Here is a 72,089-nt window from a genome sequence, read left to right as displayed (position 1 = left end):
TTGCAGGATTGATAGCTTTGTAAGCTAAAAGCAATGATGGACCAGAAGGGGTCAGTGGTAGTGTAGCTGCATGTTAAAGGTATGGAAAAATAAAGGCATCATATGGAAAAATCTGGCTGTAATTAAGTCTTTATTGCCAGAGAGAAAGAAAGAGAGAAACAGAAGTCTGTTGATATCTGATATTTTGCTCTCTCAGATTCCATGTGTGAGCCTCTGATTTCTCTGTCCTCTCTGAAACTCATATTGACATCCAATGTGGAGAAGTAATTATTTTGAGGTAAACAGAAAACCTTTCATATAAGTCAAATTCTTAGGAACACTTACAAATACCATATATACCTGTTCACCTAGGTGATTTTCTGGTATCTGCATCAACAATATGTTATATATCACATTTGTAATAAAGCAGTATAGAGAGAGAGTGTATATGGAAAACTGGTATAAAGGATTGCAAGCCACATAAAGCAGGGACCACTTTTTTCCCCATATCACTGTGTTTCTCAATGGGACCTTAAGGCTCTACAGTTAAATAAAATAGTGGTGTAAGCATTATCGAGTTCTCTTCTGCCTCTTGGTAAATCTTGTTCATGGAAACATGATGATGTTGTTTGTTGCTATCTGGAGCTGGGTCTTTAGCAACGGCCAGTATATTTTTTGATATATTACAATTATGCAGCACCAAATTTTTGGTACAGAAAAGTAATTGTTTGTGAATGACAACACTTTGCTAGCATTTTCTGTGTAAAAGAAGAAAGCAGAAACATGTGTGAGATGTGAATAAATATATATATATGCTACCTAGATAGATAGATAATACAAGTTTGTTCATATGTAAATTATAAATCTACTAATTATTAATACTAGGGTGAGGAGAGGAGAGGAAGGGAGAGGAGAGGAGATTTGTATATTAAGGTTGCCATAGTGTCTTTAACTCACCCTGCTATGCCATGGTAACTTTAACCTATGGTTTATTAGTTGTTGTAAGATGTTTGCACATCTAATTCTTAATTTTGGTTCATGTGGGGAATGCATAATGGACTTATTTATGCTTCATTTCAGAAAAGGTGGTGAGGAAGTGAGAATGCTATAAATATGAATGGGTATTATGGATAAATATTTATCTCCTGTTATCATTCCTTTCCTCATAATAAATTTCTTTTTGGTGTAGGAGGAGGAATGATACAAAGGACTAGGGAAAGAACATATTTACTATGGACTGTGCATTAAGATAAATTTAGCTCTGCTGTCAATTAGGGGCATCGCTAGGTGAAAGCATCTGTTGAATTTACCTTGAAAGACAGTGAAAATAACATGCATCTCATGAGACCTGTGGCAGTAGCACAGAGAACCAAAGCACAGGTTTTGAATGTAGAAATCCAAAGTCCTTAATTCTGTTCTCTCCTGTGGTGTTTTTCTAATCTCTGCGTCCTACAAGAAAACCTCCACTGCAGTGCTTGCAGTTTACATTATTCTGTCATTCTTCAATTCTGTTTAACGTTTTCTTCTAGGCAAAACCAAGAACCAGACTGAATACAGTTTATGTGTACACACCTTTTTTCCTCCTCTTCCTATACAATTCAAACATGTAAACATCCTTTTTGAAAATTCATGAAATATGTCCGAGTTTTCTTTTGTTATTTACCTATTCTGCCATTTTGTCTGTTAATGTACAATTTGAGGATTTCAGCAGGTGGCAAGGGAAAAGGTGTTTTAATGGGAAGTACTGAGTGCCACTGGGCTGCTGAGTGCCACTGACAAACAGGGAGAAGTGGGGATGGACATATCTTGGAGATTTGGTTTAGGAGACTGAAACTGCTTGAACAAAGTGATTTGAATGAGGAAAAATGATTCATCATGATTTTTCAAGGCATTTTGGGAGGTACACTAGAATTTGTTTTTAGATGCATTTCTGTTTTAACAAGCAGAACAATTACACAATATCATGAGAAAAGAGCATGAAGTTAGAGCTTTACCATAAATGAGAGAGACATCAGGATATGCTTTAGAAACACATTCTTAAATTGAATTTGTCCTTGACTCTATGCAAGCACACGGGCCACAAGCAAAAAGAACACAAGGCTCAAACTAGGCTTAGTTAAATAATTTTGAGATTTATAGTATATCCCACAATAACAATTTTATGCCTGAAAACATTTCTTTGCTATCGTACAGCCCCTGTGGGACAAAGATTTGTTAGCTACTCCATTAACCCTTCCCGATGGCTTCTATGTTTGCTTTAAAAAAAAAGAAAAAAAAACTCATTTAAAAAAGTTAAGATTGAAGCTTCATAAAAAGCTTAATTATTAGGCATGTGCCAGTGTGCCCAGAAAGCAGCTGGCAGTTGCTCATCTCACTGGGTGATACTTGGCAGGTAGTGGTTAATCCTTTGCAGACCGGTGAGCCTTGAGGGCAAAATGGGAGTGGGAGCCTTGACCTACCGTGAGCCACCCGGTCCTGCTGAAGAGAGCAGGGAGACATGAGGACAGAAAGGAATGAGGCTGTGGGGTGATGCTCTGACAGCAGGAGCCATGTGGGACGTGAGAGGAGTGTCCTTGTGCAGGGAGGGATGGAGCGAGAAGGGCAGCTGGGAGGGTGGTAGGGCTCCGAGTAGGGGGGAGATGAAAGGAGGAGAAACTGAAAACAAGTATGCACGCCTCCGGGTCTCCAAAGGCTAAAGCTGTTAAACTTTGGAACCACACTGGCTCCAGGAAATAGCTGAAGTTCACATCCTATCCCCACAGTCTGCATTTAGCTGCACATTTACTCTTAAGTTTATTTTTAATTTTATGGCCGGTCCACATGCCATCGATTGGCCTGTGCTCTAGGCCCTGCCATATTTACTTAGTAGATTCAAATAATTCTCCACCCCCCACCCCTGGTACAATGCAAAACCAAAAGAAACTAACTTCCATCTTCCCCATCTTTCTTTTGCCTTTACTGGCATTTTTTTTTTCAGGTTTCCACAGAAACAATAACTTTAAGAATATACAAGAAGGCAACATAAGCAAGGTGGTTAAAAAGTTAATTAAGGTTATTAAATGATAATAACATAGGAATCTGACACATCATTAACAAATGAAATGCTTTCAATCAAAATCCTGCATGCAGGAATCGGGGAGTTGAGGAATTGAACACCTGACGGAAAGACAGGTCCCAGTCCTTCCTAAAACTGGGAATCTCCATTGTCAAATCTGGATCCTGCCCACCCTGCCCACAGTGGGGATCCAGCTGTGCAGGGTCAGCATCCAGCCTTTGTCATCTCCCCACCTGGGGGCAGAGGGAGGAGGAGGTGGCAGGAGGTGTCCAAGATGTCCAGCCTCAGAGTGTCTAAGAGGAAAGGGAAACCCATCAGCAGTTGCTCCTTTAGGCTGTGGGAGTAGAGGAGAAAATCCGTCACCTAAGGGAACATCTGTAGCAGACACAAACACTAAAGAAATCTGAACACCCACAGTAGCTGTAATGATGGCAGTTTTGACAATAATATTCATCTTGGCTGAGGACAGGCACACACTTCTCTGAATGTGGAACATTCACAGGGAGTTAGTCATATAAACCCAGACGGCAAATCCAGCCACAACACGGAAGATTTTACTATAGATCAGGGCTGGAGCTATGGTCAACTCACAACTAATTGAGAAGAAAATGTCTTTAGAGCATCTCAGACTGGTGTTCACATGATGCTTAAAGCCTTTGCATGTTCGATAGAGGCCTTTTTTTTTTTTTTTTTTATAAAGCTATGCCTAGTTTACAGTGTCATGTTAAATTGATAAGTCATATTTCCAACAAGGATAAAATTTAATGATAGCTGGATGTGGTTTCAGGAGCAACTTTTAAAGAAATGTCCTCATCCAGCTCCTGCAGGGATCCTGTGCTATGTGTATAGGAAACTCTCATGCAGTCACCTCTGTCATTAGTGCTAGCACGTCTCACCAAAGCCCTGCAAACAGTGCCGTGTTTGTGTGACATTAACAGAGCTGATTTCTGTTGGATTTCATTAAGAGCCTAAATACGTGGTAGAAATCTGGCAGATAGTGGGAAAAAATGAAGGTTTAACTGGCACCACAACAGTGTTAAAATGGGGATTAGTATTAGCATGTGCTTTGAATTCAGAGTAATAGAAGTAAAACCAGACGCGTTTTGCTTGGCATCTATTCCATGTCCCAGTGAAACTGGCATACCACCATTTGATCAGGCACGAAGCCATCCCAACAGATGGTCCCCAGCAGCAGCAGCCAAGAGACCATGTATGAACATCAAATGTGTTTGTGAAGGGCAGGACTCCAGGCTGTGAATGTCGAAATTGTTTTCCATTCCCAGCTTCCGTGCCGATGGCGAGCAGGGCTCTGCCAGCCCAGGGACGAACCAGTGGCAAAAATGACAGACTTGCTCGCTGGGCTGTGCATGGGGTCTGCACTGCATCCAGCACCGTGGGGAAGGGGCACTGTCAAGGGTGTTATCAGAGCTCCTGTGCCCACCTCACTGCAGCCTTTCAGCAGAAGCCCTCATCGCATTGGCTTAAAAATGCCTCCGGATGCCCCATCTGGATTTAACCAAAAAGGTGAAAAAAGCATGGGCTCCTGCTTGATGATTTTCTCAGGACCTGTGTAGGCAAAAGGGCACCAAAGGTGCCTACTGAATAGGTGCAATGAGACATTTCTTTAAGGATTGAGCACACATTCCTGTGCCAGCCACTAGGCACTGCAAGCAGAGTTTATTTCCAATTCCCAGTTAGCTGTCAGCTGAGTCAAATTTGTGTTGGATCCCATGTGGGCTATAAATTTGGTTTGCAGATACAGGTGTTTAGCCAATCTTGTTTGGATCCGAATGAGCTCCAGCTCCACACTCTTCCAAACATCGTACCTTCATGTAGAGGAGTAAAATCCCTCAGGGTGTGCCAAGACCTTTGCAGCCCCTGGGTGTCATCCCTTGGGTGTATGATGGGACAAACCCCTCACATGCATCTCTCCCAAGGGAGGTCTCTGCATTTCTTCTTGTTGCTGTTTGCTGCACTGTGAATGTGCTGATTGTGGTTCCTTTCCCAGCAAAAGCTGGAGGGCTGACATTATGGTAGCAATGTCTGTTTCTCCTTCTCTTTTCTCACCCCGCCCCAGAAGAGCAGGTGTTGATGCTGCTCCATTCACAATGCTTCCTTGCAAGGAGAGGAGGCCCTGAATCCATCCGGCTCTGCCTGCAGAGGTGCAAGGGAGAGGAAGACGTTAGTGTGGTATGGAGAAATCCTCATCCCCCAAATCTAAGGAGAAATCCCCAGATGGCATGGCACACAAAGTTCACTGTCTTCTCTGCTTGGTTATAAACACAATAGAGAGGATTTCTTCTTCACCTTCTACAGAGTTATTTATTTATTTATTTGTTTGTTTGTTTGTTTTCTCTGCAGGAGCCTTCACCCTTTCAAATTAAAAAGATAACTCAAAATTTCCTTTGGAGGTCACAAGACTGAGGATCAACCTCTCTTCACTCATGTTAATGGCTTAATTGCCATCCGTTGCGCATCATGGTGTTGTCCATCAAGGATCTTCTTAGAGCTTACTTAACGTAAGCTTCACAAGCATGCAAATATAGATATATGTATTCCAAATAACTTCTCTCATTGCTGAAGTGCAGCCACCCTGCCATGAATTGTGGCAGTTTTTCAACAATGTGCGGCTGCATTACAAAACCGTACAGGATAGGAAGCAAAGGGTACCTCATTTCAAGGAAACCCAGGAGGAATCCGAGGCAGGCTAAACAAATTAATCCCACGTGAATTTATCTCCTGACCAGGTTAAATAGTTGGCAAGTGGAAAGGAAGCAAGAACATATTTCGTTAATAGTGAGGCTTTAATTTGCTTGTATTTGAACTCTTTTGTGTGTGCGAACCTTGAAAATAGCTTGTGATTCAACATCAAATGCTTTTGCGCAATTGTCCTGCCAAGTGAAACTTGTTTGAGCTCCATTGATGTTCCAATACTAACAACTGATACAATCTGGCTAAGTCCTAAATTTCCATTTGTTACGCTCTTTGAATGTTTCCGATACTAAATAAAGTGTCAGAAATGAGATGGATATATGGATATGTTGGAGAGCACAAAAAGAGGTTACATGGACTGATTTGTATATTCAGTGAATACCAAAAGCTCTTAAATCTGGCTAAGGTGCCAGAGTTTGTGCCAAACTAACTCCAAACAGCTTTTCCGATATCATCTCCCCTCATTAAGGTCTCAGGTGGATCAACTGTAGAAAATGCTGACAGGGTCAATATGACAGTGCTTCCAGCAAGGCGTTTCAGCATCACCTAATGAATTGCACGGCTTTTTCCTGGCAACACCTGCAGGTCTGTGGGAATTCCTCAGTCACGTATGGACCAAGTCTAAAGTCTGAGGCAAGAGGGGAGCGAAATACATGGCCTGAAAATAATACCTCTGCTTGCAGCTTCATACTGAAAACTCATCAAGGAGTAAGTGAGAAACATCCTGCCTATAGTTGCTTCAGGTTTGTTCAGGCTCATTTGGCTTAGCAACAGGCTTGGGTTTAATATATATTTATCTTTTTTTCTTTCTTTCTTTCTTTTTCTTTTTCTTTTTCTTTTGGAATGAAGTAAGCAAAATTATGGCAATGCTACATCAGCTCTGTGTGCATCAAGCAGTGTGTGAGTCTGACACAAAGCTCTGCTAACATCAGCAGATTTTACTCCTCTTTCTTCAGCCATTTGAAACAAATACTGGGAAGTAGGGAAGAGAAATTTCCAAACTTGATCTTGCTATCGTGAAATTTTATAGTTCTGCTTGTGATATGTGCATACTTCCATGTGAAGTTGTTGAAGCAATGAGGCAACGAAGTCTCCAGTGGTGTCTCTGGTTCATCTTCTCTTGAGGGTTTCTTTTTGCTTTCTGTGGCAGGTTGCAGCATTTTAGGCAGAGTGTGCTGCAGCGAGGACTCCTGTGATGCATAGCAGCAATTCCAGTTTTGATCGCTCACTGGACTCTTTACAGTTCAGCCCAGACACTTACCAGAGACCTATAAAAGATTTTGCTTTTTACATTCTTCCTCCAGTGAGCACAAGGGTACGTTGCTTCCGCGGACCTCCCGGGACTTTGCTAAAAGGGAGCGTGTGCGGGGAGGCTGTGGAGCTTTCCAGGGCTGTGCTGCCATCTCCCGATCAAAGCTGGCGCTTCCCCGGCCGGGAGGAAGGCTTGCAACCTCTTCCTTGCCAGGAGGGACAGCGAACGAGGGGCTCTGCGCCCCGCCAGCCCTGCTCTGCAAGGGCCAGATCCCTCCCTGGGGCTGCCCTACCTGCTGGGCACGGGTGGCTGTACAGAGGGCTGCGCACTTCTGGATTGCCCCGCAGGTCTGGGGAAGGCAGGGCTAGGGCTTAGTGGGAAAACGAGGGACATTTTCTGAACTACAGCTTTCAGGAAATCCCACCTGGAGTTTCGGGGTGCTTTTGGCGCACCCAACCCCCCCCTCTGGGATGCGCTCACTGTTGCTCCACCTCCAGGGGATGACTGTAGGGCCAGTAGGTCCTCGCCCCATTTTCCCTCCCATGTCCCCTCCCCGCACCGCTCATCGCCCCTTTCCTTCCCCGTCCCCCGCCGCCAGGGGACGCCCTAAGGCCGGCCGCCATCCCCGCCTGGGCCTGGGCCTGTGCCTGCCGCCGGCCCTTCCCCGCCCCGGGGCCGTGGCTGCCGGCCCCGCCGGCCTGTGGGGCCCTCGGCCCCTTCCCGTGCCCCAGGAGGGGAAGGAGGCCTGCCGAAATCACCGGCTCTTTTAAATAGGTTGGCCTGGTGTGCGCTTGTTAGACTGAGCAAAATCATAGAGTCACAGAATCATTAGGGTCGGAAAAGACCTCCGAGATCATCTGGCCCAACCATCCCCCTACCACCGATGTCACCCACTGAACCATGTCCCTAAGCACCATGTCCAGCCTTTCCTTGAACACCCCCAGGGACGGTGACTCCACCACCTGCCTGGGCAACCCGTTCCAATGCCTGACTGCTCTTTCTTCCTTCATTAATTGTTTTTCATGAAGGCATTTGATTTCTGTCCCCTGTACACCTGAAAGTGGATTTTACATTGAAGATTTAAGGAATATGCTTGCTAGCTTGACAGGAGCAAGTAAAACATTACCTACCCTTCTGTACTTTTATAAAGGCAAGTATTTCCCTCACAAATGCACAGTGCCTCTCTTGCATCCAAAACCAGAGTGATATGTATTCTTTTCCCCCTACCCCCACCCCGCTTATTTATTTAGGCTTATTTATCTCAATGAGTGAGCCATTATTGGAAAATCTTTTTGGCAATAAGGCATGAATTTGCTCTTAGGTTCCTTCTAACACAATAGTAAAGATTTAATGGCAGCATACCACCTCTCTTGCAGTATGTTTTCAGTCACTAAAGTAATGGCAAGTGGAATAAGAGACAGGTGGTGGTATCTATAAACTCCGCTAATGGCCCCATCAACATATGTTTAATGTATCCTAAACTATACTTCACATCCTACTGTTGCTAGTACATTTCCTCTGGCACCTCTTCTCAACAAAGAAATTTGGAGAGGAAAGGAAACATTAATAAACCCAAAGTGTTTAATTTAAAAGCAGACATAAAGTTTAATACTGCTCATAAGAAAGCTTATTTGTCAGGAGATCAGCTTATTATAGACCTCAATAATTTTGTTGCCAGCATTAGTGGAAGGCTTTGACAAAGCAAAGGCTTTTTAGATACAGTTATGGCCTTCGTGCTGCATTGGTTGTTTGTTCATGTCATGCAACAGCAGTATCACTTTCTAATGGATTACAAAAGTTGCAGAGGACCCTGGGCAAATGTTTGTTGGGAGAAGAAAAGGTCAGAGCTAGAACAATTGGTTTTCCACTGCTTATATTTATTTATATATGTTCCTGTACTAAAAATGTATGTTGTGTTCTGATGGAGAAGTATATTTCGGGCAGAATTCAGATTCCCTGCTTTTCTGTGGGACCTTGAAAAAACCTGTGTTGCCATTCCAGGTCCAAACTTTCAGGCCGCGAGCTTGTGTACTGGCCTTCCTCCCCCGTGTGCCTGAGAAGCACCACGCAGCCACAATCCTAGGCAGCGTCGCTAAGTACTTTGAGAACACAGATAACAGCAACGATGACAGCACCGATAGCACTTGTGTGGTCAGTGTGCATCCAAAGCCGTGCCAGTGAGTTTGGAGTGAAATCATCTGTCTTCAGAGTGCAGAGCTCCCACGTGGAATGATTACCACAGTAGTAATCTCCTGTGTAAGTGTGTGAAGTCAACGCTTCTGTGTTTAGGAACAAATTCTGTCTGGCCTACCTACAAAATGCTGAATAAAATCAAGACTTAGTGTGTCAGACAAAGGCAGAATTTGGGTGGCATAGTTTGTAGCTGGACCACAGAAGTTTTACTGAATGTGCATCATGTGAAATGACTACTGTCTGGCAGCCTGACTTAACAGTGCTATCATACTTGGTCATCAGAAGTACCTGCTTCCAAGGATCTGTTTCTTGAATAATGTTATAACTGCTATGTTAGTATGTGTTAGTATGCTTTTCCTGGTGACGTGCTTATCTACTAATAATGGTAGCCAAAATTCCCAGTCTAACTACAGAATTAATAGCATGCCTCTGGTTAGCAATATCCACTCTAAGTTTAAATCACTAAAATCAATGTATTTATCAATGTATTTTCTCTTATCCTGCTCAGGATACAACACCTTTTCCAAACAATGGGAAACAATGGGCACTGAATGTGATATTGGGGGGGGGGGGGAGGGGGGCAGAGCTGGGGGGAACAACACCAAAGCAAACCAAATAATAACAACAACAAAAATGGAGTCAGAAACAGATGTAAAGTGTCAGTTCAGGTGAGATGAGGAGTATGTACCAAACCCCAGCTAGAATTTAGGTACGCAAACGCCCCTAACTAGATACATAATCTACCTAACAAATGCTGGTAGAAATAGGCTCTTCATAGAAGGCAGCCTTTGCTTTTAGTTCCCATTTAGAGTTCAGAAAGGGAGGGAAGTGGAGCTTTCTCTTGACACCTTCTTCTTTGAAGTATCTGCCCTGGTCATGCCTCACCTGGAGTACTGTGTCCAGTTCTGGGCTCCCCAGTACAAAAAAGACAGGGATCTCCTGGAATGAGTCCAGCGGAGGGCCACAAAGATGTTACGGGGCCTGGAGCATCTTCCCTAGGAGGAAAGGCTGAGAGACCTGGGGCTGTTCAGCCTTGGGAAAAGACTGAGAGGGGATCTTACTAATGTTTTAAATTTTTATCTTAAGTGTGAGAGACAGAGGGATCTGGCCAACCTCTTTTCACTGGTTTGTGGGGACAGGACAAGGGGAAATGGCCAAAAAATGGAGCACAGGAAGTTCCATGCCAACATGCAAAATAACTCCTTCACAGTGAGGGTGACAGAGCACAGGAACAGGCTGCCCAGGGTGGTTGTGGAGTCTCCTTCTCTGGAGATATTCAAGGCCTGTCTGGATGCCTACCTGGGCAGCCTGCTCTAAGGAACCTGCTTTGGCAGGGGGGTTGGACCCTAGGATCTCTTGAGATCCCTTCCAACCCCTACAATTCGGTGATTCTGTGATTCTGTGATATGCCCAGGCAAGGGCAGACCCAGGATCAGGTTCATCTCCTGTTCTGATGCCAGCATTGTGTACTAAACTTTAGGCTGTATTTATGCTGGTTAGAGCAGTCATTAAAGAGTGGCACATTTAAATACAGAATTATCCCAGTAGCAAAAATGCTATGACTGTGCCTAATTTTTTTGTATTGATATCCTAGTTACTAAGTACATACTTGGGGTAAAAAGGGAGGTGAGTCCAAGAATATAAGAAATTACTAGAAATTCAGAAGGCTTCTACAATATGCTCTTAAGGGCTGTTTATTATTATATATAGTAACAAAAGCATTCATAAAGAAATAGCAATGCAAATTACTTTTATTACTTTTGTGTTGTCAGTGCTATGCTTGAGTTATCGTACGATTTCCAACAAAATATTTGTTCATGGTTTTATTTTTATTTTTCCTGTTATTATGGAGAATCAGTTCCACTCTAATGAAACGAAGCACTTTGTCCTGCACGTAGTCTTAACTGAAAGTCAATGGTGCTACTCATGTATGTAAAGTTAATTTAATAAAAACAGGACTGGAATATGTAGCAATTTGCAGGACCAGGCTCTAGGAATGTTTCCTCTTCCTTCTTAATAATTAAAGAAGATTTTTCTTTAGATTCACAAGGGTGTTTCCTGCCCCACTTTTTAGCCAGTGCAGTTCTCTAGTCCTTATTAAAAATTCAAGGAAAAGAGATCACCTGCTAGAAACTCTTATTTGACTTAGCAAGTATGATCTCTGACATCCAAAGACTCTCTTCATCTCTCAAATGCTATAAAAAATTATAAAAGGGTAACACAATTGTGAGAACTCCTCAGTGTTGTAGTGTAACTCTTGGAGCCCATTTCCCTTCTTGCTTTAGGTTCTGACTTTGCATTGGGCTCAGAGAGGGTGAGAAGAGGTGTTGAAGATGATCTCACATTTGTCCATTTTTGCTTTTACTTTCATGAGTCCCTATCTCTTGTCACCAGCATGTAGGTCCCTGCTTTTATCAGTCCAGGGCGGTAACAACCCAGTGTTTCATGGTGCTTTGTACATAGTTTGAATAGTGAGTATCTTAAAATGAGTCACGATGGAAGCAGATGGGACAAGATTTTAGCTTATTGCTAATAAAGCAGAGTCAGGTTTCCTCTGACTCTTGCAGCTCAGTGTTTGAGATGATGTTTATAAGGGACACGAGCCAACAGAGGGAGGATTTGCAACTACTAAACAATATGCGGAATACGTACACACTCAGGAAAGACCAAGGCCAAGTCCCTCAGCTGCAAGAGCACAGCCTAGTGAAACTTTCCTAGCATATGACATGTACAGTTGCTGCTTTGCTCCCATGTGAAAGGTCAAATTTGTGCCATTTGTGGCATTGGTTCCAATTGGGAGCAATGGCCAGATTTGTGTCACCGTTCCCAGTTTTTCCTTGCCCTATGCTTACCCATGTCCTGTTATTTTTTTCTGTAAGATCCATGGTCTGAAATAAGATGTTGCTTATTTCACCTAATTATATTTTTATTTTGTGTCTAGATAACTTTACCTACATGCTCTATTTTTTTCTCTTAATCTCTATATTAATTACTAATCAGGAGCTAATATTTATCTCAGTTGTATGCTTGCAATATTGGACTTCACACGCAATCTTGCTGAGCCTCAGCTTGCGGTATAGTATTGCAGTTTGTTTCCTTGGGTTTGTTTGTGACTCTCACAGCCGCCCATTGATGCTAAAGCAGAGATGGTTAACAAATACAAGCTGGGAAAATCAGTTGATCTTCCGTTTACTGAAGGCCTGATGGAGAGCTGTACTGCAGTAGCTAATGCAAAGTTCTGGTTAAATATTGTCCTACCGTTTGCACTATACCGTCTGTTGTTTTTACACTAAAGGCTTAGCAGAGGTTGGAGGCAGTATTGACTTTGTAATTAAACTATTTTAACTTCAGGATTTTGTAATCACCGTACTTAAACCATCTGTTATGGTACATGGGTGATTTCCCCACCCCCTCTCCGGGAACAAAACGCCATAACGTTTTTAATTGCAAAGCAGTAAGCTTCTCAGCCCCTCTCATGATGCGGGTAGCAGGGAAAATGAGGGTCATTTCCTTTTCCTAAGACAACGCGCCAAAGCTCACGGAGCGTTCGGTCACCGCGAGGGGAGGCGCACGTACGACTTCCACTCCTGGATCCTCCTGGGCCATGGTCCCAGGAGCAAAGGAGCCAGCTTCTTGGTGGGACACCTCGCTTGGAGGGCTGAGCTCTGCCTGCTCCTTGCTCAGGGCAGCGGGGTGGCTCAAGTGGGGACCACCGAGCTCCCTGTGCTTAGGGAAAGGGAGGGAAGGCAGAAGACAGAGCAGCAGCAGGCTCTGTGAAGTTACCTGTGTCAGATGACCGACCTGGGTATCTCCCCATCTGACCAGGACATCCAGCACCTTGTTTCTGATGCTGTTCAAACAGTAACATTGCTGCCTGTGTTAACTTGGGCAAATCACTGAGGATTTGCCTTAATCTGCAGATTGCACTAAATCTGTATGGGGAAAGGCATAGCAAACCTTCCTGGGGGGTGTAACAATTTGGCGTTGCCACAGAAGTAAACTGGACTGGTCTAGCACCTGGCATCACCAAAATCTGGACTTACTCATCTGTAATGAAGTCAGTGCAGAAAAGATCTTAGTTGAAACAGTTCTGATAGAAATACTGCTAGGTATTAAAGCCCGGGCTGTCTTTCTCTGCCTCTGTAAAATGAATTAATGGTATGTCTTCCTTTCTCCCACTTGCGTGGGATTCGTTTTGTTTTGCTTCACCGCATTTGTTTGCTCTGCAGTTTCAGCAGAAGTAAATGCATATCGAATGTGTACTGACATAAAGTAGGGACTTTCCAGTTTTACAAATGCAAAGTTGTTCAGAAGTCTGGATTCTTGATTCTTGGTTCGCTGCTCTGAATTTAAGTGATTATTAGATCAGAAATCTTTTTGCACCCATTAGGTAAAAATGTCTTTTCATTTTGCTTTGCCTTGCCTTAGTTTTGTGCGTTCACCTACATTTTCCTATTGGCAGTCAGTTGTGTAGACCTCGTTTGAGCAGTGTATGAGAGAAATGTACTCTCACAACTTGTCATATGAATCTGAAGTATGTTTTTAAAAAACAGAGAGACTGAGAGTTAGAGGTACAAGTGGTAGGGAATCTTCCCAGTTGTACTGAATAGAAATCACTTTTTTTCTTCTTTTAGTTTGCCAAACAAAGAAGAATTTTCTGCCAGAACAGATGAAAGTGCTAAATCAGACAGCAAACACCCTACATACCTGAATATCAGATCCAATTGTTCTCCCACGTATCATGGCAGCCACACATGTTGTATCGTCCTATGCTTTGATCTCAGCCCAAGTTTGTTTGGCTTTATAGCTTCTGAAGCTCTTCTGGAGGACAGCAGATAAAACAGTGCTCAAGAGAGGCTGATTTTTGCTGTTAAGCAGTACAGACGTACTAGGAATTCATTTGCAGGTGCAGATAGAGGGCAGGCCACCCTTTGGTGTGTCTTACATGGCCAGACACACCAACTCGCTTTGTAAAACTTCCTCAGGGAAATTTCTTCAGAGTTCCTGCAGCTGAAAGAAAACCGGCCAATGCAGCAGGATTTTAGGTATGTGAGAAATTCTGTCTCATTTAATCCCATGAGACATCAGTAACCACTGCGAGTTCTCCACTGGCTATGTCTCCTTACAAGCCATTTTAACATCCTTTATGTGTGCCCTAACAAGACTGGAATTGATGATACTGGGTTTCACCAATTTCTTTTCCCCTTGTAAAGAGAGGGCATGTTTCTATTTATATCCTTTTCTAAACAAGGACCCTTGTACCATGCTGTAATTGTGAAAAAAGGCAGTGTTTTAACCAATGCTGCTGTAGGCTAGCGACATGAAGCAAAGACAGCACGAGCTACCCACCCCCATTCTGTGAATTTTGTTTGTATCTCTGTGGCTCCTCAACATGTCCTTGTCTGGTAAATTCATTTCATTAATGCCAGTAAGCAGGAACTGCTGAGTGTGCAACACCTTAGGAAAACTGTTTGCTTAATTGAGAAACTAAATGCAGATGTAGAAGCCTTAAGTTACTGTTTTAATTGTCACTAAGCTGAAAGAACCAAAGCTAGCATTTTTAGGCTTTGAACCTACAGTCGCATGTTGTTGTTTTTTTTAACATTTTTTAATATGTTGCTATGCTCAGCCTTGAAAGGGCAAAGATCTGTTTCTTTAAAGATGGATAGATAAGGCTAACTGTAGAAATGTTTTCTTTAAATTAGACACACAGATATTTTTAGTAGGTATCTTCTATTACTTATAGGATTAAGGATTAAATCCTCACATGTAGCAAAAGCTCTTCACACCCCTCAGTGTTAATAAAGTCAGACTCCAAAGTCTATATTCAAAAATGTTTGGGCACTTTTCTCCTTATCTTTCTTGTCACCTTCCAGTTTAGCCTCCAGGACACGCAACATGTAGCCAGATGTGGATAAAACACACCTTCTCCAGCGCACACTGTCTGGACATGATCCAGTTTCAGCTCAGATGCTGTGTGATGCTCAGTTCAGTCTGCCTGGCCGAACGGCTCTGTATGTCTTTGAGGTTGGCGTTACACTTATTGGTTGGGTTGTTGTAGGGCTGCAGCCAGCCTGGGGCTGGGGCTCACAGTATGGCCCACGCAGGTAGCCAAACATCTCACATACATCTCTCCGACTGCACTGAGACTTCCCAGGGCCCACAGCCATGAAGGGAATAAAAATTTTCATGTACCCTACTGCATTACTACCACATGTCCTGTTGCCAGCCAGACTTCTCAACATCAACTGAAGGGTCTAAAGTCCCCATATGATGCATGGACAGGCTTGGGTTTCACATGGAAATCCTATGAGTCAAAACTGTAAGAATCTGTGTGAACAACAAGTGCTAAGCAGAAGGATTTGCTGAGCAAAAGCACTATTCAGGGACAAATACCCGCCTGGGAAGCAGAAGAAAGAGAACCACAGCTCCAGGCCTACATAGTTCAGCTTTGCTCATGTCCAAGTGGTCCAGGATTGCTGGCAGAAATAGTGTGCACCTCATTCCCGACTCCTGGAAGAGAGCAGGAGACCTGTGAGGATATCCTTGGAAAACTAAAAGGCTGGAGAGCAAATTCTGGTTAACATCATTAATATAGAGCAGATGTAGCCCCTGGAGTGGATGAACTTTTTTTACCACTTTCCTGCTGAGGGAACTGCTTGGCTTTGGGGTGAAGCCTGGATGTGCTCCAGCAGTTATACAGGATGGGCTATAAAATGAAGAGAAAAAGGCCACTCTGCAAAGCAGAGAGGCAAACCTATCTGACAGTACAGATGTATCTTTAGTTTCTTCTGCTGACACTGTTCCACTTCGTGTAAACTTTACATTGAGAAGACCAGAGATCTGATTTTCTTCCAAGTGAGCAAACTCCGTGATCTTAGTATAGGTAACTTCCTATATTCTAAAATTCTTTTAAAATTACCCATGCTATCAATTCTAATAATGAGTATGTTGGTAGCTTCAGAAATGGAATTGAAAGAGAACTGTTACATCTGGGGCACCAAACGTAGTTCCTCAGCTCTTTTTTCAAGAGCCAGAAGCTGGATAGCTGCTATCTTAAGCATGCCAGTAGGTTGGCCATGTAATCTCTACAATTAATGTAGTTACCAAGTAGTGAAGGATGGGGGCTGTCAGAAACTCACTGGCTGTAGAGAAGGACAGATTCAGTTTATCAGGCAGTGGCTGGCACACCTACTTGTGAAAAAAAAGTGTAGAGTCTAAGTAAAGATGCTGTTAGAGGATGCTGGACACTGGAGCTAGATCTGAAGGCTGATCAAACTGAAGAAGAAAAGACCCTATTAGAGACAAAGCAAGGGCTGTTTATTGTTCACCCTTGTGTTATATACTTGGTATTTTTACTGTAGTGTGGATATTCTAAAACACATTATTTTAATTAATTAAATTTTGAGTGATTTCCATGTATCTTGATGAGAAACAGCTGACATTAAAAAGTCATCTTCTGAAAAAAACTGAATGATACAAGAATTAAATATGACAAGAATAAAAAAGATGAATAATATCAAACTCTAAATGTAGAATTTCACTGTATGTCTTTTTCTACTGTAGCAACCAGGGCACAAAGGCAGTATGAACATGTGGCCCTTTATTTGATCAAGGATAATAATCAACTAAGCCAAAAGGAAGGGAAGTAGATTTTCCTAGTTCAACTGCTAATATAATCTTCTACGTGTTTCCAATTGTGTAACCATTGCTACATGCAGCATTGTTAAATGGGAAGAAAACTGTGCAAATAATGAAGAACCCAAAATATGGAGAAATGGTATCTGGTGTTACTAATTATGAAATGGGCACAATGTCCTGCCTCCCTCCCTTTCGGATCCCAGCCCTGCTTTTCCCCTGCTTTCCCTGCTCATGTCTCTGTTGACAGGTTCAGTGAGAATTGATTCTGCTGAACCTTGTAATTGCTACAAATGTGTGGTGACCATGGAAGAAGCATACTTTGTGGCAGGATCTCCTGCTTTCCTGGTCTTTCACCATCACAGTAACGGTGATTATCTGCGGTCTAATCATTAGCAATGCTGCAGCATCTCTCTAGAGGCTAGAGATACCTATAGTCCTACCTATACCTATCATTTTCATCTTGAGGTGTGGAAAATGTGCCTCTTTTCGAGCAGAGCATCTTCAGCTACTGTCCACATAGACATGCCAAGACAGCCAGTGACCAGTTGTCCTCCTTCCTGAAGCCCCCATTGAGAAACAGGGTAAAACTCTTAAGTCCTACTTTGCAGGCACCAATTCTTTTCCATTCTCCAGCTGCATCTTTCAACCAAGTGCCAAAGCACACTGTTTTTCTTTAGAAATGTGCTGAGCTGCTCTGAAAACGCTGAAGGACATTTAATGTATCTGGGATGCCAGAAGTACTAAATATCATAGGAAGGAAGCATTCAACATAACTCACATGACCAAAAATGTTTGTAGGAGCAGTGAAGAGGCTGAGTGGCTCTCTGACTTCCTTAGCATGAGGGTGATTTCTGGTCTCCATGAATGGCTGGCATTGAGACTCTGGGCAGAGCTCTTCGTTCTCTCTTGGAGATAGACAGATAGAGCATGCCTCTAAGTATAGTGTAGGAAGGGAAGATGTTGAGCTCAGGAGCAACTTGGAAAATTATTTTTCTCCCTCTGGTTTTTCAGATTCATATAATTTATTGCAAGATAATTCCTCATGGTTATGCTCATCTTCTGAGAAACACCCAAAATAATTTTGTTGTTCTCCAGACTTCTGCTTTAACTCCCCAGGAACGCTGCTTATCACACCTTACGGTATCAACTTCTCTTCTTGTTCTGACTTTATCCTCTGCATCCATCTACAGTTCCTGATGTTATACTTACACATCCACACATTTTTCTCTGTTTGCAACATTAACCTATTAATACCCTTACCACAATCAAAACTCTGTGACTGCCTGTGCAATTAGATTTCCAATTTGTACTCATGACAGATCTTGCACACAAGTGTGGATAATGTAACCAGGTGGACCCATGCAGCAATATCCCCAAATCTCAGTAAAGCTCTAATAGACTCTAATAGACTCTAATAACTTATATCTAGTTTCAGCTTTTTCCCTTAAAATACCTATGTGGTTCCTTGAAACGTTTCCCTCTCCTATGAAGAAAGGCTGGGAGAGCTGGGGATGTCCAGCCTGGAGAAGAGAAGGCTCCGGGGAGACCTCACTGAGGTCTTTCAATACTTAAAGGAGGCTTATAAAAAGGACGGAGAAGGACTCTTTACTCAGGTAGATAATGATAGAACAAGGGAGGATGGTCTTAAACTACATGAGGGTAGATTTAGGTTAGAAATTAGGAAGAAATTCTTCACTGGAAGGTATAGTGAGGCACTGGCACAGGTTGCCCAGAGAAGCTGTGGATGCCCCATCCCTGGAGGTGTTCAAGGCCAGGCTGGATGGGGCCTTGGCCAACCTGATCTAATGGGTGGTGTCCCTGATGTGGCAGGGCGTTGGAACTAGGTGCTCTTTAAGGTCCCTTCCAACTCAAGCCATTCTGTGATTCTATGATTCTATGAATGTTTAAGTAAAATAGACTTGAAACTAATTTAAAAGCTCTTTCCAGCTCCAGGAACAGACTGAGTTCCTTAGTCAATATTGTCTGTCCTGTATCCAGACTTCAGAAAGATTAGACCCTAAACCAAAACCTAACCATATACCTAAGCTTATACCCTGTCAGTTATGTACAGCTAAATGACCACGTTGACAATGGCCCTTACCCTGGCTTGATGACTTCTTTCAGGCTTGCACGTAATTTGGGTTTACCAGGTTAAGGTAACCTAAACCCCAGCTCTAAACTAAAGCCTATCTAAGTGTAAAGCTAGTCACAAGTCCAGTCCTAACATTAGGAATTACTCCAAGACTCACATTTCGGAAGCTTCTCTCTCTTTTCTGGAATGCCTCCTAGACTTAACATTGATCCTAGCTCACACTGTTACAGATCCAGGCCTAGCCTTTTATTCCAACTCTTAGATGAAGCTAATGACTGTGTCTATGGCTTTTACTAATTTTAAGGCTCTATCTAATCTTAAATCCGTAATTAGTTCAGATTCATTGGTTTATGTTGGCCTGAACCCCAGCCATGACTTTAAATTCCCCTGTGCCAGCCTCAGACATCTGGTTGACAATATGGTCTCCGTCAGCTAGAACATCAAATTATTCACACTTAGAAAGTTACTTCTAGACCTGACTTTAACCTAAAGGGCCCATCTTCTTTAATCTCCATATGTAAACTTCAATTCAACTTGAAGTTTACTTTTAAGACTAGATCTTGAAAAAATCATATGTAGATCAGCTGGTCTGGCAACAGGTTTCATATGAGTTCAACAGCCCCTGATAAATGCACAAGTAACGCACTTTCACCAGTTCCTGACCAAGTAAATCTTAATTCTGACTACAATATTAATAGACTAATATATTAATCTGTGTTAATAGATTAATCTATATTAATAGATTAGGTCTGTATTTTGTTTCATTTAGAACTAAGCACATTTTGTGAATCTCTGTAAGCAGCAGCATTAAGCTGAGCTTGATGCTTCTAAATCTAATATTCACTCATGGTCTCAACTTCATGTTGACCCAACCCCTGCAGTTAACCCTAATGCCAAAACTAACTCAGACTTAAGCTCCACCCTGACCAAATCCCTAAGAATAAAGCAGCAAACTTTCCCGAATTAGGGAAAAGCCCCACTCTCCAGAGCTATAAACCAAGCTCAGGCATTATGCATGCTCATGCAACATGGTAGAGTGAATCCCAGCCCCTAAGCCCAGATATAACCATTCCTAAATTTAACAAACTGAGTTCATCATTAAAGCTAGACCTGTGGTGTATTTCAGGCTGCCAATTTCATACAGCCTACCCTTGCCCAGGCTCCAACCCTAAGGCTAATACCAAATATAATCCTATCCCTAACACTTGATTAGTGATTGCAATTAAACCTTAGCCCAAAACTATTCATACAAACAGCTGCTACATACAGCTCCAAATTAAACGTTATCTCTTCCCAGGTACCAAAGTCAGGTAAGGCCTCCTGTATTACCTAGATCTAATCTCCAGCAGGCAGCCTCAATGATTTTAGATGTAGCGTGATGGCCCCTTTATGCACAGCAGTATTTGGTGCTGCGGGGCCCCCTGCATGTAGCAGTGCCTCTTTGTCCACAGGTGCATCATTAACAACCCGTATTGTTACTCTCTTGCTCCTACTGAGTCCAGTGTTTTTCTGCCTGATCATTGATTCTTCTCCTACCACTTAGTTTCTTCTTTCCACCTCAACCCACTGCAGAGCAGGCCCCCTTGCTCTCCACAGGCACTCACTATGGGATGGAGGGAGCTGGCAGAGTGCTGACCTACCCAGTAAGACACATTTGGCATGTGGGATGACAATGTGACACTCAGGTTCGTTGTGGAGCCCAAATCAGGAACCAACTGTGCCAAACCAGTGTTCAGTGCCACTTCTTTGCAGTTCTGTCCTTTTTACAAGTAATTTCACCGTGCTTTCTCTACACATTTGAAGGTAAAGGCAAAATGTCTTTTGCTAATTGTGAGTCTAGAGTAAAATTCTCATGGTCCTAATTGTCTTCCGAGAATTGCATTTTTCTTCCAGCATGAATTATGTAAATTTTCCTGCTGCACTGCTAGGCACGGAATCATGCCACACAAGACAATTGATTCTTCTCCAATATTGCTTCTTCATGCTTGATCTAATTTGTATTAAAAATCTGTTTTACTTTAGAACTGACAGCAGGTTTAACTTGTTCATCCATTTTGCCTTTTCTAGCACCTGTTCAAATTCAGTGATATTGGCAAATAGATCAGAAGGATTTCACTTGTATCTTTCCTTCTCATGGAGAAGCAAAACAAACAAACACCAAAAAAAGATCCACTTTTCAGTAATATTCATTTGACACTGATTGTGCTCAATATCTACATTTTTTTTTTAAATCTCAGATTTCCTTGCATGCATATATTAGAAACAACATAGTAATGCGTATACAAAAGTGTAACTGAACTGAGCATTGCAGACCACCAAGTAGCCACTCCATTAATTCCCTATGTTATTTACTGTAATGCTGCCACACATCCAAAAGTAAGAATCTTCCCATGGGGTATCGCCAAAAAATGTGAGCAATTGTGTTTTCCACTGATAAAACTTACTCCATTCATCAAACCACACATTCAACTGAACTGGTCATGAGAAGGACATTTCTCATTTGGTTTTGTTGGATACAATTATCATGTTTTTGCCTTGTTATGCAACTCTGAGAGAGATTCCGCTTAACTGGCTATTTGAATATTAGATTTTTTTTTTCCTGCTCTTTACTGTTTATAATGAACTGAAATTTACAACAGTGTGATACTTCATGGTACTCTGAGTTTTGCAGCCATCATGAGAATCAGCACATTTAATGATAGGCTGTTGTTTCTTATCTCAGATAAAGTGCAGATAAGGTAGTTTATGCCCCACCCAAAAAAGAAAAATCCCCAATGCAAAATGGCTCACATGAAAAAAAGAGAAAATGATGCATATAAATTACATATGAGTCACTTTGTGCCACCAACTGTGCTTTTTATGTAGGACCTGATGGACTAAAACCCTGTCTGCTAGTGGTTGCCTACTTCCTCTAAATTATACATATTTACTCTCATAAATTCAATGATCTAGGAGTTTCCAGTTTAAAGTAATTATATAGGCCATGCCATTTGTCAGCAGAGGGAGCCAAGTAGTTCAGAACAGGGATATCTCTTCCCTTTCTACTTCCCTTCCCCATCTTATCCCACTTGGAATGGGAGGGATCTCCGCACTCACAACAGATGAAATCTGTGTTGACCAGTTTAGATGGAGATCCTGAATTTATAAGACTAATGTTAGGAGAAAATGTATCCTGTTCTGAATAATTATGCAGAATTAACTATTTTGCAGTAGTTACTACACTTGCTGTAAAGCCATGCCCAATAAATATTTGCTTGTATTACCACAAAATACCATTGAGAATTTTTGTTAAAACCAAAACTTTCCTGCATCAGTATAGCATTTTTGGTTGCAACATAAGACTTCACCCTGAATCTGACCCTGGAGTCTTCATCTTTATTACTGAACTATGATGTCTCAATTCTGCATCATATATGTCACATCAGGAATTATTCATGAGCTAACCCTGTCAATGTTCTTTATTACTTTTTTTTTTTTTTTTTTTCCCTGTGGTCAGACTTTTCATTACAGAAAACATGGAAGGAACTTGGACATTAAATAGGCTCAATTCAGAAGACTGCATTTAAATTCAAATTTAAATCTAATGTTGGGTCCATCTGATTATAAAACGACATCTGTTGTTTCATGAATGTGTAGCAAGAAGCTTATAAAATAAGTGTATTCTTTTCTCTGTCCTCTTTAATATCATTAAGTAAATATTCTTCACCTGGCTTCTTCAAAAAATACATGAATTAATATTTATATATAGAATATCATGGCACTTGTAAAATATTTTTAATTAAAACAGCTGATCTGGAGGATTGCAAAATTTTTTGATCATCTTTACTACTTTGGGGCTGAATACACACAATTAGCTTATACCCATGAAAGCCGATGGACATCTTTTTGTGGATTTCCATCAGTATAAATTTGGGGATCATACCACAAGTAATATCAAAATCTCATGACATTTTGTGGCATTATTTCATTTGTTTCAGTTAACCAGCTACAGGAGCAGGCTACTGAAATTAGTTAGCTAATGATACCTGCATGTTTTGTTGGTTGTATTTTAAGAGAAAGTGGTCCATTTTAAAAGAAAAAAAAATATCCCACAATATGTTTTATTTATTTCCTGAGGACTTTCACTTACACAAATAGGCACTAGACATTTGAAATTGACTTTCCAAAGCACAACACAGTTAAAAAAAAAAAAAAGAATTTGGCTTAGTTTCATTTAAAACAGTAAAAATTGACCTTGTAAACATTTCCATAGGAGGTAGGATACATACATTTGACAATTTGTCAAATAAGAGAAAGTAAACAGTTACTCTGTGGTCCTAATAAATAATGAGCAACACAGGCATTAAATAAACATTTTTATATAAAAAGATATAAGTGAAAGACTAAAATAGCATTTTTAATAAATTAGGAAGAGATGTAATCATTTCTTTACAACTTAGTCTTGCTTTCAAGAATCACTGGTTCTTTATGCTCACCCTGAATTTCTGACTTAAAAGCTGTAATGAAACCAATCCTGAGTTATTCACAAGCAGGACACAATCTGAATATAGCTTCTTTTCCATGTGGAGGGGTGCTAATATCTCTAAAATGGCTCTACACCTATATATAATACTTTTCTAATTCATCAGCATAAAAAGATTGCCATCATAGCCTTAATGTCTGAATTTGGAAAGTACGCTTAAGGCACTGACATGTCTGTCCCAGTTCAGGTTCCCCCAGCAGCTGCTCCCATGAAGACTGTGTTGATTGGTGGTAAAGATGATACCATCTCTCTGCTTGGTGGGCCATGAGACTCCAGATTTTCCTGAGGAGGGAACTGACCAGATGTTCCATACATACACTGGGAAGAAGATGCGGTTTGCATGTTTGAAGCTGTGGGGAAAAAAGGTTATCATCATTGCAAGTTTTCTATCTATTGTATTTAACAAAAAACACGGTACAATTTAATCTGATGGAAGCACTTATCTACCAGGTGCATCATCTGAAGGACTGAAATTTCAACAGTCTTATACTTCACTCAATTTACTTATACTTCTATAATTTTTCTTCAGTGGCTCCTCACAGCATCAGGGTATAGGTCAAAACCTCATGTCAGTGAACTCAGCTAAAAATCCTGCTCCAGGCCTGACAATTACAGCCTGAGTATAAGCCATCTTCTATGAAAACTGTGCAAAGCTATTTACATTTGCTATATACATTTTTCCATATCTTGCACCATTCAGGTCCATGTTCACTGATGGTACCACTGCCACCATCTGGAACATATCAACACAGAATACAAGAGACGCTTGGTGGGCACAATCCTTTCATCGTGGTGCTGGCTTTTTCCCCTTCCTTAACATCCTTAAAAGAACTGACTATTGAATTCTTGCAGAGCCTTAAAAATTCAAGTAATGACTGATCTTCTGTGCATGCTTAACAGGTAAGTAGTAGGAAGAGGTAACCTTGTGGAGAAACGAACAGGCTGTGCCCTAGTTTACATCTTCCAAGCAATACTTGTGAGCTTTTTGGGAATATAAAAGCAAACTCAGCTACCATTTTTTTGATGCACATGCCAAATTAGGTAATTTCACCTAAAATTCACTGTCAGTAGGAGGTTTGCCTAATTCACATAGTTGTTGAAGCATAGGACAGGAAGGGAGTATACTACAGGAAATATGTATGTAGACTTCCCTGACGTAGGGTTCATTTGATCTGCTTCACAGCGAGGATCGTAAAGAGCCCTTAGAGGAGCCCAGTTCATTATTAGCTCACTTAACAGTTAGAAAATATTTCCTAATATAGATTTTCCTGCAATTCAGGCCAGCCATTCCAATCCTCATGGACAATATATCACAGCCCTCTTAACAGGAACAAAGAGTTATTAAAGCCACTGCCTTGCAATTTTAAGGAAACAATATCTTATGATACATCCCAGGTGGATGTATTAGCTATTTCATCTCTATATTGCATCTTATATGTAGTATATGTGAGCTACAGTTTAACTCTCAGCACTTGTTAAGATGCCAAACAGTTCATAGCTCTTCTTCAGTACTGGATATACTTACGCATAGGAGTCCGACAGACAATAGAAGGTGGGGACTCTGTGTAGTATGAGCCTGTTTGTTTTCTTCCGCTGTCATCCAAGATATTCAGTGGATCATGTATATCATTGTATGATGGCAATGATCGAATGCTACTTACACTGCTGATTACAGAAACATGTTGATCAACCATTGATCCAAGTCTGTGAGATTCTGGATAATTTATATTGTTTCCATAATATCCTATTGACAGGAGATTGAAAAAAAAAAAAAAGAGCGGAGCGAAATTACTATTGAAAAGAAAGGAATAGGTAATTATTGGCTGAATCCCTCAAGAATAAGGTTATTTATGTACATATATAGCCTAATAACATCAGTAACTCATGCAATGATTGACCCAAAAGAGGGGTAGGTAACAAGGGTGTAAAAAATCCTAGGAATTCAGTCATGCCTTCAGTACAGAATTGCAGCTCCATTCTAAGTTCAGAATTAAAGAGTAGCCTGTGATCAGAGGACAGAAGAGATGCCATATGGACTCATATCAGTCATGTGGACTCATGGAAGGGAGTTCAGTGGTCCCTTCTGAAGCTGACAGTCAAGGAAAATATACATGGAAAGAAATTCTGCATGGTGATACAGCATACACAACTTCATATATAAGCAATATTTCCATTGTGTCTTTCCTCCAGAAGAGGGTGGCCTTTTGCTGACTATATCTCTGAAGCAGATTGTGGCAACAACTTTACACTTGAAGCATGGGAAATATTAGGGCCAAAGTCTCAAGTTAATGCTAATGCAAATTTTTATTCATTTCTCTTTCACCATCTTGAACCTAGGACTAGAATGGCCCACTATGCTGATCCCAAAGGTAAGTTATCTTATGCCTGCTCTGCTTCAGAGTAGGTGTTCTGGGGACTGTTCAAGAGATTGCTAATCACAAAGGAATCCTGGTTTTGCTTCCATTGTGAAAGACACAGCAGTGGTGCTAGAAGAAGATTGGCATAGGTGCAATAGAGGCATCTGAGGTCAACTGAGGATTCCCCAGAGGAAAATAAATCCTGAAGTAGCTTGTTAAGCTGCTTTGCAATCTATGTGTGCCATCAGAGAAGTGGAAAACGGGAAGGTATAAATAAGAGCAGAAAACAAGCTTCCATAGGAAAAAGCAGAGAAAGACTCTTTCACTCCAGCACAGAAAGAGAAACAGAAGAGAAAAATAAAATATATTTGTATATATTAATACCGTTGGAAGCATTAGGGGCATATGTTGCTCCTGGACAAGTAGACACTGAGTTGCTCAAGAAATTGAAGCTCCCAGTATTCAGAAACTGCATACTGTGAGTGTCCTGAGGCATGGATGAGGGACCATAACTGGAAGGAGATCTGGCACTGTACGGAGATACAGCACAACTGTTGTTGAAGTAGTCTCTGGAGAACTGCTGTTCACTTAATGCATTGAAACGGCTGTGCTCTGCTCTGTGGTGGTAAACTCCCGGCGTGGAATGGGCCTGAGTTCTGAACATAGCCTGGTAATTGGAATTGTTTCCATAGTAATTCTGATTAGTTTGCGACAAAGTCTGATAAAGGGGTTCTGAGTAGGAAGAGCACTGTGAATGTGTGGATAACACCGGGCCTACACTTGGAGGCCTCACAGCCATTGGCCCCTGGTTGATAACACTTCCTCGGCTGACCAGGGCGGGTGAAATGGGTGGAGTCATCAGGTGACCAGTGCTTTCAGACAGCTCCATCTGACCTGGAATAATAAACATTAGCCATCAATAGTGTTACTACTGCAGTACTGCTGAATACACGGAATGTGTTAAGACACACTGGTGAAGTGCATGTTACCATCTGAAACCTTTACAGACAATATGCATTGGCTCCCACCTGTACAATGCTGGTTCTTTAATTCATGGTTTAGGGCTAGGAAACTTCCCAATTTCATTTTCCAGATTGGAGGCTTCCACATTCAGTGTGAAATTCCAGCAGATACAAGCCTTGTGCACTCAAGATGTTATTGTTTGTTCATGCCTCACAAGAACCTCATCAAGCCATGACATGTAGGGTATTTTTACCATTGTACCAAGAGGATCTCTTACTGGCAGGGCTCTACAGTTGTCCCCTTCCATGAATCAGCGCAGAAGATGAGCTTACGAAATGTTATTTACCAGAGGTCCTCATAAATACATATGGTCATTTTTACTCTTGCAGTAATGTGATGCCGTGGATTGAAAGAGTAACAAGCAAATAGGAGAGACTAGGAGAACAGATACATACCTGTCAGCTGCATATTTTCACTGTCTCCTGTGGCAAAGGGATTCAGACCAGAAGGTACACTGCTGGGCTGGCTAGCTGACAAGGACACATAGGTTTGCTCTGCTAGGCACTCATTTTTGACTGAAGTGTCACTGGTCAGAGGAGCAGCTTTGTTACGATTTGCTAGGAAGCAAGAGCTGGGTGATGCAGTAAAGGTGGCTTTGCTTGCATCTGGAAGAGTAAGTGAAAACTGTTGGTGGCTGTTATGAGTGCTCATTGCACATAAATTCAACACTAGTATATAGGCAGCACATGAGCTGCCTGATCTGTTCATGACTTTGGTTGCTTATTTTAAAACCCAGCGAAGCCTCCATCTTTTGCATGCAGTTGAAAACAAATATGCTCTACTCTTGATCTTCCCAGACGAACTGTCTGAATTGTATTCTGTGACCACAGATCTACAAAACAGATGCTGATGGTGTTATCAGTTCCTTACTGAAGTCATCATAGTAAAGACATGGATTAGATTTATTTCCTTGTAATAAATGTCAGCAATGAAGTCAAGCAAATTACATTAAGGCTCATGATACTTCAGCCTGAAGAATCAACAATGGGAGTTTTAGAATGACAGAAAGTCTGTCTGTTTTCATACAGACATATAGAAAAAAGCATTTGTTATACTCGGTTGTTCTTCAGTTTTCTGCAGACTACTGATAAAGTCAGTGGAACTTTTGGTATTTTCCAGTGGAAACCGTAACTTCACCTATGGTTTCAAGGACTTCACCTAAGTGTTCAAGGAGAAGGCAATTGCTACATGGGACAAGGCATTTCCTGAAGGATGATTCAAAAGAAAAAGTGCATCCATCTACTCTCAGATAAATTCTATGCAAGTTTCTTGCAGCAAAGTGCAGATTTAGAGTAATAACAACCAAAGACTTAAGAACTGATTACAGATGTTAATGTCAATCAAAAATAATTCAACAGAGCCCAGTGGAGTTCCATTGCATTTTGGGGATTAACTTGAACCAGAATTTGATCCATTTCTTATAAAAGACCTGGAGCATATGTCTTCAAACTGTATAATTCTGAAGAAGCCTGGTAGCTGGAAAATATACAGGATACTATTTTAAGCTCTTTTTATTTCTTTTCCATATAGTAATACTTCAGTCAGATGCTAAGTAGGGTTCCAACTTGTGTTCCAATCTTGCAGGCACATTCACATTTTGTTAACATTTAATACATTCCTAGTTCAAGGTGTAATTACATATTTCAGCTTTGGCAGAAAAACTGGATTGGGAATTCCTGCTCTCTCTGCAATTTTACTTCTTTTCACACTGCAGATTGTGGTCCTTCAGTTGCATCCACAAAACTGTTTGAAGCATCCAAGATCACTTCTGTGATCCTGTGTATTCACATTCCCACAAAACATTATTAAGTGAACCATGGTTGACAGTGGGAATAAATTGCTGAGTGAATGTTCACAGCCTTTTCAGGTGGATTTGACAATGTCACATAGAACTACACCTTCAGAAGACTGTAAGTCTGCTTTTGCTTAAAGTTCAACAAATATGCAAAATTCTAAAAATGCAGGAACACGTTCAAAAGAAACAAGGTCTAGTTACCTAAATTCTTCATGTATTTGTCCAGTAGATTCTGGAGTTCTTGTTCCTTGTCATTGTTGAACTGTGTCTCCATGGCAAGCAGGATGTACTCATCTAGTAGCATGCGGACCAAATGAAAAGAACCTTTTGGAGGAGAAAGAGAGAGAGAGTAGCTGAGTTATCTTTGTGACCATCTCTCACCACTCTACAAGAAGCTGGTGAAACAAACAAATAATTGTGGACTTTAAATGACCTGGCAAGACCAACAAGGAATAGTGCCTAACTTCTAGCTCTAATCTCTCTTTGCACTGGCCCACCTAGCTCAATTGTTTACTGTCCTGTAGGCTATTTGACCACTAATTACATCAAAGAAAAATACTGATGAAAGTGAGACATGCTTTATTCTTGAAGAGGGCACACAGTGGAGCTAGATAAGGCTGAAGTCTGCTAGAATGCCTTCGCTCTATTTCTGTTTGCCTTGTGCTAAATAACCAGACAATAACTGGTGAAGTCTTTGACCTCATTTCAAGGATATATGACATTAAAAATGTGTCTGTCCTTACTGCTATTTCAAATAGCCTCTGAATTTTAGAAAATGATGTACCTACTACTACAAAGACAAGTTGAGAAATGATGTACTGGATTTAAAATGGATTTAATTTGCTCTAACATTTTCTATTTTATAAAATATTCTGAGAATTCCCCAGACCAAACATTTCTAAAGATGGACCTGTGAACCTTAATTTTTAAAACCACAGATACTGTTGAATTGAATGTCTGCTGAACCCAGAATTAAATAACACTAGCGACCTACCAAATTCATTGCGCTATTATGAAAACAAACCCTTCCCAAACTGGTCCACATGTAGAACTAATAATTTAAATCTTCAGTCTCCTACTGAGATACATAGTTACAGCTCCAGTGGCATATCAAAAGAAACAGCTTCTAGCTCTTAAATGGCAAAGCAGTATCAAACAGCAATTCAAGAGAAAAATACCTTCAGAAAATGAACATGTGACACAGATCACCAATAAGTTACTGGTACCATTTACTGTAAAATGTTAGTTTGAAAAGCACATTACACAGTATTTGTGGCTTTGATCAAAGAATCTTTAGACTATGACAGGCTTCTCTGCTGAGGAAGTAGTGGAAGGTAGATAAATGCCAGCACTTATGTACAAAATATGAGTGTTTTTACAAAGTCCAGGTACCAAAACTTGATGCGTTGTTTAGAGTTAGGTTATGCATCACTCGAGCACCGAAAAAACTCCATTTTAGAAGAAAGTCTTGAGCCCTCTTCTTTAATGACCTCCCATTTTGCTTGCTTGCCTGAAAGACAGAAGTAGTAAAATATTGTAGGTATGCTAACTTGCTTTCTACACACAGGAGAGGATAAAGGAGAACTGAATATTCTTGAGAGTTCAAGGAGTCCTTGACTCAGGCTAATGTGGTAGAGTGGATCAAGCTGCCTGAATCAAACTGTTTTCAGAACGCATGTCCTAAAGTGATAAACAGCAGCATTCACTCTTTACAATGCAAACAGAGTAGAGCTCTGACCATGTTAGATGAAGCAAACTGTTTACCACTTGGGTTCTGGCTGTGCTCTGAAGACATATAAATTAGCTTGTATTCTAATACTGAAGACGGCAAATTGTTCTGTAAATATACAGGTATACAGAGCAAAAAGAAAGCAATGACAACAAAAAATCGCCCTCTAGTGCCATGTTATTCCACATAAACAGGGAACACAAATTAGTCTCTGTAATTTATTATAATCTGTATAATACCTGCCAGACTTTCTCTCAGAAACTGGTGTGTTTACTATTGTAACACTGAAGCTTTTAAAGTTGCTCACTTCATACTGTCACTTTGTTCTGGCTGTGGTTTGTTCATGTGGTAATAGTATGCCCTGTTGCTTTCTCAAGCAGCAAGCAGAAAGAAGCTATTGTGTTTTTATAGTAACAACACTTTACACAGATAGCAATGGAAGGATTATATGTTCTGTAAATGATTAGCTCTCGCTTAATAGATCTAGACTCAGGACTTGCTGGTATTTCTTACCCCTAAATACAGGAAAACAATGCTAGGAAACATATGTGTTAACTTTAATAATTACAGTACTAAATAGAGGATGCTGAATGGGAGAGTACTTCAATGTTTCTGCCTGGTCTGTTTATTCAGAATTGTGTTTTAAAATTGTGGAATCAATTCTAGACTGTAATCATTCAGTTCTAAAGCAAGCTGTGATTGCTCAGCTTCACTGGGAGTTTTGTGTCTAGGCAAGTGCATGTAAAGACTTGGTTGGGTTTAGTTGCCCTGACGCACCCAAAGCACCTCACTGTCCTGCTAACATATGACAGTAAATAGTAGTAAAATCAGACTGTTTTAGAAAGAAAGAAGATATGACTGTCCCACTGAAATTTGGGAAAACAGGTGAAGAAAGGGAAAATGACATGCCCACTTCTGTAAGTGGCAGAAGAACTCTTCTGCAAGCCAGTCAAAGCTAACTGCATTGCCTCTGCCTCTTGCACCCATTCATACCAAGGTGGTCCCTAAAACGATAGACAAGATAACATTTCATTTCCAGACAGAACAGGACCTTATGGGAAGACCAGTCTTTAGAGCTAGTAGTAAGCAATATCATGTGTAACATTTCTTTCTGCTAATTTACATTAATTAGTGTCTCAAATTGGGTTAATATCTCTTCCTTGAGATATAATTGAGAACTCACTTTGTTCTGAACCATAGTGTGATCATTCATAACTACATCTATATAAAATACTTGTGATTAGAAAGCATCTTGTAAATCAGGGAAAAAATCCCACCAAAAGCCTCAATTACCAAGTTAGGCACCTTATAAAGCTATAAAACTCTATCTTTCATCTTAGTCTGTACAAATCCTGCTGCAGGTTAGCTACTTTTGAATCCATCTGCTGCACTAACCTATACCACATGCAGTACCATCTGAATAATACGAAGGAAAAGTCTGCTTCTCTAAAGGACGACTTTGGCTCACCTTATTCACTGGGCAATACCCCTCTGATTCTGCATGCATGCACAGATAAGTTATTTTTTTTCCGTGTAGAGCTTATGACAGTGCTGACTTTCATGTTTTAGTTAAGATAGGTAGTTTTTTCACAAACATAGTTTTTTCACTGACTTAGTTTTTTCAACAGCACTCAACATGATTAATCAATAATCTTCACTTTCACACCAAGTGAAGAACACCCTGGTCACAATGAGGATATAGAAGCAGAAATGACAGTCTCACATAGGAAGTTAGTGGGACTGCATAGTTAAAGGACTGTATCAAGAATAAGGGGAGTAGGATTTGGTCTCGAGTCAAGCAGAATATTTGACAGGTACCTTGATAACCCTTTGCTCAACCACAGTATCCAACCATTCAATAAATGATTCCACAGTGGCATTCTTCTTTAGAAGGTCCTTCAGTTCTTGGAACACTGTAATAGAGTCATCTACCACGTAAAAAGGAGAACATATCATTGCATGCTATTCTGAACATGAGAAAAAGCCACTCACCAGCCATATGACAATATTGTAGCATGGAAAGGAAAGGCAAAGAATTAGAGCAGTGAAGAAATGAGCAATTATTCAGCAAAGTAAGGAGACACACATCTATCACACATACATATTTTAATTATTTTAACACTACAGTCATACAGTATAATTTTACAAGAAGATAAAAGAAAAAAAAACACTGCTATTTCCCATGCATTTTTAGGTTCAGCCTTGAAAACTTATCTGTTACTAAGTTTAGCAGAACAGATTTATCTGTGATGTGGCTGACGTGTACACTGTCTTATGGTTTCCCTTATGTTTTACAAATTTCTCACAATATAAGGTAAAGTTAACTTCCCTACTTCCCATTTGGGAGAAAGTGCCTGTATGACTGGTTATTTTGCCTTTTCTTTTCTTAGCTGATGTGGCAGAAGAGAAAAATAGAAAACAATTACAGAAGAAATAGGAAGTGGACTACTCAAATTAAAATGTGAATAGGATTGTGAACCATTATTTAAGAGAACAAACTTTTATGATCAATGTAACAGTCCTTAGAAGACGACACATTATTATTGCTCTTCTTTCAGCTCCCCAAACTCTGATCATCATGCTTCCTATGACAAAGTTATATTTTCAAAAAAGAAGACAGCTAATTCTTTTTTTTTTTCCCCAAAATAGCTATGTATAGCAACATGTAAAAAAAATAACACCCTCAGAATTCTTACTTTACTCCATTCTATTTTGTCTATGAAAATGGCTGTTACAGTTTATAGATAATTGTATGTTTTTTTAAAGGTCAACTTTCAGCCAAAAACAAAACCAAAAAAGTAAACTAGCTCAAGTATCCATTTAATTAAGCTATAATTACTGTCAACTTTTGAGACTTTTTTTCGAGAATCTCTGCTAATATCCCCACATGATCAAGACAAAACTTCAAAAGGGATTTTGTTACAATTAGCAACTGACATGAAAATTATTTTTTCAACAACTGTTTAAAATCTTCTACCCCGGATGACTTCCCAGTGCAAGCTTCCATTTTTGTAGGACATACTAGGGCAAAAAATTGGTTTTCTTAAACTAATGTTAACACTGAGCTAGATCAGGAAATGCAGTGTCACTGTGCCTTTTCTCAGTCCATCTCCAAGTAGACTAGCATGGCAAGGAATGAAAGAGTAGATTTCTTTTAATGTTACAAATATATCACCATGGACTTACATTCACTGTAGACTTCCCCATCAGAATCTGTGCTCCCTGAGACTGCAAGGAGTGCCTGAGAGCCAATACTATTCAAATCAACTTTTTCAATATCCGACACCATGGAATTCACCACGTGCTGATCAAACAGGGCTGGCCGAGCAATCTGTAAGAGAAAACAAGGTAAAATGCTGAGAAGCCTGAAAGAATTCTCAGAGAAGAATCACGAGCTGTCTTTTCATGGTTGTTTTTTATAGGTCAAATGTGATAATGTTTCTCTTCAATTAGAATTCTAATGCTCTTCTAATGTGCCTTCCTTTCAGCTCATTTTCACAATGTCACCCACAAGTCTGTCTTACTATTTATACAACAGAAAACTAACTCAAGGTGAATACATAGTGTATCTACAGCTATTCATGAGGGCTGCACTCTCAAAAGCCCAAGCTGCTAGCATTTAAGCTCCCAGAAAGGTACTGTTTCCTTTTCTACAATCTAACAAACCATCCTATGGAGGTGTCTCCCAATTGCAGACACTCGTATCCTGCCAACTTAGCATTGGAGCACTCAGCTACCTATCACTTACATTCCTTTCAGTCAGACTCCAAAAGAGGTAAGTTCACATCATGGGCAAGACAGTGAAACTTTGCTAGGCATGAAGGATTATGTGATATTTTCCCATTTAGAACTAGAACAAATACCAAAAATTCCACTTTATCATATGATTGCCTAAAGTTCCCATGATGGTAATTCACTATAACCATGGTCTTTCCCCTCTTTTTCCTCTCTTTTCTACTACTTCTTTTGAAGTTCAGAACGTCTTGATAAGATCTATTTCTGTCCTCTTCTTTCTTACGTGCTGAAAACTACAAGATGCAAGTCTTTCATGGAAATATTGATTAAAACTTGAGGCACTACATCTCCTAGCCAGCAAGACGAACTGAATGTAATTGTCAATTTTCTGATGTATAAGTCTTATTCTCTTTACCTGTGCTAGGTGTAAGAATGATGTCTGCCGTTTCAGGGAGGAAACAAATCTTCGTGCAATAGGCAATTTCTTATCTGTCAGGATTTCTGGTAGATTTTCCAAAGAAGAAACAACCCACTGTTCCCAGTTTTTTGCAAAATTTCTTATATCTGCCAGTAAACTACAGCAAAAAATGTGTTTTAGAGAAACATCAATAAAAACTGTCTTGCATTAATTAAAAAAAAAAAAAAAGGTTTTCAGTCTGTGATTCACAGACTCCTGGACAGATCTGTGAATTATTCCTCAGGTAATCCTGAAAGGAAACAGATGTCTGATCATCATAATGCTAAAACTGACTATATTTTGATATGTACCCCCCTCTGAGAAAAAAAAAAAAGTAAGCCACCTGTCAATTGAAATAGGTTGAAAACCACTAGTATTAAGAATAAACCATAAGAAATCCAATAACTTTTAGAGATATCTGAAGCTTGAAGTCTTAGACATAAAACTCCAAACATGACAACCTCCAAGAAAAAGGAAAAGTGAGAAGATTCAGAGGTAATTTATAACAATCCTCTTATTAATATCTTGCTGAAAATAAAGCTTAGATATCATGATGATGCATAGGACATAAACCTGAAAAGTATCTTAAAAAAACACCTTTATACAATGTAAGCTTTTTTTTTTTGGGGGGGGGGGGGGGAGGGGGATAGGGCCTCTCCTAGGGTTTTAGTGTAGAAGAAACATATTTCAAGATATTCAACGAGACACTGAAACAGGACATTAAAATAGTGTCTATCATTTTAAGGCCATTCTACTTCTATAGCTGTCCTCAAAGCTGATCGTATTTTGTCATACACATTCAACTGTTATAAAAATGAACATAAATATTGTGAGAAAATTTCTCTAGGATATATAATTTCTATTTACTCTATATTTTCCTGGAACATGCCTAGCAATCAGAATATAGAGTTATTATACCTACCTTTCTGGCATTTCTTGCATCGTTGCAGGGATGAGTACATCTGTAAGGACCTTCAAAAAGGTAACAGAAAATGATATCAAGCTTCCATTGGCCATTTATTCATTCATGTCTTATCTACTTAGATTATAAAGTGATAAGGACAGGGAGTTTATACAGAATAAAGCCATTCAACCTACTGTCTAGATTTCTCCCAACACTATTAGATAGGAACATATGTATTATATATATTTATCATATACCTAGATATCTCCCATTCCTAATATATGCCTCTTTGCAGCATGCTAGTAAAACAATAAAGTGTTATCACTCCTGTCTTACAGTAGAGTAACCTTCCAAGTTCTCAAGAGCTGTTTGACTCTTTCTTTTACCATACTGCATGTGGCACTGAAGGTGTTCAGGGTTTAGGATAAATCTCTTATGGCTAAGTGTGGTGAGGAACTGTGTTGGCAAAAAGACTCTGCCAACTGGCCTGCCTCCTGGGGCATTTTATTGCAGGGGACAAAGTTGTTGGACTATATTCCAAAAATCTGTTTCCACCAGTAATGCAAACACTTTGATAAAACTACAGTAGTACTCCTCCTCCTTTCTGGCAGCTGTGCTGCCAAGAATATCTAACATGATTATGAGTGAGAAATGGTGAGATGGACAAGAGAGAGAATGATAGATTTATGATCTTTGAGTAATTCTACCTTATCAGTTTTCTAATTTGGGCTCCTGTAGTATTTCTTCTTCTGTCACTTTACATATTTATTACAAGTAGAGTTAGTATTGATCTACTGGGACATCAGGTTTATAGCAGGAAAAGCCTCATAAACACAAGGTACAATATAACCTCTACAAGTAAATGAGGTTTAATGACTCATCTCCAGGGTAGTAATTATGATCTTCAGTGCTAATCACCTTCTTACTTTATAGCTTGATATGTTTCTAAGACATACCTGTTTTCTTCCTTTGTGTATTTTTCCCCTGTTTTTGTACATTAAAGAATGACAAATGTATGACAATAAGGTAGTAGGTGCTAAACAGCCTCAAGTCTCTTCCTTTGACTGCTTGGTGTTTTTTATTAAGCCATTAATTATTTCCTCCCATTGACAGGTAGTTGTCAAACGTGTTATAGAGGGTATGACAATCTTTCTAACTATATAGCGGGGCATCCTGATATTCTTTGATATTATTTTTGCACAAGCAAAAGCTATACTATGGCTGAGATTATCCATTGAACTAAATACCTAACTTACCTTATACAGAATTGAGTCACAAACGCAGAAGATGTCAACAATGATAGGATTTTCGAGCAGGGGAAGAAGATGGTCAGGCATTCCTTGCCAAAAATGTAATAAGAAATGCTGAATCTAAAAGAACAAGAATCATGGACATAAACAATGCTTTCTTGTCTGCCTGTGCATATATACCAAGAATGTGTATTCAAACAAACTTACCTCTTCAAAGTTCCCATTAATTGCATTGTCAAGGACACACTGACAGTGTGTTTTGTACATCATGATAAGAGTATCTACCTATTTTGGAAGAAAGAAAGATTAAACAGTTTCTTAGCTCTCTCTCCTTTCTTGCTATAGTGATCTGTAGCTTTCTGTAGCTAGAATTTAAACATACAAAATAAACTGTATTACAATGCATAATTACAAGTAGAGTCTGTATATCTTGAAGTGATGACATCATTCAACTCTCTTTTTTATCCACATCTCTAAGTCTCAATGTTACTGTCAGAACTGTAGCATTTGAATCCTGTATACAATGTGAACATGTGGATATCAAAGTAAGACAATAGCTAGATTAGCCAGTCAGATGGCAAGGTAAATTCACTTTCTGAAAGCTAAGATTAATCCTAAAGAGTAGTGCAAGTTAATCATTAGGCTACTATAGGCGTCTATGAGTGTTCTGAAACATCATCTAGTTGGACAAATGAGAAAATAGCTGCCAGTCATTTGGTCAAAGTTTAATCGCTGCCTTACATGAACTGAACTTTAAAAAGCAGAACTCCTTTTCATCTCATCAGGCTAATTTATCTGAGTGGAGTGTTCCCTTATTTTAATAACCCTGCAGAGATATTACAAGAGTTTGTAAAATATTACCATAAATCTTAAGATTTGTAGTAAATTACAAAACAAGAGTTTTGTAAAATATTTGAAGGAAAGAAAGATGGATGCTAGCAAAACCATTCTTACTGTCTAGAATCATGAAAAGTTTTGTTACAGCTTGTGAACTTCCCCAGCAAACCAGTCCCAGGTTTTGAATGAATTTAGTACAGCTTTATTTCAATAGGTCTCACATACAGATTTCTTTGGAATGTACTTTACTGACTTTCACAACTCCTTTTGTAGCTACATGTCTTTGAAAAAGAGTGGCAAAGGCTGAGATTCAAGAACATTATGAGGCTTTTTTTTTTTTTTTAAGGGTTTGTTGAAAATTTGAGTTTTGGGTTATTTTCTTCAGAAACATAAAATGCAGAAACTATCAATTTGTTTTAGCGCAGACTGATACATTTACGCAATCTCCAGCAAATTCAGCTGCATACAATTTTTAAGACCTTTAATGAAGGAGTCTAACTTCATGTGTGGTGCTTCAACAGAGTATCTAAAGTTCACTTAGGCATTTCCTTGACTTTAAAGACTTGTAAATGTCATTTAACTTTTGTCCTCTGTCAGAGCTTTAAATATTGTTGTAATCATATTATTTTGGATGAATCTTAATTTAGGGGACTGAGTGATGGGACAGTAAGTGAAGGGATAACAGTGTGAACTGCAGGAGAGAGTTCAATAACTCTTGGCCAGATAAGCTGAGTGAGGGGAAAGACAATAGAGAAAGAAAACGGGAAGTAAGAACAAGGAATGAGGAAAAAGGAGAGAGAAAGAGGAAGACACACACGTAAATTCATATCTCTTCCCCCATCATCCTTGTAACTCCAGGAGTCTGTTCCCAGAGGAAGTCACCTACAACGGGCCCTCTTGGGCCCTTGGGTCACCTGGTCCCAACACCAGAGCAAATGCACACTGCCAATTCAAAATGAAGACAAAATGAGTTTTATCTTTTTGTTCATTGTTGGTGTGGTAAAATCCAGTTTTTCTTACAGTGTTGTATTGGATCTGTAAGGAACCTCAAATTCTCCTCAGATTTACATGTTACAAGAACACTGTATATATGAGAGATGTCAATTCACTAATGGAGTCTACTGCAGCAGGTGATGTACACTACTGAGGACACCAGTTCTTGGGCTTTCTTTAGAACTTGTAAGATTTCCACCTAAGATCTGTGTTCTACAGATGGCTCCTTTTGTTTAGTTCTTCACATCAGGAACCCCAGGCTTCACTACTTTTACAGAACAAACTTAAAAGCAATGTATGGGTTATAAAACAAAAATCATTAAAGCAATGTATCTCAAGACAACCACCATCAGGACCCATACTGTTGTTTAAGCTAGAGAGTTCACAATTTGTACCAGAAAGATGTCTAGCACAGTTCAGTAATTTAGCAGATCAGAAATATAACACAGACTTAACACACATGCAATCAGTTAGACATAAAACATACTACAGAAATACTTCTAACTAACCCTTAGGATAATCCCCAAAATCCCATATAGTCAGATTTTCACTGATTATTTTCAAACAATTAATGAATGAGTGTAAAGTTCATCCAATTATTTGTTGTGAATTATTTGTTCTGATCTAATCAGAACAAAATTTACCTTAAATCCAAAGGCATTTGGAATGAATACAACTCTGAGTTATTTGTTTGTTTAGCTCTCCCTGTCTTACATACCATCAGTTTGTAAAATACTAGGTCAGTTAATAGGTAAATAATTCAACCACCTTTCCAGTGGAGAGCCAGTTAATCGGTGTTAGTAAAGGTTTGCCCCCTCTATAAATCAGTCACCTCTGTTTGATTGTGGACATTTCTGGCTCTTTCATGTCAATACCTCAAAGGCTAAGATATGAAGAAACATTCTGTGGCAATTTTTGATCTGTAAGTTAGAAGAGAAGTAGCTCATATTTTACCTTGTCTTTAGAAATGCACCCCTGAAGCAAAAGATGTTGAGCACTTGGAAACTCTGGGAGGAGAGTTCCAGTTTTGGAACTCAGAGAATATTTCCGAGTGAAACCACCCTGAAATGTGAGGGAAAAACAGTAGCATTGAAGTACTTAATACAGCTTTAGCTGAGTCAAACAATTTCTGCTGAATTTGTATATTACCTAAAGAGTCTCTCAACATTCCAGAATATTTACATTCAGATCATCCTTCAAAATAATGATACTTATCCAGATCTGGATTTCTGCTCAGAAAAGCAATTAAGGACGTGCCCCTAGATCTAAATTCTACCAATTTGAATTTTCAGAATGATGCAGCCTTCGAGACACATTACTTCATGGAATTCTACAAGCTTTGAAGTTAGCCTGTGTTTAAAAGCTAAAGTAGAATATAATCTGTTACTCTCCTCTACAGTAAAGGCTTGTGACATCCTCAGAGCAACCCTAAGTTTTACTGAATATGTATCTTTCTTGTGCAAGGATATAGGGTACTGGTAGTATTATTGATTTCATCTGCTCTCTTCCCTCTCTGATAGCATTACAATTGTGGGTTCTGCTGTTTTACTACAATAACCACTATTTTCGTTTATCATAAAATTTGATAATATTTTATGGCATTATAGGTGTGATGGCATGTAGGGCCTATGGACACTTCTGAATGATGTATTTATTATATAGGTATCTGTGATTGTGGAAGACTTGATGTGAAGCCCCAGAAAATATCTTCCAGTTCTGTCTCCTACTGTATTGAAATAGATACACATAAACATATGTACCAAGAGCTTTGTAGGAAAAAAAGGCAGGATCCTGAGCTGCATGCCCTCCTGGGGCATGATGCTGATTTTAGCTGGCTTCCTCATAATCTGTTGAAATGACAGAAAGTTTGGCCATTCACCTCAGAGACACTAGACTTGGTTCTGTGAACATTTTTGTCCATAAGGACAGAATAAAACTGTGCTGGGTAGTACAGGCACATACAGTCACAGATCTACACAATAGAAAGAGCCCTGTACAGCAACTCAGTCCTGAAGTTCCAAGTCAGAGGTCATAGACTGAGCCTGGAAAGAGGAAATGCAGTTTCAAAGGGACTTACAGGAAAGGAATATATTATTTTGCTAGGGCTAACTCTTTAACAACAACAGAAATAAAAAAGAAAGGGGGGTTATTAACAATATGATCTCAGTTTTATATCTCAGTAACAATAGTATTCCCAGAGGTTTCATGTTCTCTAGCTACTTTACTGATGCACTGTCAACACTGACCTGGAGACAAGACAAACTTTTCTTGAATTATATTAAATTCTGCTGATCTGAGAGTTCCTTGCAGTTCTTAGAGGTCACCTCTCTAGCCTCTTTGGCTTGTAACTTCTGAAATATCATAAACACATTTTGTACTAGTTACAGACTGAGAAAACATCTTGAATAGTTAGATGTGAGCCTTTGGAGAGATGAGATTTGCAAAGGATGAAACAACAGCCACTTTGTACATGCATTTACTAACCAGAAGCAATATAAGATAAATCAATCTTTGTTTAGGTTTGTAACAATACTCTCACAGAATCTGGTTTGGTCTTTTTCTCCACAAAGTAGAAAAGTCATATTCTGTAGTGATATAATGTTACTATGCTTATATTAATAATGCATACCACATTATGCTTATTAAGCTCTAAAACAATATAAGATGAAACCCTCATCCTCAAGAGAAGCAATGAAATCTGTACTATCATGCTGTCTTTACTGAATGAATCGTGCTTATTCTCATAGGATTGCATTCAAATCCAAAGACTATTTGGCTGAAACCCTTTGTTCCACTTCAGTCCACCCAGTCCTCATGTCAAGGCCTTGCATAGGGGCTTGAGCATGCCTACTGCATATTCCTGCAGTAAATCCACTACTTCTATACAGATTCCTTTTGTACTAATGGAAGGAATTTATGTCCATGCCCTAGACATTTGAATAGTACTTGAAGTGGTATTTCGCTACCCTTTTACATACAGTCAGATTTGACTTAACTGGGAATAATAGGTATATAGATAAATATAGCATAAAGAAGTGCAAAAGAGAATATTTTCCCAAAAACTCACCAATTGGAGGCCAGTTTCATGTGAAATTATCTCAAATACTGTATTCAGAAAACTATAGCTGTACCTGGTTTATTCAACATATATATTATCCCCTATTTTTATAGGGTGGAATGTCTACCAAAACAGATAGCCAAGAATGAGTACTTATATTACATAAAAAAACTTTGCCTGTGCTATCTACTATCCAAATACATATACACTCTAAGTCAAAGAAATTAGAGAAATTTAAACATAAGTACTTCTTCACATCAATACTTTTGCAGTTTTGTAATTGCCTATAAGTATCAGGAGTTTCGTTTTGTTTTGTTTAATAATAGGAGTAATTTCAATTACTTTATGATGTAATTACCCATTAAATATATGAAAATGTCTGATTAAAAGAGATTAGTTCTTTTAAAAGAAGGCAGTGATGGTGGTGGGTGGTTTAAAAGAAGATAATTTGCAATGTTTTGTACCTTGCTAATGGACTTATATGACTGTGCCTCAGCTCTAGGCTTAATATTTTAACCCACTGCCACTTGCCTTTCAATTTAATGCCATCTGTTTCTAATGGCCATTTAACATTAAGATAATGACAGTAATATTATCTGCCTAATTAACCATGCAGACTCTAATGGTGCACTAACTGGTTTAGATAAAAGAATTTGCTGATATCTCCCCCTACAGAGAGAATACTAGAAAACGTGATAAAACATACCAGAAGTAAACAGTGTCCCTGGCACTCAATAAGTGTTCATTCAAATGCCATTTACTCAGTATATTTAGACAATCAGTACTTTAACATCTTTTCAATGTCTTTATGTTCTTACTGGGAATTATACCTTATGCAATCATTGTAAATCTTTCTGGAATACCTAATTGCATGTGCTTTCAAGCAAATGAATAAAGATATATCACCTATTCAATTTAATGGAAAGCATCTTGCCAAATTTTTAGTAAACTGACATTACTGAAATTCAGTTTTGACCACAGAAGCCTGTTTTTCTCTTAAGACCTGTCTGAGCAATTTCAGATAACATAAAACCACACAAATGAAACCTCACACTGGTATGTCTTTTGTCATTTATTTCCACTGACTTCCTTGTGATTCTTTTTCTGGGAGGACCAACGCATTGAACTTTGGGGCAGAAGCAAGACAGGTTTATGGGACTGTGAATTCCCAATAGATTGAGAATTCCATATCTGAGATGGAAGGAATGTGTGTATTCATTCATTTATGCCAAGGGAACCAGAAATTTTCATCCTCCAATCCTGAAAGAACGAATGTTTTAGCAGTGCTCATAAATCCTTGAATATGTTGGGGATATCCCCAGCATAGCACTATCTTTTTTTTGGATAAGATAGCTGATTATCTGAATGGGGAAAATAGAGCAGATCTAATCTGGAACCTCTCTAAAATAATTGACGTGGTGTCACCATGGGAAATGATTAGTTATGCTGGTGAGAATAGGGATTAGTAGAAGAATGTAAAATGTTTAAGAAACTGACTCTAGCTGTAATGCTAACATGTTGTGTTGACAGTGAAAATTCTGGGCTGAAAAGGAATTGAAGTAAAGATTCTCAAAGATCAGACTTGGGACTGATGGCATTGAATATTTCATAGATTAAATTTGCTGACATGAGCTAATGAAATCATCAGTAAAGAGGAAGACCAAGAGGTCACGTAGAAAGACCTGGATGGCTTTGAGATAATGGCAATAAAGGGGGTGAAAATCAATAAAGTAAAGCTACACTCTCAGGGACCAATAAGAATTTCTGCTATCAGCTAGGAATTGCTTATCTGGAAATGAAAAAGGAGAAAACCAGTTGTGTATCAGTTGATCACAGAGGCTATATTTAATCTGGTAAATTAAATGGAGTCAGGAAATGTTCCCAGACAATATTGGAATGGTATTATTCACTATTATTCCTGGCCTTGTTTTGGCTCTTGCCAACAACTATCAGACACGCTTCAACAGCTACTGCATGCTAGGGGCTTTTCTCCTTGGCATTGTGTCTGAGATGTGACTATGTTGTTTTGTAGGATTAGGAGTTTAATAGTATTGATAAAGGCTATACATTGCAGTTGAACTCAGTGCCAAAGAACAATCCTGTGAGCAATCCCTATCTATTAATATAGGAAGCGCAAGAATCTGTCATTTTCTAGTACAAATATGACTAGAATGACAGTGACTGTCCCAGAGGGTAAAGTAGTGAAACTGTAAGTTATTTGTGAAACAAACACACACAGTTCTACGATTCAACAGAAGGGATATTTCTGATAGAAATTGGAGACAAGCCTTTTACAAAACTTTTTTTTTTTTTTTTCCTAGAACTAAATTAAAATGTGAAGTACAGTGAAAGGCTATAAGGCTGATCAAAAGTGAATAGAGTTGCTGTTTGTTCTGTCTAGCAATCAAAAGCAGCATAAAGATGGATCATAGTAAAATGTTATGAAGAGCCAAAAATATTAAAATATAATGCTGGTGAAAAGGTATAAAGTTCAGTTTATTAAAAGCATTTTCTCACTTCCAATCAGACCAGAGATTCTCAAAAAGTCCTACAAAATTAATTGATGCAAAAAATTAAGAAGCTAGACACTGATCCTTTGTTTGTAGGAGGGTCTGTTACAAACTTCTGCAGTTGTGAGGAGCTAGGTTGGAATATGAACCCTGGAATCTGCCTTCTAATCTGATTTTTCTTAAAGTATTTAGAAGAGCAAATACTCAGGATCATGAAAAAGGGTTATGCAGTCTAATCTTTAATGTGAAATACTGCTGAAATTTTCAAAGAAATGAATGTGAACAAAACCACAGGTCACAAATACTATTTTGATTATGACAGAAGTGAAAGGAAACTGACTACAGCACTTACCTCATTCTTCAACTTGCTTCCAGAGAACCTTTGAAAATAAATGTATTTAATTACTTTTTCATAAGCACAACATTTGTATTTATATATATATACACACATATATATACACACACATACATGCAAGCATATACACATACATACATACCTATATATACATATAAAATAGTTATATAATATAGATCAACTGGAAAAATGACTATGATTCTCCAAATGTAATAAGAATAAAATTGATGTTTTTTTCCTTAACTTCTGCCATTGGCATGTAAGTGCCTGAGGGTATCAGGGAAACCTGCTGAAAGATATATTTTAAACATGAAGATTCAGATCATTGACCAAACAATGTACGAAACTCAGTTTCAGTTATTTTTCTCTGAATCTTTGCAACTTTGCAAATATCAGAAGGGGACCATAAGTGCAGGTCCTTGAGTCCAGGAAATTCATAATGTTCTTGATACAGATGAGAAAACTCAGAATAGAAAAAAAAATCTGGAATTTACACTTCTTGGAAAAATGAAGAAAATGTAATGCTCTTTCACTCTCTTTCACCACAGTATTATTCTGATGTAGGCAAAATCAATTTCTGAGATGAAAGATTCATTAGCTGTCAAAAATACGTTGCAGTATTGTGACTGTGCTATTAATAGTCCAATTCAGAGATTCCAAATGACGTTATTGGAGTATGAGGCAACTCTTCAATGCAAAAATTAGAAAACACACATTTTAAATTGTAGCTTCTTCACTAGAGGATGTGTAAGGATAGAGATTCTAAAGGATCATCCTAAAAATAGATGTGCAAGATAACTACGGCTTGCTTGATCATTATTTCCTGTTCTGCTAGCTGGTAAGATACTGTGGGCGATATGAAGTCTTATAATTATTAGCAGCAATATTGTGATTTCCTACTGTTCTGATGCTCTGCTGACAGAAAAGACAATCAGAGGCTGAGGGACTATGGAATTCCACCTGCCCAGGACATCATGCGATGATTCATCATATGTTAGTTACCTTCAGAATTTCCTGGTTTGTTGATAGATGAGCATGAAAAAAAGTGTAACTCAGTTTGACTGCGAGTTGCTAATTAGCTTCACAGCTAAATGTTTTTGTTATGGACTGTGGATTTCCACGTGTACAGCATAAAGTATGCAGAATGTACAATAAGAACACTAAACAGCATCTGCTAGCATTACTCTTCCAGAGCCTTAATCACTATCTCTAGCTTCTCAAAATGATGTGTATACCAACAATTTTGGTGTTAGGTATGGACCTTTCACACTGCAAGGCTTGATATTTAAAGGAACTAGGAGGTCAATTTACAGCAGAATTTAAAGATTCAGGCATTGACAACCATGCTTTTAAGGACTACTGTGCTCAGCTCAATTACCTAAATATCAATATTTGAATGACAATTAAATCTGAAATGGTAGTAGAGGCCTATATTTAGGCAACTAAACCAAGGCCCCTTCTAATCTTTTGACAAGCTGCTATCTAATATGCAAGTCTTGTGGTAAAGACCTCCATATGCCTTTATTTGTGCTGGTAGGCATGGTGTGATCTGATACCATCATCAAATCATATATTTTCCCTGCCTATTTCTGCTCCCAGTTTGACTCAGAAACCATTTTTATAGCTTACCTACTAGAACAGATATCAGGCAAAGGGCAGAGGTTAAGATGGATCATTATATCCAGCATCCAGCAACTGGCACATTCACTCGCTATTTTGAATCCTTACACTACCTGACTTTTCTTCTCCAGAAGCCTGTTATTAAACCCAGGCTACCGCATCATTGTCTTCATATAGCCATATCCAAACACAGTGATGGCCCAGAGTGTTCAAAGTCAGCATGTGAGCTTCTGTTCTAAATTAGCTAGTGTCTGCTGGACCCTGGAAATTCAACACCTCCAACATGAGAGCACAAGTCCTAACACAACTAAAAGGTTCCTTACTAGTGAATCATAAGCAGTTCATAAGATGAGAATCTAGTCCCTCTCCTCATATTTCTTTCTGCCTTGCTTAGTGTAACAGAAATGCTAGCAGTACACCAGAAAGCTATTTTATAAAGGCTGTATCAGAAATCAGGGCAGCACAGTATTCAGAACAAGCTTCCCAAGTAGGTCTTACAGTTTATATGTCTGGGATGGATTGATTCAAATTGGCTTCAGTTCTTCAACATCAGATTGCTGTTACGCAGTGTGAGACTGCTACTGATGCACCTTAGATGCTCTTCTGACTTATCTACTTTCTGATCTCTCCAGATGTCATTTTTAAAGCACTTCTCATTCATTGTAGGGACAACTAGAGAAATCTGTACATTCCTTGGGGAAAAAAATTACCTAAATTTTAGGAATTTCCAGACGTGATTCCTTTGGAGGATTTGGCATAAGTTGCCTAAAGATACAGATATGTAGAGTGTGGGATTTTCAAAGGTGCATAAGAATCTTTCATTTGAAATAGGGGTTGTCAGAACAGTAAGTACTCATGAAAATCTTGGGGAGTACCTATGTACATATTTAAGTGAGGATATACCATTGAAAATCCATCCCTGAGGAATTTTGTACAATCTCCAATTTCTTTGCCTTCATCATGGCTAGATTGTGAAAGGACAGATCTTTGCAAGAAAAGGGCACTGGCTGACCTAAAGCTGAGGACTAAGTGTGGCTATATTCCTTTAAGTGAAAATAACTGGTTTTAGTCAATTAAATGAACAATTTGTTCAAGATAATGTTGCATTATGGAAAGAACTGCATCTAGCTGTGTACCAGCAACACCTCTGCAGCTCTGGATAAATAATGGATAGAGAAATAGCATATTCGAGTCTTACACCTGAAGTCCTGCAGTAGAAAGATCCCACCTTTTCAGCATTACTGGCAACATTACCCTCAGTTTTTACACTTGCCCCGTTGTTTGGGAAAAGTCTCTTTGGGTATAACCTGAATCTGCCAGCAACTGAATTTTCTGTGTGTGTTTATAAAGTCCCTTATTCCTTTCCTTTCTCAGAGTCCCCACTTATAAAGGCACACTGCTGTAGACAATGAAAGCCATCATTCAAGCCATATGTGAACAGAGACATTTGTTTTACGAACTATTAATCTTTGGCAAACCAACAGGCAGCTATCGTAACGTATTGATCCTGCTAGCTGTCCCTTAAATAAATATAATTAGAGCTTCCTGGGTTAGGTTTAAACTGATATTAGCCAGTCAAAGGATCTGTAAATATTAATCTACACTGACCCCTCCCTCCTGCCCACAGGTGCCAGCTTCACACCGTTCTCCGGACGTTTCATAATGGGAAGCTGTCCTGGGGAAAGAAATTGGAGGGTGACACACAAGCAAACAAAATGAGACAAGTGTTCTGGAAACCGTGTTTTGCTGCTTTACACTAACAAATCCTCTTATGATGTAAGCTGATGCAGCTCTACTCTGACTTCAAAGAGGCCATACTGGAAGATACAAACAAGAGATCTAGATCAAGCTGTTAAATTAAAATCAGTGTCTTTAGGGAGCAAACTGCTGCCTAAACCTGTGAATGCCAGACACTGACATATACAGCAATATTAGTTCTGGTATCAACAACAATTAATGTCCTATAAATACCTTTGTTAGGGAAGTTTAAAGTTACATTTTCACTGACCATCTTTCTAAAGTAGGGATAGAAGCTATGTCTCAGATGCTATGTTATTGTACCTGGTTAAGCCTTTTCCAGAGTACACAGAGTGGTAGTATGCACTGCTTTCTTTAATGCCAATTCCATAATAGTGATACCTGCGGAAAAAAGAGGGGTGTTTTTATTTCTGTGTGACATAAAACAAACTGTCAAATTGGTTTTCGATGCTACATGAAAGCTTTTCTTTACAGTTTCCACTTATTCCTTTCACTGGCATAGAAAAAATCTGGTCTCAGAAAACAGTATTGTCACGATTTGATACAAAATTCAAGGCTGGCATCTTCCTTAAATTTAAAACATTTTCTCTCTTTCAAGAATGTTGCTGGAAGAACAAATCTCCCAGAAACATGTTATATCTCTTTTCCCTGACATGCTTTCTCTTTCATTTTATGTCCAGTTTGTTGCAAGGGTTTGATCCATCAGGTGTAATCTATCAGGCTTACTGCTGTTACGTTTAGAGTTCTACAGAGCACCTTTCAGTTAAAAATAACTCCCCAGTAATTTTCTCCACTATAAATTAGTGTTCAGCCTCCTGTGACTAGCAATGTCAATAACTCATTCATCCACTCATCTCTCAGGTTGTAGGCTGACTGACTGCTGCATTATTTAGTTGCTTAAGCAGTTATCATCAATTGTTTCCCTCACTGCTCTCCTGGAGATTATTGCTCCAAAAACAGAAACGAAAGAAGGAAACATGTTTATTGCTCAGCCTTTGCATTTCTGAGCACAACACCTTAACCAAAGACACTGAAGAGGGTGGGTTGGTGCTAAGAAAACTAGCTATGCTGTAGATACTGCTTTCCACTGATTTTGCTACAAAAGTGACCTCCAGGAGCAGGGCAGGAGAGCAAGCTGGGGGCAGCTCTTTCTTCTTCAGTCATAGCAAAGTTTGCTTGAGTTCATCTATCAAGGGTGATAGGCCCTGTCTTATAAATTCAACAAAGTACATTTAAAGTGGAGTTAAACCAAACTTGTCTAAGAATGTTATGGACTGCATATTAAGGATCATTTGGTTTTAACTAAAGTCATCTTGAAAACACCATGGCAGTAGGTTTAACTGAACTGCTTCAAAGTAACACTTGCTGTTGAAGTACCTTACTTGCAAACCAAGCATAACATACAGAGAGTACATTGCAAGATCATTGCACTAATTTCACTGAAACATCTCAAAGACTTGCATAAAAGTTCACTCTTAAGGCACAAATCCTCTGGCCGATAGTTTAATAGAACACGTGAGTTTTCAGCTCATCTCTGATGTTCCTGGTGATGCCCATTTAAAACAAAAATAAATAAAAATTTACAATCTTTTTGTTTGCTCTTGTATGGGATGGTTGCAGGTAAGAACAAAAACCTCAAATGCTTTACATTTACAATGCTGACTAAAGGCATTAGATACAAATGATAATTAAGGAGATGTTCATTATGGTGATATGTTTGCTTAGCCTAGGTGTCTTTGAAAATCTCATCTGAAATAGTCATTCTGTTTCTGGACAGTCTATTGGGTGCACTCAGGATTTTATAGCCAAGAAATTGTGGCAGAAAGTGGCTGCATAAACCTATGGCATCACAGGTTTTATTTTTCATCTGAAATTTATGAGTCTACGTAATATCACTGGAACACAGAGGTACCTGGTGACCCTTAGCAAGGCCAAGAGTTTCTTGCCTATTTCGCTACTGTTAGTTTTCTTTCCCCATAAGCATATTTCTCTGATGAATGGTGATGTGGTGAACAGAGCATTTTAAAATATCTGTTCATACTCAGAAGCTCAGACATAGGACCATCTGCTCAGTACAGTTCTCTTTTTACCCAGTAAAGTCAGAACTGACTGATCAAATCAAAGTGACACTTGAAGGTGGTTTAGGATGCCTTTCATTAAATGTGACCTTTCATTAAATGTCATAATGCTGGACAGTTGGCCTCCTTTTCAGATACAGTAGTGCGTCATCTCTGTTGTGAATTAAAGTCCTGAAGGTTTTCAACCAACAGCTTTGGTTTATGGGTATTAAACAGATGGACTTGAGCCATGCACCTGAATCTGAAAATTTCTAATATTAGACAGAGTTCTGGCAAAAATGCTAAAGGCATGAACATTTTTTCCTCTTTCATGGAAATTCAGTTAGTTTAAACATGACACAAGAAGTCTTAAAAATGCGTATGTATGGATCCTTTGAAATAATAGCATTTACTTAATCTTGAATTTGCACAGGATGAAACACTAAATAGAGCTGTGACCAGTTCTTTAAAAATGCTACAGGCAGAGTAATTTATTTGTAATTGGCAATGTTAACAAGCAGTTGCCGGCATCTCATTCCAACACCCCAAATCTCTCAATCACACGTCATTTTGTAAATTCTAAAAATAAAACCTCACGCTTTCACCACAAAATTGGAATTCCCTGCTGTTAAAGCTGAAGTGGGCCAGAGGCCAAAGAAAATCAGTAATTCTTTACAAAGTTAGGATTCGATATCTAGATTATTCACATCTAATTCAGTATAAACATATTTGGGCTAGAAACAGGAACTGTCATATGATTTGGATTCTCAGCTTTCTGATGGCAGGCACAGTACTTGTTCGTGTTCTGGAATGCCCCAAGATACCGGAATTTACTCCTTTCATTTTTTTTTATTTTCAACTGCAGAATAGATTTTTTTTTTTCGGTATCTATTCAGTGTGTCTTAAAGGCATATAAATTATCTTTCTAATTTCCTTGAATTTTTAGTACTAAAAAAGTACAGCTTTCCAGTCATGACACAGAAGCAATAAAAGAATAAATAAATTATAATCTGTACTTTTAAAGTTCTGTCTGGAGTACTTCACAGAGGAATAAGGTATAAAGATCTTTATTCTCTTACACACCTAAGTCCTTAGCTGAATAGCTTTGACTCCCTGTTGATTTTTGACTTTTTTGATTTTTTACTCCCTGCTGATTGCAGTAGACCCATTCCAGACACACTGACAATATCTTTAACCTACATCTTCAAGTACCTTCTTTCTCTTTATGTGCCTATTTACATGTATATTCCACTCTTATATTTCTATTGTACAATTCATAAAAGGAAATCAGTCATCATAAGGAACTTATTCTCTGTTTTTGTAACAAACCTTTTAAAGAACAAACTAAACTGATTTTCTCTTAATTTCAGTGGCTTATTATAACATATGTTCCTATGTAGCTAGTAGCCCTGATTTTAGCATACACTGACAGAAATGATAGCTGATAAGGAAATGATAGGCTTAAGCTGTTCAGGGACTTGCAATAACTTGTTATCATGGGGCCAGCTGCCGTATCAGTTTTATTAACCCACTAAATCACTCCTAATAAATAAGATAATAGTTTTCAGACATCATGGATAAAAGCTAAGATTCAACATTGATCAAAGTCTACAAAGAAATTAAATTGTAACTTGAGCTCAAACAGCCTTCTGTGTGTATGGTCTGAGCAGTATGCACATTTTCCTGAATAGCTGCTCCAGGTAATTCATGTACCATGAAGAATATAACTAAATTCTGGTAGTGGCCGTAGCATGTTCAACACTGCCCATGCAAAAAGGTGGATTTGGAACCTGCTCCAGGTCTGGGTCTTCTCCCATTCAGCAGGGATACAGAAGTCTTCCCCTTCTATTCAGCAATCTGGAGTGAGCAGCATGGGTAGTGTTGTTAACAAAATTGTGTTTAGTTTGTTGTACTTTCTTGGTCAACTCTTTAAATGAGTGTTTTAGTATTTACACCTCTGTACAAATAGGTTGTTGGATGTAAACACAGAGGGAGAGAGACTCTGAGGTTAGTTCTTAATAATCAAAAGTTCAAATAGTCGAAAGGATTTATTAGACCCATTTTTAAGGCCCTCCTTTATCCAGAACCTCAGATGACAAATGCTGCTCAGAACTAACATTGATGTAAGTTCTTGCACCTTAGAGCAGCACCCGTGTCTCAGCTTAGATCAGCAATGCTTTCTGGAATTCAGTTCAAGTGAATGTTAGAAAGAGTTTGGACTTGTTTCGGTGTGGAAGAAAAACAATGGCTGCCACCTTGGAATGGATGGAAGAGGGAACCGACTTACTTTGTTTTCTTCTGTCCACAGCCAGGCTCTATCAGTGTGTTACTGTGTATGCATACACTATGCAGCAAGGTGCTTTATTCCTAGGGAGGCAGCTTTTCTTTGCACTATAAGAATAATGATTCCATTAGAAAGGAATTGTCTTTTTCCTTTCATGCTTTTGCAACATCTAAGCACTGGATGATGATTGCCTCCCAGGCAATACCACCGCACTAAACATCACTGTCAGGAATAGTTAGTACTGTTACTCCTCCTACTAATATTATATCAAAATAATGACACTAACAACAGAACTAAAACAATGTCACTCCACTACCATGCTTAAAAAATTAGAATTTAACCGCTAGTAAGAAGTGTCTCCTACCAGTCCCAGTAGTAGTCCCAACACTGCTTACAACATCTAGCGTTCAAGCTGACAAAAGCAGTGAGTAACCAGTCATTTAATGTAACTGGTGAACAGCCCCTTACCTTACATATTAATTTAATGAAAATACTTCCATAAATGATACTTGCATGACTAACTGCTACCTGGCCAAAGCAGAAATGACTTTGTTCCTTATTAGTGAGACTATGGTTCTGATATGATCCACAACATCAGAGATACTGGTTGTTACTTATACTACCACTCCTCAGTGACTACTTGCTGCCGTATTCGGTCTCTGAACTGGAGATATTGTCACTTGTGCCTTTTACGAGGCTCTTTTCTGCACAGCCAGAACAACGTAAATCTACTGTAGTGGAAACGAGAATTGCAGACAAAAAGTCTCTGAGGAAAAATCCAGTGGAAAAAAAAAGGAGAAACAAATGCCAGATGTTCAAACAAAACCTGCTGATGCCTCATCCCTTTGAGGAAATTGCTCAAGAACAGTTAATCCATATGAAAATATGGCATATAATACCACCAAGGTCAGTAGGACTATTGGATCTGCTGAAGAAAAGCTGCCCATGAAGTACTTCTGTGATAGTCTCGGAGAAAAGGGAATTACACTGACACAATTAATTTTGTGGCGAGATTCCCATGTCAAAAACTTGTTTTGAAACATACCTCTTTAAATTACGCAGATACATGACATTTTTTGAAGTTTGGATCCTGATTGGATCTTGTTTATCAATGTATTAGGTATGTCAGATCAAAAATAAAATGAGCATTTGGCAGTCTTTTCCCCTTGTATTCTCTCATTCATTATGATTTGAAAGTAGTTCTCCAAATACACTAGGTTATGAGTGTAAGACTTAACTGAGACATTGATGAACTAGTAGGTTGTCAAATATTCCTGGGGACTATAAATGCCAGATCTCCTAAAAACTTAAACACAACAGCAAATGTCCATCTGCAAAGCTGACTAAATCTACAATAGCTTACGCCTGTAACTATAGCTCAACTTCACCACAGCAGAAAATCCATTAAATCTCTTTCCCTTATAAACTACCCTTCTAAATGTAACTCTCCTCAAAAACTCTATTCAGCAACTACAAGACAGATTGTGTACTCTGTTTTTCCTGAAAAAACTCAATGGATTACAAAACTGTAAGACCGTGACAGAAGCTAAACAAGAATTGCCCTTTATTATAGAAAGGAAAACACTCTATGCAGGCTTTCCTTTGGATTTCGTTTTTATTAATGATTTATTAAAATAAATATTTGAGATATACTAAAGAAATAATGTCTTTTAAAATCTGTAATTGAAATTATTTCCCATTTTGTATATGCAACAAAACCTAAAATTCATTAATGGCATCTCCAGTGCATTCTTCATCGAAAATAGGGTGGGCTTGCCTGGCTATTTCTGATATATCTAAGGTAGGAAAAGAGGCCAGCATAACGACACAAAACAACCCCCCCAGAATTGTAAAAGTAAACAATGCATCTTTCAGACATTCCTAATATATTACAGAGCACTTAGGAAAACCACAATCTTGTGGGTTTTTTTGTTTGTTTGTTTTTGTTTTGCTTTTTTTTTTCTTTCAGTCTCCTTTCATTTTGAGTTTTGCTTATAGATTATTGAAAGACAAGAATACCTTTGTCTTTCAAGGCTAAGCCTTTCAAAAATACTTTTCCCAAACAAACCAAATGTCTGATTTTCTCTTTTTAGTACCAATATTCTAGTTTTCTATCTTACTGACTAGCAAAATTGTTCTTTGATAGTTTTTTTGGTCTCCAGTTGTGTTTTAGTAAACCATCAACTCTTTGTACTTTCTTCTATAAGGCTAATTTAATGAGTCTTACTCAGTATCTACATAAACACATTTGTAATTTTAAGCATGAGAACAATCCTACTCACAATTTTAAAGGCATGTATGTCTCAAAACATAGGCATTAATAATAAATGTTTGACTTCTATGTATACACAGAAAGCTGGACACAATACCTGTCTTAATTTGCTCCTCATAGCATTGTCTTATTTTTAGGACAAACCTATTTTGAAATCAATAGAAATTTACAGATAAGGATCTGATCTAAATTAGATTTGGGATTGAAAGCCATTAAGTTTTTTGAAAGTTACTTTAAAAGAATAAAACTATATAACTAGCCTTATTTTATGTAGAATGGTATGGGCACACTAAGTTTAAACTTTTTTTTTTAAATAAATAGAGATTAATAAACATCGAAACAACAATTTAATGAACAACACTAAGAAAAGCTCAGAACCAGTGTTGGTTTCAGGCAATACAGAGCACTATTGTATTTGTGACTCCCCAAACAAGGGCAGAGGTTTCCTAAAATTACCTAATTCATACCTTGACATCAGCAATACCCTACGGCGTTATTTTGACTTCTCTACATTCCTTACATCAATACACCACACATTTTTTTTATTTCCTTAAGAAGGAGGATTCTCAATTAAAAATAAAAAAAAAATCAGACTGGGGACAGTTCAGCAGTACTTCCTCAGCAGCCTTGGTATGAGGGCACAGGTGGGAGAGTGGATGTAAGGGATGTTGCTCCAACTGTTCTCCACAGTTTTACACTAACTTTGTCATGGCCTAAAGGATAATGCCAGAATCTGATCTAGCAAAATATTTTGCCATAGGTGATGCATAAATATCTATTCCCACAGCCTAAGGGGCGACCTTATCGCTCTCTGTAGGTACCTTAAAGGAGGCTGTAGCAAGGTGGGGATTGGTCTATTCTCCCATGTGGCCAGTGACAGGACGAGGGGGAATGGGCTAAAGTTGTGCCAGGGGAGATTTAGGTTGGATATTAGGAAAAACTTCTTTACTGAAAGGGTTGTTAGGCATTGGAATGGGCTGCCCAGGGAAGTGGTTGAGTCACCATCCCTGGAGGTCTTTAAAAGACGTTTAGATTTAGAGCTTAGTGATATGGTTTAGCGGAGGACTTGTTAGTGCTAGGTCAGAGGTTGGACTAGGTGATCTTGGAGGTCTCTTCCAACCTAGACGATTCTGTGATTCTGTAACATTCCACAGTTGAAATATACAAATCAACTGGATACATTATACATGAATACACTACAGACTGTGTACTAATTAGAGTTTTTAAAAATTATCCATAACAAAGTGCAGATGTATAATTTCTTCTAAATTTAAGATACTTTTTTTCTGGTGTCTTTAAATAAATCACTATTGTTATCAAGAGAACAGATTGAAAATTGTCAGATTTGCAAAAGGCAAATCACAGTTAAATAGCACATTATTTGTAGAAAGATGAATGGCTGTAAAAATACGTTAAATGTTTTTTTATACATATATGTACATATATAACATTTTGACAAGTTATTTGCAACCAGTGAAAGGCTCTTTGAAAATGATGATGTTTTAGAAGCTTAATCAGTTTAGTTTTAGTAACTATGCCTGCAGTAATGTTTTCAAATTCAAACACTGTATCGGTTTCATCAGGTGCATGAAAGTTAACACTAACAGCTTTCCATCTGAATACCTCCTCTACCAATTACTACACATTATGGAGGCATGGAAATGTATTTAATTCCTACAATGTATTCTGTAAGTGGATACACAGATAATTGTGCCTTACTTTGAATGGCCTCTTGTTCCAAGCCGCCTTGTGGTAAGGAGAGGGAATTTCTGGCGAATGGTCTAAAGAGAAAATAACAGTATTAATTTCTCACAATGGTATACTTTTTTTTTTTTTTTTTAAAGCAATCTCTTCATGGAAAAAACTGGAGAATAAATATGCAGTCTACTGTACTTCATGAATTTATGACACGTAAGCCACAACATAAACAATTCAGCACGTTTTACACTGCAGGGGTCCTTCTATCCTTGTCCATCTCACTGTGTACCCCCAGTCTTCCCACCCTTTTTGTCTGTTCTTCCTTTCCATTTTCACTTTTACAATACAAAGTCTAGTTTTCTTCACTGGGATCCTGCACCATTCAGGTCCCTAAAGTACAACTGTGTCTTTCGCTTCAGGGATCTAAACAGAAGCGAGGGAAAGACTTGGCTGCTAGCTATTCCATTTTGAAAGTCAAACAGCTAGAAATAAAGTGATTTCTGATTTGAAAATTGTGATCTGAAGGTTAAGGCAAGCAAATATTTACCTTGTGGGCATTTCTATCTTCTTGACTATCAAAAGGCTGCACAAGCTTAAACATACTTATCTGCACTGAAACCCTATGAAATTTCTGTTATGATCTATGCTCCATATAAAAAAAAAATCATGTTTTGTGATTTAATCCAAATCAAGCAAAACATTCTGCCACTGGAATCCTGAGATTGAGATTAGTGCCCTAAAAATATTCTACTCTTCCTGCCCTAAAAACATTCTGTTCTTCCTGTAAATGATGCTTAAGGGAGATGGTTTATTAAGTAAAAAACTAATTCGGTAATAGAGGTAGAACTAACGGTTGGATCTAAAAGCTAGATCATGGTCAAAACAATGTTTAAATGGAAAGCTACTGTCTTCCTCATTTATCCTGAAACTATGTAATGAAAACTAGACATATACTTTCTCAGTATATCCAATTCAAGAGGAAAAAATTAGTAAGTTCATTTTATGAACTGGATTTTACATCCATTATTATTATTTAATTAAATTAATGCATTTTGCTATCTATGAACAATGAACAGATCGGTAGTGTTTTAAAAAAAAGATGATCCTTGAAGCATTTTTGGTTTCCTGTTTCACTAACTACTCATGGTTTAATTTGGAGAGTTCACATCTCCCTTTCATTAAATGATTTCAGGATTAATTGTAGGGAAGGGTAGAAAAGAGGAGGAATCAACAATTTTTCATTCAGGAGCTCTTTGTGTTATTAATTTTTATTCCCCTTCTTGTATTGCTTATTGTGTCACTTCTCACTTTACACTGCCTTTAGTATAATTAAAAGTGTCTTCCATATCAGATCTGTTTTTGTGGAAAGAGCCCTATTAATGTCACCATTAAAAAGAGAGAGGGAAAAAAAAAAAAAAAAAAAAGCTCTTGGAGAAAATGCCATATTGTTATTTCTTACAAAAAAAAAAAAGAAAAGGAATCAAAGGGAACTTCAGTTTCATTACCCTAAAGCTGTTGTCATGAAATCCTTCCATATGTTATAGTAGTAATTAGTTTGACTCCATGTGCATTAGCAGTAGGAAAAAAAAAATAATTTAACAGGCATTTTGACATAGGTGTACCAAACTGTTAGTTTTAGAAACTATGAGAATTAGTCTAATGAATGATGAAGACTTTTACTTTTTACCTTCCCAAAAGTTGCAGCACAAGCAGGTTCCAGCTTCTCTTTTCTGCAGAAGTCTAAATAATGTGCATAAAGGATGCATCTCGGTAAACAAACTCCTTCACAGACAATGTAGTTTTCTTCCAGCCTGTATAGAGAAAGAAACTGGAAGAGTAAAAAGCAACATATCATGTCTCTCCAATTTATTTTCCTTCTGTGTTTATGGCACTGCCCTCTTTTTTTTTTTTTTTCATTTTACTGAAGATATCCATGACAGAACACAGATGAGTTTCTAGTGAACAAGACAGGCACAAGAGACTGACTCTACACTTCATGTTTAGGGTAGTTGCAGAATATGGAAAGCATGGGGCCAGGTCCCTTATTCTTAATGAGCCTTTTTCAAAGTCTGCACACTTCTGCTTTAAATAATTTTGATTTAAATGACTACCACCTCAGAGGCAGCCTTGCTCTGAAAATATGAGTACTAACTATACTGTGAAAGATTTGGGTTTAAGGCTGTCCTCTGAACAGAGCAGGGGCTTGAACTTGCACCTTCTCTATTTCTAATACCTGGAGTTATGTCTTTTTTCTTCCTACTTTTGCTTTTTAATTTTCACGCTGGACCTGAAGCTATTTCTTGACCAAACCACACAAAAAATCAAAGATTTGACATTTTCTGGAGGGTATGCACTTTTATGCATCAGTTTACAAAAGGCAAGTGCTTAGGCAAAGGTCATTAAAGTCTAATTTTAAAAACAAGTAAAAATTGTCTGTCTTCCCTTTAACTGAACTCTTGGTAACAGCTAGGTATTCCACTCTTGTCAGTTTCTTTTCTTTATCAGTCTCCATTATCTGCTACTCCCAGAATGATTTGTAATAAATTTGTTTCTTTTCAAATTACAACAATCTATATGAACATACTGTATAGTAAACACTGCATGCTAAATAATTTTGCACTGACTCACGAGACTCAAATCCTTTCAATTTACTGTCTGCTCTAAGAAGTCAGATGTAAACTAAATTAAGAAACCGGGATATCTGGATTATTCCTTTTTTTTTTTTTTTTTTTTTTTCAGGTTGAAGGAAAACTCTAAATTTATAGTCTGGATTTGGTAACCAAGTTCCCATTTAATTCAATATTAGCTCCCTAACTTCAGGAGTATTTTAGTAAAGACCTGTATGAATTAAAGTCTGCAGAATTTGACCTCTTATGTGTTTAATTTTTGCCCAGATAAAATAAGGTAAAGGGAGGGTGTCTGTGGATGGTGGAATATAATGTAAAAATATATATATTGAGACGATGGAAATCGAACAGCCATGGCCATACAGGATAATTAAAGCATCCATTTGCAAATGGAAAGTCTGAGGTAACTTTTCATTTCTACGTTTTCCAAGATTTTCGGGTTTATCATTTCTAGGAAGAAGAAATAACCCGATTTTACGGAAACAAAATAACGTATAATCGACTGTCCATGTGTTGATTACTACCGTGTTCCCGCACACCCGGGACGAGAAGCTATGTAAGCTCCTTCCAGGTCTGTGCTGGATGCTTGCACCGTCGGTTCAGGCACAGTAAGCCGATACTTGGGATTTTTCTCTTGCGTAAATTCGGTCTTTCCCGATTTTTCCCAGCCAGTGCGGGTGTGACAGAGATCTCTGTTAACGGATAAACTTCTGCTAATTAAAGAAAAATCGGAAATTTAGGGGGAGGGAGGGCCTCCTTTGTACCGGGGCTGATGGCAGTGAGACCGGAAAGCCCTCAGCCCCCCGTCAGAGGCAGCCCCGCGCCCGGCCGGCCCTACCACTGCAGGGTGAGCTGCGTCTGCTTCTTCTTGTCCTTCATCATCTGCGCCACGCTCCTCTTCGCCGCCGGGCTGCCTCCCGCGCCCTTCAGCTTGCCGTCGCGGCCGTCCGCATCCTCGTCGTCCTCCGAGAGGCTGTCGCTGCCCGCACGGAGCTCTGCGAGCCGGGGAGGGAAGAGCGGAGACGCCCGGGGGGGCTCCGTTAGGGCCGCTCCTCCCCGCGGCGCCCGTCCAACGGCGCCCGTCCCGCCCCACGGGCCCCTTACCTGACTTGATGGCGGATGGCTCCGGGAGCCCCCTCTCGGCGCCCGTCCCGTCCCGGGCGCAGGGCAGCAAGCCGGCGGCCAGCAGCTCGGCGTAGCGCTCGTCCTGCTCGGCCGGGAGGCGCAGGAAGGCGCCGTCAGCCTCGGCTCCCTCGGCCATGCTCCTCACCGGCACCTGCCGCGCCCCATGGGCTCCTCAGGGGCTCTCCGGGACGCGGGGCCGCCGGCAGCCTGAGGGGAGGCGAGGAGGGGCAGGCCTGCCCCCGGCGGGGCCCTGCCTCCTCACGGCAGCCGGGGGAGGTCGGTGCCGAGGGGACGGGGCTCGGCCGAGGTGCGGGGAGGCTCGGGGGGGCGCTTAATGATTAACTGCCGGCGGCGTGAGGGAGCGACGCCCCGCCGCCATCTCCTCCCAGGGCGGCCCCGGGGGGCTCTGCTCGTCCCCAGCCTGTGAGGGCGAGGGGCGGCCGCGGGGCCGAGGAGTAGGCACCCCGCCGGCACCTGCTCCTTAAGTCGTCGTGATTCTTTATTGCCTAGTTTAACTGTTGGTGCTGGAACAGCACGTCTTGGTTGTGTGCAAATAAATCGCATCGATGTGACAGGCGTTGCTGAAGTGCCGGTGTTTTTCAGTGTGCCAGCCTGGAGAGGTGGCCAGGGACCATAACAGGAAAGATGGAACGGCTTCTTCTACACAGCAGTTGTTGGTCGGATGCCAAAGTAACATCATCACTGCAACATCCCCTGCTTTAGTATGTCCTCATCAGAGCAAAATCCCAGGCCCCGTGCTCTTTGCTGTATAAAGTCTGGGAGATTTCAGCATGGCTTGCAGTGGTGAGCAGCCCCGAGATGTGCTGCCAGATGACCTCTTTCAGCCCTCAGGTAGTGCTGGGCTGTCACAGGCATGAGGCTTGCAAGGAGCTGTTCTCCCATCTGTGCTCTTCCATTGCACCTCGACTCACGGTCCCACCAGCGGTATGAAGCGATTGAATATTATCATTTCCACTCCTGCACAGATACATCATCAGACCAGTTATGACCTGTCACATCCATATTTAACAAAACCCCAGGTGCACCCATACCTGCCAAAGGCCTCAAAAGGCACCACAAGGATGAGTGACAGGCTTCTGAAATGACAAAGACCTGTGGGATAGTCCCAGAGTCAAAAATGACATTTAGCCCAAACTTTCTGCTCTTTCCATTTACTCCTCTGCCCATACCTATGTAAAATATACTTCCTTCTTTACTGGTTGCTCTATTCAAACATTTCTTCACAGTTATCACATCTCCTTCTAACTTCATATGTGATGCTATATTGACATTGTCCATATGGCTATGTCCACATATGATTCTGCCCGTGTATCAGTTCTTGGCATAACTCATTGAGACAGTTCGGCTTTTGTTTTCAATGACTTTGTTTTGAGGTTGCAGCAAAATCGCATTTGGCCCTTTGACTTCTCTGCAATTTTTGGCTGACCTGACTACTTCAGAGCCTGGCCCATGAGGGTCGGTATTTCTACAGTATAATAAAGCCTCCCAGCTACTAACTGTTGTGATGAATCTCTTGTGAGCACAATTCTATGTCTTCCTGGTAATACAGAGCTAAATGTACTATTTGTTGTGTAAGGGCAGGATTCTCTTTCACTATTATTTCAGAACATCTTTGGTGACGCTAACTAATTCTAGTCATCACCACACAGGGATTAACTGTGTGAGGGGTCTGGTCCAGGGACCAGCTAGTTTATACCCTGGGGCAGCAACCATTTATAGTCCCTTCCTGCTGCTTCTGGGGGCCAGGGACTGCTTTAATTAGCTTTACCTAAAATTGATGATGATTTAAGAGCCATTTTGGTAAATAGAAGTTCTCCTTGGATTTAGTAACTTTTTCTGGCTCATACAAACACTCCTCTACTTGTTCTTTCAAAGCCAGGAAATGATTGTTGTGTGGTGTTACCTCCTTTGTATGAAATTAAGCATATATTTGCAGCAGTAAAGAAAGAAAAATGGGTAGGCCAGTGCTCCTAGGTAAACATGTAATGTTTAAAGCCTGCATGAGAAAGGTACATCATCTACTGCCAATATGTGAGGAAAAGTATCTGTTCTGTAATTAATAGAAATATGGCAGGTTTTTTATAAGTGACCTACAGTAAATTACACATAAATTATTCTTATCTGACAGTGTCCTTTAATAAACTCAAATTGTTTTTAAAAGTTTCCATACAAAATCTTTGATGATGAAAGTAATTAATAGGAGGGGAAGATTAATCCCAGCAGGCAAAGTGAAATTCTGAATGTTTGAGCTGTTCACTCATGCAGAAATATTACAACCAAATCCCTCTGCTTTAAAGAAAATATTTTTCTCCACATTGTCTACTGTACACGAGGTTGGATGTGGGTGCTGTGTCTGGGTACGAAGTCACAGGGACTGCTGCCCAGTGGAGCCTATGACTCTTGTCACGATGGTCCTGCCCCTCCTATTGGCACTAGTGTGTAGGCTTGCATGGCAGTGAGGATGTACAGTCATGAAGTTTGGGTTAGTTTGTTTTGTGTCTTATCCTCTGCTACATCATTCCTGCCGGTGTTCTTGAAATTCTGGTTGTTGTCTCATACTGCATCATTTTCACAGTAATGGAAAGTAGTACCAAAAGACATAAAGGGTTGAAAGAAATCATCTTGTCCCTCCTCTCCCTTCCCGTGAAAACAAGGCAGGATTATAGACAGGTATTGTTATATGATTCCCAGAACTATTTGTCTCCCTGGTCCTTAAAGCTCTCCAGAGAGGGCAGGTCACATCATATCCAGAACACCTGCCAGCGAAAAATATTTACTGGTGTCAAACAATCTCCCTTCAGCAGGAAGGACCTTCCAACACCCCATATTCCTCTCTCCCAGCAGGCTAGATCTTATTTGTGATAGTATTTTGAACAGCAGAGTGGAGAAGGAACATATTTTTTCTCTTTGCCTGAACTTATTTTTGCCTTTTTGTTTCACTATGTAAGTTTTCTTTTCCATCCCTCAGAGTATACTTGCTCAGCAGTCATCGTGTCATGCTTTGTAGTCAGGGCGTTCTCAGAGTAGTTTTAAATTTCACATTTCAGACACTGGTGTGGTACATATGTGGTATTTCATTGGCACGGAGGAACTCCTGACATGGACTGCCAAACCCAACCAAATAGGCCAGGGAGCTGTCCACAGGTTTGCAGCCTGCAAGTAATTTTCTTTGCCATTTTGAAATTTTTATTGTAACTTCCTCAGAAATCACGATGCCTTTGCATTATTGGAACTAAAAGAGTTACCCTTGCTCTGGTCTTCATCTTTTATCTTACTTATTTCAGCCCTCTACCTTCTTTCAGACAATTCCTACCCCTACCTTTTTACCACATTACTTCCATTTTCAAATCCACTTACCAGTCTGATGGGCAGATCTCTTACTTCAGCTCTGCCTTCAGCGGCACCTTTGCTATTATTTATGTTTATTTGCCTGGCTTCTCTATTGCCTTTGCCTCCCTAATGCATTTTGAAGCACTTAATCCAGCATTAGCAAACTATCAAAAGTCCATCTTCTGTTTACTGAACCTTAAATGTGAGAAGTTGTCGCACCTGCCTATTGAAGGTGTTGATTTAAGGCAACTGAAAAAGTTTCTAGCAAAATAACTACCACACTCTATAATACTCTTTTTACCTGAAGGAGTTAATTCCTAGTTTTCTGCTGTTTGATGTAATCTCAGAAGCATTCATCCTGATGGAAAGGTCATATTTCATATAAACAAAACACAGTGCTTTCATTATCGTTTAACATTCTTATCCTTGTCCTGTCTTCCAAGGCTAGTATCATGGCTAGAAAAATGCTCTGAGTCCTTTTTAGCAAACATCTATGAAAAGCAAAACTGACATTTTCAAAATGGTTTTCATGCGAGAAACAAATCTTCACAATTTAGCTCAAGTTTTGATCTTTTGTCCATCTATCACCCAGAATGGACTCCTGGACTATCCTGGACTAACCCTCCTGAAGCAGGAACAGCTTTTTTCCCTGCGATGTGCACACATCTGAGTAGAGCAGCATCTAACAAATAATGCAGCAGATGGGGATAAAACCTCCTTGTTCTTTTCTCCCATTCCTAGGATTCAGAGGCTGACTAACCCAGCACAAAATCACCACCTCATCCTCTTTTGAGATCCACATACCCACTCCTGAGAGGTAGCAATGTGTGCTCCAGCTCTTTGCTGGAGCAAAGGAGAGATACGAATAGCTAAGGCAGCCAGGCAATCCTACTCTCCCATTTGAGCCCTGTATGGCTGGTGTGGACAGTCCACACAAGATTTATGATCTCAGCCTTTGGGAGACAGAAGAAAGGGGGCAGATGCAGAACTGGGCTATCTGGGGGCATACAGGATAATACCATGAACATTAGAGTATTGCTAGTGCCTAGGAATTTTAATATCATTTGGTGTTGTGCACACTGAGACTTGTGGTCTCATCAATGCTGCTCATTGCTGAATGAAAGAAAAATTGTGAAGCAAAACCGTTGAAGTATCCACAGAATCTGTTTCTTTATTATTTTCCTGTTCCAAAATTGCACTTTTTTATTATTATTGAATTGCAATCATGTTATTTGTCCCTGGACAGGAAGCATGGGATACATCTTTTCTAACTTTGTCTTAGAGCTAGTTTTCTGAGTCTAATCTGGTCACCTCAGTCTCCCTTTGCAGCCAGTGGAGAAACAAGGTTGTCTTCCAGAGATAACTGATACGAGTCACATTACCCCTTGGAAGAAATCATCCTCTCACAAATCTGTTTCTCTTCCCTGTCTGTAGTGAGGAAGTCTTACACGGTTTTATGCGAATTTTGTATTGGTGTAATCCCACCAAAATTCAACAACCTGGATAAGATGCTCAGATATATGTGACCTGTAGCACAATGGAAATGTTGTCCATAATTTACATGTGAAACATCTTTTATATCAGCACCCAGGTATTGCACCATTTCATCTTGCTGCAATGTTCCTTTTTATTGTTTTCCCAACACATCACACAGCAGCAAAATATTTTCAACTTTATTTACATCTATATGACTTGCCAATAGCATCTTGAGGGATTCTGTGTGTTTAACTGAAAAATGGTTTGAAGATAAATGAAGCAATAGAAAAACAATTTGCTATTGATTTGTTCCTGTGTAACTTCATGATATTTACGTAAGTGCTGGAAACTGTTTCACTTCACATCCTCCCCAGGCAAATGAACTACATAGAAGCTCTGATATGGTGTTGATGTTAGGGCTATTTGGTGTACACTAACACCTATTTCTTTTCAAATATGCTTTTGAACTCCATTTCTGATTCCCTGCAACTCATTACTAGGAACAGTTTTAATTTCCAGTAGTTTGAACAAGAACTTCACTGTGGGGCCAGGGACTTCTGCCCTCGGTGGGGAAGCGAGGGAGCATCTTTCACTGGCCAGATGCTGCAGCAGGGCAGTGCAACCTGCACCAGTGCCCCAGCAAGCTCTGTGAGCCCAGCTGCTAGTTCTGATGCTGCAAAATCACACAAATATGGTTGGGCAGTATCTGTGCAGCAAAGAGAGTGAGCAGATAATAGTCAAAAACATGGATTTTTTTTTTTTAAGTTGCCATTGTGTCTTATCAACTATTTCAGTCTGTTTTATATCACCAGGATTTTTTGTGTTTGATTTCAAAACACTGAAAAGCTTTTCCATCTTGGTGCTGAAAAGGTCCAGAGACCTTGACCTGCTAGCAACTGCATGAGCAGCGTCAGATCTGTGAAAGCAGAGGCTTGCCTGACAAGGTAATTCACTGTAGGAGCTTAGGGATCCCTTTGCAAGGAACAGATGCTGGCATCCAGTAGATGGTGATGTTTAATAATGTATTTCCTGCTCTCACTCCAGCTGATACAGCCAGACCTGGCTGCCTCTCTTTTTACTCGTGCATTTTACTTATTTCCTGCTCTTAAAATCTGTACCTTAAAAACCATTCTCTTTTGTACAAAGTTGATAGTTCTGTGTGTTCACCACCCCTCCTCCAAGCAAACTTCAAAATCAACAGCCCATCGTTATGCATCTGTATTATAGTAGCCCCTTCACAGCTGACGTGTCTCCATCCTCTACAAACCGAGGGAGATTCCACAGTCTGTAGGGGGCCAAGGCAAACCACAGCTGGGGACCTCATAGCCTGACCTTATGGAGCTACATGGAAGTAAAAATTGCCTATGCTTACCTCTCTCAAGGGTTCGTTAGTTATCTCGGGTTACTTATCTTAGTTTTAAAACACCGTTTTTCAGAGGAAATGTTTTCTCTTTGCCAGATTGTGAGAAAATGTTTGTATTCATACAAGTACATGCTCCTACAAGCTTGTGGGTTGAACAGCCACTTCACTGTTCATGTATTTGCATTGTGCTTTGGTGGGCAGCATCCATGGGAAGAAAAGTCAGGAGGCCAGCTGAATTTTAATCTGGACAGCTATACAAACATCTCCAGTTTCGCTGGGAATGATCCAAGAATAGAGCTGAGGTTAGAGAATATGTTCACCCTCGAAGAAGTGGTCCTGAGAGTTTCTGTAGGTACTCCAAACAGCTCTATTAGCAACACTTGTTCTTGCATATCTAGCCTATCCGCAAATAACTGCTAAACAGGTGTTAACAGAAGCAAACCACTAAAGTCAAGGGACTATTCTCTTTATGTAAAGCCAGCTCGTAAGGGCTCTACCACCAGCTGGGTACAGTGCCATAAAGCACTGCATTTCACAGACAACTCACCACTGCTGAAAACAGATTGTTTCCCTTCTCTGTGTCTCACTGTTCACCCTTTTCTTGGCCACGCTCTCCTGCTGCTAGCCCTGTGCCAGCTTCAGCACTTGTCAGACACTTCTGTGAGCCCGTTTAGCTCACTGAAATAATGGAAAGCAAGACCAGGAAAACACAACAAACAGCTTTCTGATATTTCAGTGAGGTAAATCAGCCAGTGAGTGTAACGAGTGCCAGAAAATGGGTGGGATGGCACAGCTGGGAAAAGAAAGAAAGACTGGCTAGGATAGAGGAGGGAGAGGTCGTGTGAAAATGGAAGATCTCCTGCATTCTGCAGCAATAAGCTGCCAGATCGGCTAAACTGAGTGTGGAACCACAGACCTGTTCGTGGCTGTAACAGGTGATGTGCATCTGGTGAAAGATGCCTATTAGATTAATGCAGCCTTCTTTGAACAAATTATCTCACACAGATACTGTGCAATACTACACTTCTGTAACACATTTGACTAACCTTTTATTTTTTATTTTTAAATCGGGGCTTGGGTAGTGGGCAGAAAACCAGCTGTGTCCAGGGGAGGGAGCTGTGTGGAGCCTCACATGCTGCAGAGGACAGAGAGATCCTTGAGGATCCTTGAGGATCTCTCTGAGATTATCTTGAGTTGAGTTGAGTTTATCTTGAGTTGATGTGTGTTGCTTGGTAGGGGAATACCAGATACGTTAAGTAATAGTCAGGTTGCTGGTAGGCAGGGCACTTTCCAAACCACTGACGTTAAACAAGCAATCTTACTTATTTCCTACTCTGTTTAACACGCTGAACCGAAGAAGGCTGAATACCTCCTCTGACCCAGCCAGCCTCAGCTAGTTCCCTCCTTTACCTAGAACACCTTCACCAGCACCTGTTCAACCTGCTAAATGTTGTGAAAACATTAGACAGGTCTTTGCTGTGTCTCTTATCAACAGAATGAGTGAACAGGACATTTGTGCAGGATTGAGCACCCCGTCCCACTGTAATTTGAATGACTGCATGCTCTGATTCATGGCGTACCAAAGTGATACCATAGTCTGAAGTATTTCTCTGTTTCCATTCCAGCACCCACATCCTAACTAAGCAAGACACTTGCAGCAGGCTGATTATGCATCAGCTCCTAAGTGACTGAAGTCCTCTGTAAAATGTCTTGATTCACATCTTGAAAGTGAAAAAAAGTACAGTGGCTTTGCATCCTCTGAGCGGAGATTCATCCAAAAGTTTATCTGTCCACACACTCTCTGTCAAATCTTTGACAGGAATAGTTTTGTTGCCTGCCAGAAAAGGGTGGATTATTATGATGGTACTTGGCAAAGGGTGCTATAAAATACAGGTTTTATGGCTTGCTTTCAGTATGTCTGACTTGCCCTTGGAAAAGTCACCTGCTGTGTCTGTAAAATAAAGTGAAATGGCTCCTAGAGTTCAGATAGCTTGTAAATCTTTTGGGGGAAAAACTACTACTTCTTATGTGGAGTGCCTAGTCTGCTCTAGCCCTATCCTCGAAGTCTCAGACTACAGAAGTATTACAAGTAATAGTGCATACTGATATCTATGAGAAGAACTATTACAATTATCTTGCACAGGACAAAGTCCTTTTTGTAGTTATATATATATTTTTTTCTGACTCTTCCATGCAATCCTCCTATTATTCTTTATAAGGACTCCACAGTAGATTATCTGATAACACTTTTATTTCAAAATTAAAGGAAATTTCATAAAGAAATTTGTTTATCCTTTCTATTTTGGGGTGCAAAATGATAAGACATCGTAACAAAGACCAGAATTTGGTGTCCTTATTTAGCTACCTTTTTAATTTCTCATATATATGCATATAAACTTGAAGAAAACGGATTTATCTGCTCATTTATCTAAATTCCAATCAAATGCTACTGATACACTTCATTAAAAACAAGGCACTTAGACACGCACTGTTTACAAATGGGAAAGAACATAAATAAAACAGACTGAAAAAGGGCCAGACTTGATGAGAAAGATCTCTTGGGAATTAAATTCATGATGAGAAACTTTGGACACGATGTTTCTTTTTCAAAATATTTTGTGTTGTATTGATGAGAATAAACAACTCTTACTCTAAAATTCACACATGAGATTTTTGTTAAACACCTACATATGCATTTTTTTCCTCCCTCTGGCATTTTATATATCTCACAATAGACATAATGACTACAGAAACAGCATCAACTTCCTCAAATCCTCTATTAAAGTAGTTCTGGAAAGGCAGTTTGAAGAATTACTTTTATAATGTGTGTGCCTAAGTTAGTCTTCAAACGAGGGTGTTATCTATAATGTAAGCATAGAGGAAGCTGTGTACTTATGTGCAAGAGGAGTTAGGAAAGATATTGCCAGAGATGTTGCATGTATGTTAAATCCTCTGAAACATAATTTTCCAATTAGTGAACATGAACCAGAAATGTTTTCTTTTCATCCTCTTATCACAGAGAATTAAATTATTTTAAAAATGAATATTCATTTAAATAGATGCCCTCTACTTTAATTTTGAATGTCTTGTCCATTTTTATTCTCTGATTACTACGTGGTTACTGTGCCAGAAAACACAGGGTGATTTCAAACCTGGAGAAACATGCTATCTGCAACCTCCTGGGGCCAGAATTTGGGATTTTCTGTGCAAAGTGCTATAGAGGATTTCACCATTCTTAGTGGAGATCACTGTCCAGAGGTGAACAGGCCCAAGATGAGCATTCCTTTTTGTTACCTTACTTTAAAGGAATTTATCTGTTATTGATGAAAGGTAGGACAGCTGATACAATCGTCATTATTTGGCTCAAGGATATCATGTCATGTTGGGCAACTGGGAAAAAGTTGGATCAAGTTCATGTGTTCATCCACCTCTTCTTTATGCCTCCCTTCAGATAATGTACTATTTAAAAGTGTTCTGTTGTTAATAAACCCATTTAGTCCTTGATGCACTTCTTCTTAGTATTGGTAGGGAAGGGGATTTATTTAGCCACTAGTGGACAAGTTGTTTAGTATCAAAATTAAGGTTGTATAATAATTCCTACTAAGGAGATTCACTTATGATTGTAGATGAAGATTTTTGTTTGTTTGTTTGTTTGTTTGTGCAAGAGAACCTGTAATAGTGCTATTGTCATCTTGGAATATATAAATACAAATAAGTTAGCATTCAAACTGGCATTCAAACTTAACATCTCATTTTCTATTTCTTGTGAGTACTGTCAACTCTTGCTTCTTTCTGAAAACAAAACCAAAAACAAACAAACAACAACAGCAACAACAAAAATCCTTTTGTTTTACATCTAAACCAGCCCACCAATGGGCATGGAACATTAGTGTGTGATCACAATGCACGACCTGTGGAAAGACAGTGAATGGCAGGAATAAGGAACTATTTGATGTACATAAACTGAATGACGCATCAGAAACACGATATTAAAATATAAAGTTGCACTCATGACAAGGTCTGTCAAGAGAAGGTCTGTCACACTTCAGTCCTGGAGCACACAGAGTAGTCTAGTAGAGCCAAGACACCTCCACAGAGTCAAGCTGTAAATTGCTCTGGTATAATTCAGAACAGAATTTAGTTTTCTGTTTCCTAATTTCTCACTAATGAGATAGGACTAGATATTGTGCCTGTGAACAGACCTTTCCTACTGTTTCACTTCTTGGAATCATGTAATTATGAATCACCTTTCATCAACCTATAGATATATTCACAGACTCTACCAACTTACATGCCAGAGAACTGATGGAAATGCAACCCACCACCATCATCACCAGCATCACATTTTTATTGTGAAAATAATAACGAAGTTACCTTGCAAAAAGCAAAACATTGCCTTCAGAATCTGCTGCCCACCTACAACTTCTTAGACAAGTATGTGTTAAAGAATTTTGTATCCATATAAACTAGAACATTTATTCTATAGTCCTCGGAAACTGTAATAAAACTAATTTCAATGTAGTAGAGGTAGGTGAAGGATTTTAACCACTCTGGATATGAAAGTTATTATTACATCATGGACAAGAACTTGGGCAGCCATTGGTTATGAATTAACAGCTGTCATTTCTTCTAAATCAAGAGATTTTTTTTGAGTTTATGTTTTGATCTTTTAAGGCGCCCACAAATATGATTTTTCTTATCACTAGGAACAAAGTGAAAACAGGAATTTCCCAGTGAGTGATGGAAATCTATGTAAACAAGTTGATATGTGAAAAGAAGGAAACCATACCGATTTTAAAATAAGAACAAAACAGATGGGGAAGCACTACGTGCACTGGCCTCAGTCTTCTGAAGTTCTTTTAGCTCTCTGCCTCTTGGGATTATAAAGCTGATATAAAACCCTTTGCAGTTGAAGCGTGGGAAGTTTTTAAAGTAACTTGTAGCGAAAGTTTTATGCTTATCCTTTCAGATTTTAAAGGGGGTCAATTTATTACAAAATATTGGTAAAAGAAGTAAACTTTTTAAAAAAGCTATATTTATCTCTAAGAAAATACCAATTTTAAAAACAACAAAACAAAACCAAACCAGCCAAGAAACACAGCTTTTTTATTATTATTATTTTTATTTTATGAAATCATGCGATTTCTGTCTTTCAGTGTGAAAATAATGATTTTGTCAATATAAGTCCCAATGAGGGTACCTGAGAATTGCAGGAAATTAAATGCCTGAAAATCTACTCTGGAGTAAATAAAAAAAATAATAATAAATTTAAAAGCTGCAAAAATCACATAGCCAATTCCTCAGATGCCTTTTTCTTTCCATCCTTGGTAGATTCTAGTCAATTCTTTCAGTCTTTTGATTAGCTTCTGACACAAGTTATTTCTTCTCCCCATTAATGAATGTAATGGTAATTGTTCTACCACCCACAACTTCTGAGGCTGGATGATCGCAAAGAGGTTTAATACCAAATTTAAGATAAAGAATGTTTTTGTGTATTGTTAACTACTTTGTACTGTATTTCATAAAGATGAACACATGTGGAGATGTAACTGCAGATTACTGATTTTGTCCATTCTTGTGGTATGTCTTCAAATACAGTTTCTTGTCAATGAGAAGGAATGCTTTCAAGCTGTTTTTCTCCCATAAAGCTAGTTACGCGGTATTTTTGTGTATATGAACTCTCCTTAACTGACAGTGTAAAATATTTTGTAGGAAGCATGTCGAACGCTATTCCATGAGATTTAAGAGTGAACATTTTAGCAGGGGCCATTCCCAATAGTTTTAAGTTGTGGAACTTTGCTTTTTTCTCAGTCTTTCACTCTGAAGATTGAAGTCAGACTCCAGAGTGAGTCCCACAGGTTTGCTGTTCGGGGTTCTTTTCCTTATCTGAAAGGAATTTTTACGAGTGTCACCTGTTCTGCCTGTACTCTCTTTGCAGATGTATGTTTACTTTTATAACACACACAGTTCAGCCTTATAAGGTGAGCTGAGATCTTTTAAGATTTCAAA

At 39.3% G+C, this 72,089-nt stretch overlaps 1 protein-coding gene across 5 annotated transcripts; it reads right to left on the bottom strand.

The window, feature by feature from the left end:
* Nucleotides 1-20,823: 20,823 nt before the first annotated feature.
* On the bottom strand, nt 20,824-62,904 carry RFX6 (regulatory factor X6). 5 transcript variants are annotated; one of them, XM_083828990.1, is made up of 19 exons: nt 59,870-62,904; nt 59,604-59,760; nt 57,826-57,949; nt 56,160-56,221; nt 48,131-48,208; nt 44,447-44,474; nt 39,481-39,588; nt 36,904-36,981; nt 36,703-36,816; nt 35,465-35,514; nt 34,501-34,660; nt 33,537-33,681; nt 32,169-32,278; nt 30,014-30,131; nt 28,823-28,945; nt 27,222-27,431; nt 26,188-26,697; nt 25,108-25,190; nt 20,824-23,796 (listed from the first exon to the last, which is right to left on the bottom strand). In XM_083828990.1, the coding sequence occupies exons 1-19, from the start codon at nt 60,024-60,026 to the stop codon at nt 23,569-23,571; spliced, it is 2,643 nt and encodes an 880-aa protein (XP_083685116.1). In that variant the 5' UTR covers nt 60,027-62,904; the 3' UTR covers nt 20,824-23,568. The 5 variants fall into 5 exon arrangements, with proteins under 5 accessions (XP_083685116.1, XP_083685119.1, XP_083685115.1 ...); XM_083828989.1 differs by having other exon boundaries at nt 20,826-23,796; nt 24,972-25,190; nt 59,870-62,902; XM_083828991.1 differs by lacking the exon at nt 48,131-48,208 and having other exon boundaries at nt 20,826-23,796; nt 24,972-25,190; nt 59,870-62,903.
* Nucleotides 62,905-72,089: the final 9,185 nt, after the last annotated feature.

Source organism: Anser anser (genome assembly GCF_964211835.1).
Source record: "Anser anser genome assembly, chromosome: 3".
Taxonomy (NCBI): domain Eukaryota; kingdom Metazoa; phylum Chordata; class Aves; order Anseriformes; family Anatidae; genus Anser; species Anser anser.
Note: the sequence above shows the minus strand (reverse complement) of the source record. Positions and strands in the feature narration are given on the sequence as shown.

Excerpts from the sequence above, each read along its gene's own strand:
- RFX6 (XM_083828989.1), bottom strand. The coding sequence starts at position 60,026 with ATGGCCGAGGGAGCCGAGGCTGACGGCGCCTTCCTGCGCCTCCCGGCC. Across the intron at positions 36,982-39,480 it reads GGTGCATTTCTAAAGACAAG|GTAGATACTCTTATCATGAT; the intron begins GTAAAATATGAG and ends CTTCCAAAATAG. Across the intron at positions 28,946-30,013 it reads AAACAACGCATCAAGTTTTG|GTTCTTTTCATTTGGTCCGC; the intron begins GTACCTGGACTT and ends CTCCTCCAAAAG.